Raw genomic sequence first — 63,241 nt, forward strand, 5'->3', positions numbered from 1 at the left:
CCCCAAACAGTCGTCTGGAGCGAGACAAAGGAAAGAGCTTTTAGCGCCTTAAAGAGCGCCCTAACAAGCCAGCCTGTGCTACGATCGCCAGACTACACAAAAGGGTTCGTTGTTCAGTGCGATGCTAGTGAGCGAGGCATGGGCGTTGTACTGTGCCAAAGGGACAATGGAGAAGTGGAACACCCCGTCCTGTATGCTAGTCGTAAGCTGACCTGTCGTGAGCAGGCGTACAGCGCCACCGAGAAAGAGTGTGCGTGTCTCGTGTGGGCCGTTCAGAAATTGTCATGCTACCTAGCCGGCTCGAGGTTTATCATTGAGACGGATCACTGCCCTCTCCAATGGCTGCAGAACATCTCTCCCAAAAATGGCCGCCTCCTGCGCTGGAGCCTCGCTTTGCAACAATATTCCTTTGAGGTGCGTTACAAAAAGGGGAGTCTCAACGGTAACGCCGATGGCTTAAGTCGAAGCCCCTAACGTAGGAATCCGCCTCAAAGTTGTTTGTTACTGATGTTTTCTTCCTGAGGCAGGATTTTTAACAAATTGCTTTTGTTTAGTGTTTCAAAGTGATTATGTGCTTTCTAGTGCAATTTTCCAATTTGTGGACGCGTTCTGAGTGCTGCTTGACTACTGTAAGGAACTAGGCAGTAGTATAAAAGGGGAAAGAGCCTGGCAGAGCTTAGTGAGGGTTGTCTCGTGCTTGCTGACTGAGCGGTTGCGTTTCGGCGTAGTTCTAACGCTTGCTGGGAACGAGCACAAAAATGGCAACTCTCCCGAAGTGACTTTGCAGTGTCCTATGTGATCCTGAACCCGAGAACGAGGCCTTCTCTGTGCGCTGCGCTCAAGCAACGTCGAGGGACGACCGGTTTCGATTACGAGCATCATCGAGCGACATCCCTCTGGACAGCGGATGCAGTCCCCTGACCATCGGGATCTCCTTCTCCCGGCGGGGCGGTCTGTTATGTCTCGCCTACGACGCGCGGTATAGCCGGCGCGGATGCAACGGACGCCGCGGCTTTGTTCAAAGCGGCGGTCATTTGGACCCGTTCATCGCGGCCGCAACGCCTCCCGCCAAGCGCGTCCAGGCATGTTTCAGTGCCACGTGTCGTCGTGCGTGCGTGTGTGTGTGTGTGCATGCTGGTGCCCACGCTTGTCAAAGCGCGGCAGCCGGGGAGAGGAGCTCCCCAACTGGGAGGCGAGGAGGTCTGACCGGCGCCGGCCTGGCGGACGCGCCCGTCACGTCTGGACATGTTGAAGCGACGCCGTATCGGGCGCCTCTTCCCAAGCCGTTCCCTCTTGCCCTCGACTCCGAGGGTATAAAAAAAAGACAGCTGCGCCGGACGCAAGAGAGAGACTTCGATTTGCTTCCTTCGAGTAACGTGGTCGCCGTGACCGGCCGCTCTTTTGCGATGCCAGAATAAACAAGTTGTTCTGTTGCCAGTCGACTCTTCCTTTGCGGGACCTTCGGATGTTTCCAGCTTTGCCCCAGGCCGCCAGGCCAACGCTACCCTTGGGGCTTGCAACCCAAATGCAACAGCAGGAAGAACCGTACTTGATCGTTTAGGACTAGGAATACAGTTGCCACCCCAAGATACCAAAACACAGATACCTAAACGCATCGCTAAGGTAATAAGAGTTAAGCCACTAGCTAAGAATATGCATCCTGCTCACCACGAGGGGAGAAGGGCTAGGGCAAAAGCTCTATACAACACATACAACCAAGATGAACATGCAGTATATGTAGATGCCGCAGAATATCCCCAGAAACAAGCGTTCGCACTAACGGCGGAGGATACGCAAGGTAGACTGATAGTCTCCGGCACTACCATAACGAAATCCTCGGAAACGGCAGAGGAGGCGACAATCGCCCTTGCTATCATTAACACAGAAGCTACTACCATACTAAGCGACTCTAAATTTGCCATACGCAATTATGCGAGGGGCAGAATTTCTCAGGCAGCAATGAGCATATTGGGTCTAACCAAAGACTTAGACAGAATTATTGAATTGATATGGGTCCCGGCTCACTCGGGGAACCCTGGTAACGAAGCGGCACACATAACAGCTCGAGGATTCGTCAGCCGAGCAGGGGACGCTGTCGTTGCTGGGAGTTTTTCGAAGGACGGCCTATCATCTTTTCACGATATTACTAATCATTTTAAACTTGAAAGGAGGATATTCCCTCCTCCAGACAAAGCCTTTAATAAAGAGCAGGAGACCACTTGGAGGCGACTCCAGACGCGATCCTTCATGACGCCTTACCTGTTGTCAAAATTCTACCCCGGTGAATACGACCCTGCATGTACATTATGTGGTGATTTAGCCACTTATGATCACCTATTGTGGAATTGTAAAGAAGAGCCGCCCCCGAAATCTCTAATACAGGTTCCTACTCTCGAGAAGTGGGAGGCCGTGTTGGTCAGCTCAGACTTGGGAGTTCAAACCCGGGTCATTGAATGGGCTACCCAGGTTGCTTTCAGCCGTGGACTGATAGCCACCTAGCACGGATCGTCTGCATTCTGCCTTTTCTGACGAATTAAATGTTTTCCAATCCAATCCAATTTACTACCCAGGTCGCTGTCAGCCGTACGTGGACTGATAGCCACCTAGCACGGATCGTCTGCATTCTGCCTTTTCTGACGAATTAAATGTTTTCCAATCCAATTTGCTGTGTCCGTCGGAACTGGTTGATGCGAGTGCAGAAAGCATTTTAGAAGTCATATTTTGCCGCGAGAAGAAAGAGTCGGTCTTGGTAATCTCGACGGTGGCACTGAATCCTTCGGGGCTGTCTCGTTTTCTGAAAATTACAGGTTTAAGATATCTGCTTGAGTTATGCGGAATTCTCTAGTCTTTGAATGTTCAGAAAAGCTGGGCATGAGGAGCCATAAAAAGTGCCTTCAATTTTATTGGCGTGCAGGGCAGGCAGGTAGAGTAGCAGCTATGTCTCATTAAACAACGTGAAATATTTGCACTATCTGCGTGAATTAGTTGCAGAGTTGCCCGCATGGTATGAACCATCACAGTGTCCATCCCAGCAATAACATGTGATTTCCAATACCATCAAAGGAAGCGGCTGGCAAAGGCCTTTACCTTGCACCAGTTGAAAGTGGGATGTGTGTTATGGGAACACCTTATTTTGGCCTTCTTCTGAAATAGAGACACAAGTTAAGACATTTCGAAGGTGAAGTGGTGCGTGTTTCAGGTGCGTCCTCTTCTGGAGTGAAGTGGCTGAGGGCTAGTGCCCGCCGATGCCGGGCTGCGACCGATTCGTGATGCATCAGAGCTACGAGTACCGCCATCAGCAGTGTGGCGCCAAGCCGGTCAGTTGCTGCTGGCACATAGCGACCACCTGTAACATATACATAGAATGATTTGGAAACAGCAAGCCCATTCCAGTGGACACCCTCTTTCCTTACTTGGCTGGCTCAGCGCTTTTGGTAGCCGTGAACCCAACCCCATTCGCGAGAAAGTTAGCCGGGCCAGGAGCTTTTGTCTACAACTATGCTGGGCTTCCGGGCACGCTTGTCAGCACAAAACAACTTAATAGGGAAGTCATAGGCCCCCTTTACGGCAGTCAACGGGACAGAGCTATCTTAGCTTTGAATTTGAAGGGGGCCTATGACAACGTTAAACACAGTAAGATACTAGAGAATCTCAACACCACTGTCTGCAGAAAACGGACTTATCAGTACGTCAAGGACTTTCTCATGGACAGGAAGGCCTACATCAGGATAGACGACAGTAAATTCGGACCCATAGAGATGGGAACGCGAGGCATGCCTCAAGGGGCGGTAATGTCGCCTGTGCTCTTCAACACAGCCATGATGGGCCTCCCCGGGAGGCTCAACGCGATAGATGGCGTGAGACACGCCATCTACGCGGACGTCACTCTGTGGTCGTCGGGTGGCAGTGTTGGAGAGATAGAGGACGCCTTGCAGGAGGCAGCGTCAGCGGTACATAAGTATGCCGAAGACAGTAACTATAAGTGTGCACCCACGAAATCAGAGCTCCTTCATGTCACGGGGGATAAAAAAATCTGCAAGCAAAATTCAAATACGCATACACGGACTCAGGTCTCGGAGGTAAAAAAAAAACATCCGCATGTTAGGGCTACAAATCAAGAACAAAGGTAATAATGCCACAGCCATTATAACAAACTGAAGTCCATGCGCGAGAAAATCAGTAGGTTGATTGGCAGGGTACCTGGCAAGTACGGTGGACTCGTGGAAAAGGAGACGTTACGCCTGGTGCAGGCTTTCGTCATTAGCCGAATAACATATGCAGTGCCCTACCTCAAACTGCGGCAGAGCGGCAAGAAGAGTTTAGTCGTAATAGCCCGAGCTGCCATCAAGAAGGCGCTTGGACTCCCCTCCAAGACGTACACTGATCGCCTTCTCCACTTAGGTATGCATAACACGCTGGAGGAACTATTCAAAGCTCACCAAACAAGCCAAATATTGCGGTTAGCGACGGCCAAAGTTGGCAGACGAGTCCTCGAGGATCTGCACATAGCGCTGCCGCCAGCAACAGAAGACAGAGGGGTCATTCCTAAGGACTGGAGAGATAAACTACTAGTTAAATCAATACCAAAAAACATGCAAGCCGAACAGAATCAAAGTAAGAGAGAAGACAGAGCTAGAGCGATACAGAAGTATTACGGCAGCAAAAATGGCACGTATTATGTAGACGCGGCGGCCCCTACGCAAGAGGGCATCTGTACCGTCGCGGCCATACATGAGGGCAAGCAGGTGGAAGGACTCTCGGTTGAAACTAATAAATTTTCGTTAGCCGATGAAGTGGCGATAGCCCTGGCAGCCACTCACTCCGACGCCACGCACATAATTTCTGATTCCCAACATGGCTGTCGAAATTATATAAGGGGAAGATTAGCGCCGCTTGCCAGCAGAATTTCAGCAAACGCGCAACATAGCTCAGTGCAGAGAACAAAACAATTGGTATGGGTGCCCGTACACCACGGAATAGAAGGGAGCGAGGCTGCTCACACAGCCCCCCGAGCGTCTCTCACCCTTAGTTCCACTGAATTCCCAGAGTCTGTCGGGGCTCCTGTACTTAATCCGCTCACCACATATGCGGACATTACAGCATATCTGCGCTTCAGTAGGCAGCCGTTCCCAGAGCCCGCCAAGGGCCTGGATAGAACTGAGAAATGACACTTCAGAAGGCTGCAAACGGGGTCGTTTCTAAGCCCTGCGATTCTAAAACACATAGACCCAACTTTTTCGGGGTACTGTAAATTTCGCGAGATGTGGGCAGACGAATATCATATGGTATGGGCTTTATGGGCTTTCCAGAAAAATCCACAAATAAAGAGAGTAAATCAACCAACGAGAGAGGGCTGGGAGGCGATCTTGTTCAGCTGCTCGGATCTGGACTCCGAGAGAGCTCTGGTTCAGAGAGCGCAGGCAGCGGCTACCGCCAACGGTGTCCCGGAATGAGGACTACTACCCAGGCAAGGAAGCGGTGAAATCGTCCACTGTCCTCTAAAGCCCGCCCCAGTGCATCCAATAAAGTTTTACTACCACCACCTGCTCTGAAAACAGTAGCTGCTTTCACGCTAAAAAACAGCGCCGGCGGTAGCCGGGGATCTGGCGCACTAAAAGCTACACATAGCCAGCAATTCTGGACAGAAGCATTTTTGAGCGGGAAACAGTTTGTGAACGCAATTTTTGCATATAATAACAGATTTCACTGTAACAAAAATATATCCGCAGATCACCCGACGACAGTCATTTTTGTATTCACGTTTTTGCTATCGTCGAAAACGTTCTCCATTGGTCTTCTAGGGCAGTCTTAACTGTTCGATGCGACCTCTGTAAACACTTTGAAAGAAATATTTTGCTACACATCAGAATAATGAACCATTACATTCGATATTTCCATAACAGTTTGGCGATTTTCAAAATTTTTGCCCGAGAAAGCTAGAGTTCGGGCTACTAAAATGCTTCCAATCGTGAAAAAAATGGCGGTGTTTTAGCCCAGGTCAAGTCTGGAGTGACGCGATAAATACAGCTGGCCCAGTGTAACTTTGTTACGTGGCCAACCACGCGACGAACCACGTGATAAACCACGGCGCCGCGCAACCGGCAGCTGCTCCGCACCACGTGACCAACCACGTGACAGCGTGGCGGCGCCGCCATCGTCACGACGCCGCCACGCTGAAGGCTCGAAATGCTGCCATAATGTAGCTACAGCTACAAAAAGATCCATTGTGTGGTTGTCTGAAGGCAGCTAGCTAGAGCTGCAGAAATGAAATTAATATGTCCGTGACAGCGCTGCGCATGGCTTTCGAAACCGCAGACGTGCGAACAGATCAGCTCCGCCGGCCACTGCACGAGAGCACTATAGGCTATCACCGCAATTGATCAACATTCGCGTTTAGCTGCCACTCTCTCGCGCTGTGTATTGCATGTAGTTATCTTCATCAGCTTTCATCCGTGCGCAGTGAATCCAGAACACCGCTATCGCTTTGCGCTTCCACAAAAGTCGCCAATCACCGATATCGCCGATCTTTGCCTGAAGCCTGACCTTGAAACCCTTGCCTCGAATCCTAGCCACGTGCTGACGCGAATACGTCGCATATGGCGAAATATAGCTCAATGGGCTGTAATTTTTATTGAAATGCAGCGCCGTAAAAAACTATTCCCAACAAAGCTTTCTGTTCATACGTAATGCTGTCTCGATTATGTATATTGAACGGTCAGCATTAAGGTTATGAAACACAAACGTGTTTCAAAGCAAAACTTCTTTAATGTGACGAAATCGTAACAATGGAACTGAATAATCAAACGTCATTCATATTAATAATTTACCAGACTGCTTAGTTATTGCTAGTGTAGACCAATTCCGAGATTCTGGTTTTTCGCTCTTTGGCAATAAACGAATACTTCATTGCAATCTACATATATATGTCAGGAAATTCTGACTTAAGGTGAATGTACGGAATATTTACAAAGATTTTATACTTGAGATGGGTAAAACAGTAACGGTCCATGTACGATAGCCCTGGATGAGGTTTCCCCCACAGTGGGTGCTTTTGTCAACTGCAGGTGCAGGTGCATACATACGTACGGGTACCAGGCTTCTTCACTGGTGTCGGGATATTCCTCGGTGGAACGGCGGTTGCTTTCCTCAGCCAGTTCAGCGGCGGACGGCGTCTGCTTGAACGGGTGAGTGTTCTTCACCACGGTTGGCGAGCAGAAGCTAGTGAACTGCCTGTGCAGGGCGGCGAGACGAAAAGTAGAGGCGGTGTAACTGCCACACGGATGGCAGGCTCTTTGTTTGGTTTTATTTTGCCTCTATTGGGTTTAACGTCTCAAAGCGACTTAGGCTATGGGGGACGCCGTAGTGGAGGGCTCCGGAAATTTCGACCACCTAGGGTTCTTTAACGTGCACTGACATCGCATAGTACACGGGCCTCTAGAATTTCGCCTCCAGCGAAATTCGACCACCGCGGCAGGAATCGTACCCGCGTCTTTCGGGTCAGCAACCGAGTGCCATAACCACTGAGCCACCGCGGCGGGCGGCAGGCTCTTTGTAGTACTTATGATAGCACCAGATGCGCTGATACAAGCAACCCCTTCTGTAAGTCCTGCCACGTTGGAAAACCTTCGTTTAATGAAGGACTCGCAAACAGAGGGGGGGGGGGGGTGCTCAAACATTTACGAAGGTATTACTCGTTGTGGCTTAGCGGCTTCGGCTTTCAGATGCTGAGCCAAAAGTTGCGGTATCGAATCCATGGCGGCCGGCTTTGACAGAGGCTATATGCGAAATCTCGCGTGTGCTGTGGGACGCCGATGCACGTTAAAAAACCCCCGGGGGACGGAATTAATTCGTAGCTCTCCACTGCACTGTCTCTAATGTTTCTGTGCAGCGTTGGGCCGTAGCATACCATACCATACACCCTGGCGAGCCATGCCATACCATGAAATAAACTACCATGCCATGTCATACCATATCTTACCATACCATACCACATCATATCATATATCATACCGTGCCATACCGTACCATACCACTTTTTCTCAACTCCTATGGGAAGAGAGAAGGCTCCAGACGAACATGTAGACTGTAGAGTTAAATTTGTGTTAGAATTCAGGGCGAATACATAGGATGGGTGCTTTATATACTGCCACGTGTTGGAAGCACATAATTCTCGGTCAAACCACTGTCTTTTCACTTAAGACTTGAATGGGGCATTTGTTTTTACTTGAGGGCCCCCCAACTCAGGTTCTCTAGAGCTCAGTTCAGGAAGGCCGATATTGCTTGCACTTCCCGGGATTCTTCTCGGCGGGCTTGGTCAAGCGAGGTGGACCCACCAGAGAACAGGTTAGATTCTCTTCATTCTTACGATCACAGCCCACATATTCAGAGGCTGGTTCGCACGTAGAAAAACATCTAAGCACATGCCAAAACGATCATCTGTATCGACCAACACCGATCTGTGACGTAAGCAAGATGTGGTGGCGCTGCTGTCCCAGAATGGGACGACGGGGGTCAAACTCTGTCATTGGTCGCTCAGATATACCCGCGGGTTTCATGCGTCTGTGGAAAGGGACCCAGCCATTACGTGGTTGGCTACCGTACCTCACCATTGGCTCCCTTTAGCTCCGATAAGCAGCCAATGGGGACGTGCATCGCAGCACTCTGTCAACAGCAGCAACCGGACCCGCCCGCTGGCTGCCATTGGTTGCGATATGCAGCCAATGGTGAGGTCCTGTCGCCAGCCACGCAATGGCCGGGTCGCTTTCCACAGGTGCATGAAAGCCGAGAGTATATCTGAGTGACCAATGACAGAGAACTAAATGGACGCGAAAGGGACAATGTAAAATGGACAGCATATAGATTGCGGCCTCTACTACCTTTGCATCGACCAGAATTTACGGGACAGTCACGCCATTTTCCCAGCTCCGACATTGCTCTTGACACAGCAACCAATGAAGGAAGGACTTGGTGCGTACACTTGCCCGACGTACTGAAGCCGTTTGCAGGTTCTCGGTTGCTCCTTCACGATGTTCATGCGTGGGAGTGGTTGGAGAGAGAAGGCGCCTCGGATCAGTGAGCGCCAAGACTGAGAGACGAGCCATTCCATCACCCTCCGGCTAGACGGACCCTGTATGCCACTTCTGTTATCGCTTTTTCTTGTGTTTTTGCGCCATTAAAAGAAGCTGAGTGCGAGTATATAATTCCTGGATGGGATTTTAAGTATGGAACTGTAAATGGAGGGGATCCAATCGAAACACATGCCATGTTGACTTATATGCTTCGTGTCACCTTTTTCTGTATACTGCTTAGGAAATAATTACTGCGGGCGAGTATTTTTAAAGCACAACTTGGTGCTCATTCTTTTGCTGTATCCTGTGTCATAACCAAATATTTTTTTTATTTTCAACGCTAGTATTAAACTCAGATAACCCTCCAGTCTGTCACTGCATGTTTAGTCATTTATCCGTACCTAGTAGCAGTCACATATTACAAGCATTCTAAGCGGCCGAAATTAGTTGGTCAGGAAACAAACGCCAGCTATTGATATTCTAGTCGAAATCAAGTAGAAGAAATGGGCACGGGCAGGGCATGCGCTGCGAAGGCAATGTACATACCCCAGCTATTCTGGACAAATGCATTTTTCAACGGGAGAGTTTATGAACGCAATTTTTTCATATATTGTAACGTTTCAGTGGAACAATCAATATATCTGCTGATCTTCCATCAGTAGGCTTGCATTTTTTTTCTATTCACGTTTTTGATATCGTCAAACGCGTTCCTGATTGGTTTTCTATGGCAGTCTTAACTACTTGATGTGAGCGATGGAAACTCTCTAAAAAAAGATTTTGCTACATATCGGGAGATTTGACCATTACTTTCAAGGTTTACATAACACTAGCTCGAATATTCTAATATTCAAAATTTTTGATCAAGAATGCTGGACGCGAGTGTGGCGGACTGGATTACAAGAGAAAGCAAGCGCAGTAGGAGGGTAGCAGAAGGACAGGTGGTTTGATGAGAGTAAGACTGCGGGCGTAAGGTGGCCGCAGCTGGCACAGGTCAGGTTTAATTGAACAGATAATCCTTTCTCCTGCAGTCGGTGTGGTTGGGCTGATCAGAATTATGATGAGATTAGTGCATTCCACTCGTTGTGGACGACAGTTATTATATTCATACTGCGACTTGCACGGTTTAGTAAGCAGACCACTTAATGTACTATTAAAGGCGCTTGAAGCTCCGGCTGACTAACACCCGTGCCACTTAGGGCGAGACTCTGGTGCTTGGCAGTGCTACGTCCGAGCATATCGCATGAAGGATTTGCTTCTGGAGTGCACTAAGTCTCAACTACTGCTATTATTCGCGAGTTCACTTGATGCCACTAACTTTAAGAGCAAGCCAGCAGAAGGCCAGCGGAACTGCAAACACATGACTAGACCAATGGCCTTGCATTCCGTTGTCTGTCCTCTAGCTAAGATATTTCTACACTGTTCAAGAGCTCAGCTACAGCTTTTGCGGAGACTGTTTATATTTGCACAGCAACAATCACGATGTGCTCAGCCGGTCTAGTGTTCTACGATGCAGCGTCTGATCATGAAGCTTTTTAACAAGGCGAAGTTAACGTCGCTGACCATTTCGAAAGTGAACAAAATGGAGGTTTCCGGTTCCATGCGCAAAATTGGTTGGCGGTAAGGATGCGGCGCGAAAAAGAGACCTTTTATAACCTTCAGCGTTAATCGTAATCCAAAACTTGAATTCCTGTATGGAAAGGTTTGGAGGAATGTCGAATGCTATGTAAGCCACCTTTTTCCATGGCAGCCTTTTCGTGAACTATGGATCCTATGCATTCCGAAACATCAATTTTGCTTACTTTTTATTTGGTGAGTCAACCAAAGCTTCACCTGGCTTGAGTCACGATTTAAATCTTTATTTTGTCTGCGCAGAACCGGCACATCTGACGACAGCCATAAGCATGGTACAAGTTGCATTGGTGGTGCTGAAAGAGAAGGACAAGATTGGCGTCAAGTAAGTGTCATTGCTTCCCAGGGAAGAAGACCCAACTGTTGAACGTTTGCATCTCTGGCTGCTGCTCTCAGCACCCTTTTTGTCTGATCAAACGGCGTATTTCTTCAATTCGCACATGCAGGCACAGTGCCATGACTATTGTTGCCTTGGAGCAGACTTAACCTAGTGTTTCTTGCCTCCGAAAGAATCGCACATGATTAATGCCGTTTTTAGCATTATTTTTGTTGAATTTTATGTTCTTTTCTGACACTTCGCGTTAAGCCTGACTATCCGAGTGATCCGCCTATCGTCAAAAATAACAGCATAATTCCCTGACAAGCTTACTTGTTTTAGTAAGGCTCGCCACCCCTAACTTAGTGACGACGCTTGAAAAACGAATTTAGCTTAACAGATCTAACTGAAATCTCCTCCCTGAAATTTTTACATAGAAAACAATGTACTGTATCCGAATCTAGTGTTTAGCGGTCGTGATCTTGCGAATTTATTGAATGTGTCTAATCAGTGGCTCCAAGCATTGTGGGTATAGATATCCAACCAATGGATCCTTAACACTGAAAAATGATATGAATGATTCGCGCTAGAAATAAGGCACTTAATGTTAATGAAAAATTAATCTTTCAGCATGAACATGCTAATATAGCTCATATGCCAACTCTTGGGATATTGTTTTTGGTGGAATTTAAGCTTCTCAACTCCTTCTGAGATCTCTCAACCGCGCACAAATATTTATGAAATCCTCCGTTTTACTGGAGAGGTAGAATTTGTTTTGCCAGATTGCTTCAAACGGCAAGAGTATTGCACGACGATTTTCTACCGCTCACACTACTGCAGTCCAATATGGGGCAGCACAGGCAAGTGTAATCGAGAAAAATTATATATATTGGGAAAGAATTGTATCACATTGGCAGCGTATCGCGATATGACGAAATATTGCTATTGATCTCAAATTTCAAAAAATCATCGCTCATTACAAGTTTCTTTAGAAAGAGTCTACCTTCGTATACGGCGTGTTCAAAATTAGGCTCTACTGATTTTTTTTTCTTAAATGTGAAACGCTATACGCTAATGCTGTCTTTGCACGTTGGTAATGAGGCCAGGCGGACACAAATTTGGTGTCCCCATTAATTCAATATTTAACAAAAATTCATCAATTCACTTTTTATGGCCTGAAGTTAGCGTGCAAGTTTATATCGAGAACTTGGAGGCAGTTGCTTTCGAGAGCTATTCCATTTTGTACAATTTTAGTAACGTGGCTGTGTCCTGAGATGTGGAGGTCTAAAATTTCGTCTCAGTTCGTGTAATTACGGATGCGAGACAGTGGCTCTCAGAGTGTAGCACCTCCCTCGTGTGACGCAGCCGTTGCGTATGGCACTCCACCCTGCAAGAGTGTACGGCGAGCGGCATCGCGTCTTTCTACCGGCTGTACAAGCGACCGTTTAAAGAAACAGCTCTCCCTTATCGCCGACTCAACAGTGATTCATCGGTTTCGGTCGCCAAGAAGGAAAACGCTGGCCCCGAGCGAAGTCATCCGCGCGAATAAGAGGCGGTAATGCAAGAACTACTAACCGGAAGGTTTTATTATACCTGCCAAAGTCAAAACTGGTTTACTTCACTAGGAATTTACGAATTTGCACTTGCACACGACTGGTTGATATGCAGTTATAGTTTGTTCGTAACACTGGAAGAAAGGATCATGGTAGAGCCGCCATAACTACGTGACATGTGGTAGAGTTATTAGGCCGCAAAAAAAAAAGAAACTGAATGAATGTTTCTGAATAAAATGCATGAATAAAGGGAGTGTGTTGTATTGCATTCCGAGGCAATTTACATCGAAATGACCCTATAGAATTTGCAAGGACAGCAGTACAAATGCATATCACTGCTGTATAGGTGCAGTGGTGTACGGTGGTCTAATTCTGAGCTCTCCGATAACTGATCTATTCGGTTAACTTCGCTGGCCTCATTTAGCGCAACCGTGGACCAGCACACAAATCTGACAACAATGCAACAGCGGAGGCTAGTTGGTTTATTTCAGTCACACGTTGTATTTAAGGAACAATACATAAACAGAAGGTGAAACGACGAGAAAGACGGCGGAAGAGTGAAAACACGGTAGAATAACCAGTAGCTAGTTCGCGCATACCTGTCTTTCTCCTCGTCTTCCTTTTACCTCGTTTTATCTTGAGCTTAAGTGGTCTTGCTTAAACACAGCGTGTGCCTCTGAATCCCTAAATCTGAACTCATTTTAATTTGATTCCGATCATTGATGCTGTACTGATCATTGACGATGTATTGATGCTCGCATTGATTCAGGCCATTCAGGCCGCTAGCAGTGCGAATGCAGGAGGCTGATCTAAGAAGAAAGCCAGTGGGAAGAAAATACATGCAATAGAAGGGAACCGCACGGTGATAACGCTCAAGGTCCCCTTTTGCGTGCGTTTTGTGTGCAATATAACGCACTCTTAAAGTTATCGCTTTTGTGACGGCCCAACAGTAGCCATAAACGTTTCCTTCTGTTTCTGTGCTTTACTTTCAAATAAAAATACAAACTACCGACTATTCTTAAGGAACGTACTTGCGAGTAATGCGAAATCATTGAAATTTTATTCGAATTCCATTCTGTTTTGTTTTAATTCTATTCCAATTATATTCTCATTATTTTCTATTACTTTGTAGCTGGTGCGCTTGTAAGTACAAGTACTGACTTTTACTGCTTAACGATTTGTCTTTTCCCACCTCTGTTGAGGTCCCACCATTTCGGCCAATCTCGTGTTTTGTGTTGACGCCGATTTTTCGTGTCGATGAGCGATCCAATGTTTTCGCATTAATCACCGTCAGGATAACAGAACCCATCGACTAAGCTTTTGAATTTCACTCAGCCTTCTTGTAAAAACTGCGTCAGAGCTCTCTAATTCGAACAGGCCTAAAGTGACCATCTAGAAATCGCATCAAACTTTACGGTTTCTTTGCCGGTTTGTTGTCTTTTCTGCTACGTTAGCATGAACTGAAATCAATCACAGCAAATGAAATTTATTTTCTAGCAACCGGATGGTGGCCTGGGCTGGAAGCTTACAAGCAGCTTGACAAAGGCCCCGGAAATCAAAACATGGTATGGAAGCAGCAAACAGAAACGAAATAGCAATTCATGAACAGTACAGAAGTAGACATAAAAAAAAAAACTTATATACAACGCATACATGAGTGTAACTAAGCAGAAATAAGATAACAAAGGGTTTATGAATAATAAACGCAATAGATACTGTTCAGTAATGTGAAAACAGTTCGTAAAGACATGGATAATAACTGAGGTAATTACAGATGCAAGGATAGAGATTAAATTTGCACAAAGCAAGTTCTCGATTGGAAGCCGCATATTTTCACCTTCAGGAAGTCGCATATCTTCAAGTCTGACCTGCATACGTGGATGCTTTCATGTTGTAGAGGCGGCGTCCTTAGCCTTGGAGTTGTAATCGATGGAACCTCCTTCATAGGTAGAGTCCAGCGATGAGGCTTCCACCTGGCTCTCGTGAGAAATGCGCAGTGCGCCATGACCAAGCCCGTACCCGATGCTTTTGCGGACTCTGACTAACAACCTTTAACAACCTGATTAACAACCTTTCCACAGATACGTTATCTCTTTCTCAATGGGTGACTACAGTAGCAGGGCAACTGCTAGATATATTTGGTAGTAACTGTAGACATGCCTTCGTGGCTCCTCGAGGTTCCTGCGGCTACGCCCTGTACCATCCACACCTCCCTTCTCCTGAAACCCACACCAGCGGGCCGTATCTACACCCTCCAGACGCATTGTCCCTCGAGGTCCTCGCCATTGCGCATGCCCTCCAGTCATTTGCCCTCCTTCCCTCTCTCCAAGAGTACACAGTCTATTCAGACTCACAAGCCGCTATACACCACATACAGAAACGCACCCTGACCCCTTCTCTCCAACAGGAGGTCGAGCGAGCGGTCTCCGCACTGCAGCCTTCCATCGTTTTCCTCCGCTGGGTCCCTGGGCATTCAGGGATTGACGGCAATGAGCTGGCCCATCAGCTCGCCCGCGACACACTTTTCCGGGCACCGTTGATCCCCTGGCCCAAGCCCTCGGAGGACGGTGGGAGGCTCACCCTTCGCCGCACCATAAAAGAGGTCTACCTTGAGCTCAGCCTCGACAAACGCCTTTACCCTCCTCCTCATCCATCACTCACGGTGCCGGAGTCTCGCCTTCTTCGGCACATTCAGATGAATGCAGTTATCACCCCGTCCCGCCTCTTCCTCTATCGCTATCGATCGGACCCTTCCTGTCCCAACTGCCCCTGCATCTATGCGGACCTGGCCCATTGCCTCTTCTATTGCCCGGCTGCTCAGCAGTCGGGTTCCTTCCCCCCACCCTTTCTATCCATCACCACCTGGCTCGACTGGCTTGGCGCTGAAGGGGAAGAAGAACAGCGGCTTCTGGTCGCCCAGGCGGTCGACATGCTCGGCCTATAAATTATGGTCGAATAAAAGTCTTTACTACTACTACTACTACTACTAAACCATGGTTACATGGTTACGCGATGTCTGCATGACTGCTAAGCTTTTTACTGAGTCAAATGCTTTCTCGTAATCTGGGAGGCTATATAGCTGTCTAGTAAATTCTACAAATTTTTCTCTCACCTGACTAATTGCATAAAGATGGCATATTGTTGAGCAGTCTTCCCGAAAACCGGTGTGGTCCTTTGGATAGCTGAAGTATAACGTTCCTCTAATTCGATTAGCGATTGCCTTAGTGAGTGAAGGTAGGTATGTTTATTTACATGGGTGCTTGTAGTCCTAAACGCTTTAGTAAAAGCGTTGTAGGCAACAGACAGTAAGCTGATCGGACTCTAATTCTCCAAGCCCTTGCCATCACCTTTCTTATGGATTGCGATTACGTTAGCGTTCTTCCAAGGTTGCGGTAAGCTTTAGGTCCTGATGCATTGCATATGTAGAGTGGCAGGTTTTTCTTGCTCTATCTCCCCAGTAACCTTTAAAAGATTAGCAGGTACTTGACCTTCACCTGCGGCTTTTCCCCTTAGCATTAATTTTAAGGTTTTCTTTACTTATTACTTCGCTACCGGCTAATTCACACTTCTGCCGTCGTCATTAGTGTCCTGATCGTATCGGCTACTGTACAGATATGTGCAACATTTCTCGGCTACTTTAACTGCATTATGAACAGTACTAATGACATCTTAGTAGTGAGTGCGTGTGTCTGATTTTTGCCCATGCCTAGTTGCCTCTCGGCCGCTTTTAGGCAACCCTCGTTTTTTAAAGCTTAGACGATCGTGTCCGTGTTATTAATATCCTTATATTTTTACCCTACATTAAATGGTTAGGTTTCACTCTTCTACCAGCGCTAGCCGATGAGCGGGATTCCAGGGTATTATGCCTTAGCAGTTCTCAATAGTGACTTTCGTCCTGAGAGAGCTTCCCTGTTTCTTGTCTTCTTTTCGAGCTACCATACATCCACTATCGCATTATCTATATATAACACGAAAGCTACAGCGGAATGAACAGAAGATGGACTGCTTTTCACAGTCCCTTACAATGTGCACATCTGGACTTTCCTCGGTGCGTATGGTTCCTCACATGTTTAATGCCCCTTTGCTTAAACGCGAGGATTTGAATTCTGTAGAAATAAATGCATACATTCTGAATACGACTCGTGTCCGTTGGAGGCGATATATCCTCATGGAGGTTCTTAGACCGCTCAAACTGCTTTTAGATCGATGATAACGCTTCTTGGGCGGTGGGGTTTTCGGTGCATGTCATCGAATCCTTGATGCTTCGGTTTTGAGCTGCACTGGAATGTTACCGATAAAAGTATATTTTCTCTCCAATGCAATAATGAGAAAAAGTAATAGCAAAGGAAAGCTTTGAATTCTTTTTTCAATCTCTTCCATGAAATAGTTTTTTTTTTCACGTTTGTGATCAGGTGATGCGAAGGTACGACCACCTCGATCTCCCTCCTCCACCTTTCTTTATTCGTTATTGGCTCGGGTGGAGTACTGGGTAGACAAGTGCGCGGTGCTCGGCGCGGGAAGGGGGGGGGGGGGGGGAGGGGGGCATTGTAATTGCTTGATTCATCAGAAGGAAGGAAAGGAATAGAAAAATCGAATAGAACTGAAGTACAGTGCTTTCACTGTATCGGCCCGGGTGTGTGTGTGTGCGCGCCTTCATTAAAAGCCTCATCGGGAGGAAAATATGTCGTTTGTCATAAACTTCGCCCATTGGCTAGTGGGTAGTGAAGTCATCAGAACAAGTAGTTCCTATTGACTGGAGCAAAGTGACGTCACCTGAGTGGTTTGTTTCCGTTCGCTAGAGAGAAATGACGTAATTTCTGGTAAATGCACCAACAGCGTTTAATTCCATCGCACTGCCAACAAGTAAGGCAATTAGGTGTCCCTCTGAATTTTTTGCTTACCTGCACTGGCTGGTGTGCTATAACTTTTCTTCACTGACATGCTTAATGCTACAGAAGCGTGTTGCCGAACGCAGTGCCGCAGAAGCCCGAACAATGAACGTGTTCCTTATACAGACCGTCCAGGCTGGTTTTGGACGCAGGCGCATTAGCTCACAACAATGGCTTTCTCATTGCTTCCACAGGTTAGAGCTGGGCTGCTCTTTTACTCTTGTGAGGTTCGCACTGTTGTCACGAGATAAGAGCTTTGGCGAAAATTTTCCTATCAGGTAGATAGCACAAAAGTAATCTTACTTACGTTGCCGAGATAATTGTGCAGGTATGTTTTTCTTGCACTTCGCTTATTCAGTACGTGCAGGAGTGCATCCACCGCTCAGTCAGCTTGTGCCATACACAGAACACTGACTTATTGACGATTCCATAGAAGGATCACTTCTAATTTTTTTTTTAATTTTGAAAACGTTTAGCAAAATATTGTTTTCTTGGGAAATATGATAACCTTTCTTTCCCGAAATTAACTAAATCCAGACATCGAAGGAAAGCCAAATTATACGGTGTTGGAAAGTCAATATATGCATATTCCTTTTGGAAAATTGTGACAAGCAAAGGTGCCACGCAACGCCTAGAAAATCTAACCCAAAATCCCATATCAAATCGAAAATGAGCCAGGTACTGGTTTTGTACTGATCACAGTAAGCCAAATACACTCGTCAGAGCTTTATTTGTCATGTTTAACTTCGTACTTCTAACTGCTTCTAACATAGTTTTTTTTATTTCTTGTCCAGAGATACCTTAGGGTAGACTGTGTAGGATATGAGGAGATCGGCGGAAGATGTGAACCCAGAAGACGGCATTAACGAAGAGATCAATAGCCACGTCCGCGAGGAAGCAGGGATGCGCTTTACGACGTTTAAGTTTAAAGTGTTTATTTGGGCAAGTTGGTATTGTCTTCCTAAATTCATCATAACTAGCGAAATGACAGGCGCAGACAGGGAACGACCGGACTAGGGTTTCTCCTTTTGTATCCGCTGTGCGTCTACCATTTCTCAAGTAATCATGAAACTAGGATGCTAAAATTAAGTAGAATAAATGCTAGACCCCATCCATTCTAAGTAGTTTACTTTTCTGCTGCTGAAGAGTGAACTCAAGAAAAGAAGGTTGTCACGTCAGGTATTATGAGAGAAGCCTGCTATTCACATTTAGTTGCTTGTGTTGCTCATGTATCACAGTGCCCCTGATTGCGCACAATAAATGTTTGAATTGTTTTCCTCATAAATTATCATTATAATCATTTTTATGCATCATTTTCATAAACGGAGAAAAAATTAATGATGTAGAAAAAAAAAGTCTTCGGAACAAGACAGAGTCAAAAATAGAGTTTCACATTGAAAAGAGCCAAATTCAAAGTTGGCACGCTGATACTGACCAGGTTATTTGCATAACTTTTTAGCACATGGTGAGTATATACAGTTTCTATAACTGACATCTAAAATATATATCGCAGTCTGGATAGCGTTACGGTTCAAGCGCATAAAAAACTGTCGCCTTTTTGTTAGTTCCTGTGCAGGGCAATTTGACATTAAAGGAAAAAACTCCTCACATTAAAAATATTATGGTATAAATTTTCCACTTAAAGAACTTGTACGCTCGTCTTGTGTAGAGAAAGTGAGAGAAAGGAATTTAATGAAAGGAAAGGTCTGAGATAACGGTCCCGGCACTTATCCTTTCATGGCAGCCATGCTGCACTCTAAACAGAAAGGAGTAAGAAAGGAGTAAGCTACCCTCTAGCCCATTCCCTTTTAAAGAAGGGAGGCTGCTAGAGGACAGCTTACTTTCTTTTTACACCCATATAGGCATATTCGTATTTAGAGTGGGGAAACCCTTTATTGTAAGAACGTTCGCAGCACCTGTCACGATTTTTGAACAAAGACCGCTGCGCAGAATTAGTGTCCTTTAGTGCGTGTGGTCATTTTAATGTGAGTACCATTTAATGTGCGTTCCTTCTTGTTCGCAGCTTTGTTTTGACCGATGTCGTGTGTGATGACGGTTCGTGGGCACCTTGACACAGAGCAACACCCATTATTCATTAAGAAATTCACAATGACAAAAATTGTAATGTCCCACCAGGGGCGTTTCGTTAGCTATAACTTTATTAGCACCAACAATTTTGATTTCAGTAAAACCATACATGCTTGATAAATACCGACTTCGTCTATACGCATAAAAAAAACGATTTGAACTTGCGTGCCGATCTTTGAGAAATGAGTGACTGTTGCCAAAAATTGGCGGTGGTTTAGCTCTGGTTAAACCTGGAGTGACGCGATAGCTACAGCTGGCCGAGTGGAACTTGGTCACGTGACCAACCGCGTGATGAACCACGTGATCAGCTACGGCGCCGTGCCGCCGGCAGCTGCTCCGCACCACGTGACCAATTACGTGGCAGCGTGGCGGCGCAGCCACAGGGCGGCAGCGCAGCCACGGGAGCGCACCCGCCGCCACGCTGAAGGCTCAAAATGCTACTGTAATGTAGCTATCACTACAAAAACCAAAAATATCAGAGCTCAGCGCGATGTCTCACATTTGCACACGCACATCTTACGAGGCTTTCTGAAATGGCTAGCTGAGGTCTGGAATGACGGTAGTGTTGAGATCCTCCATGATCACAGGTGCCGCCCACTTCGCCTCTTGAAACATGCCAAATATCGGGTCTCCGAGTACGCACGTCACCACAACGGTGACAAACATGGTGATGGTCTTAACCAGGGCTCCTGGAACGACCTGCAAGGTAAACAGGTTGTCACACATGGCAGTGACGCTCTCGTTTTTTGTAAGAAACATTCAGAGCAGCTTTATGTTATGCGGTTTTTTACACGTTTCCTGCACAATCAATAGAGTTGAAATGCAGAAAAGACAGTCAAATTTCAGACAATAATTGTGCGATAACGATTCAGCTAATAGGAAAGAAAACGAAGAGATCGGTTTTGACGTGGCTGTATGTGTGCGCGTGGCTTGCGCTACAAAGATGAGCTGCAATAGAGGCCATGACGCAGGACCATAAGACCTGCCTTCTCTCAATACTCCGCCTTACAAACTCTGTTCTGTGACGTTCTGCTGTCAATGATGAAGTAGCTGGCTTGTCCTCCAATAGCGTTTTGATGCAGGATAAACGCAAAAACACCGGTGTCTGTATTTCCGCGAGCATAATTGCATAAGAAAGAATGAAAAGTTAATGAAAATCACGCAGTGAACACCTGTGACGCATGCTATTTGCAAGTACTTAATCTAATTCTAGGAAATAGGTTCTGGTTGGTTTAGTTGTTACATCTCTGAATACGAAAGCGCTAGCGAAAAAGCAAGATGAACACACAGGAAACTAAGACATGGACTTACCGCTTGGGCACTTTAAACTTAAATGCTTTTCTTGCGATCGTCAAATATACTTGGACCGGTGGGACGGGGAGGAGGTGAACGCCAAAAAGGAGTGCAGCGATGCGTTGTGTGTTAAACTTTCTACGTTGTTGGTTCATTAGTACAGAGCCATATTGTACTAAGAGTGGCTGAGAGAAAAAATGCGCTATTCGAATGCAATCTTCTTCCTGGCGCTTTAGAAGAGGCAAAACTTCTGCTTGATAACGCGATGCAAACTGTTGAAAGCGGTTCACGCTTGAACAGAAAGGCCGTCTCCGTTCATGTGTTCCCAAGTGCCCATACCATCTCCATCAAGGTCAGTCGGCCGTGCTCGTAGACCATGGCATTGGCTGGCGTGCCAACGGGCAGCAGGAAAGCGTAGTTGCTGGCGAGGGTCGTTGGGATCAGCAGCAGCAGTGGGCTTATGTTAAGGTCCTGAGCCTGAAAAACGGAAATGAAAGTTTATTGTACGAGATTTCAGCGTTTGCACTTACTAGCGGCGTGACCTCGTCTTGGTTCCCTTTGCAATATAGCGTTGTACGTAATCCTCGTATTTATAACAATTAATGAAGTCTTTCACATCAAATTTATATATAAACAACCGTCGTTGCGGTGCAGGCGTTCTCTCTGTTCTTCATTATTTTTGCGTACAGTTAAATACAATATACAACATCTCGGTGCTGCTTGGAGCACAGAATAAAAAACACAAAAAAGATCGACTAAAGTTCGTACTTCAACAGATGGCAAAGGCAATGAATGATAAGAGTATAGATGAGTTCGTTTATTTGTTTTATGTACCATATACATCCTGCGCTTCATTCACACCCCTTATATCTACTGGTGCACTGACCCGAGTAGGTCTTGCTCTGTTTTAAGTGAATCAAGCTAGCAAAGGAATACACGGCAGCCCTGCGCGGAGGTAAGTTCATTTAGCACTTGCCTGGCTGGTGACCCAATTCAGTTTCCCGCTGTTACTCTCTTGCTGATCAAGCGCTATTGGCAGGGGTGTATTTATTAGCACAACACTTGACATCTCACCAAATTAGCGAAAACAGGCAGGAGAATGACGCAGGCTGCAGAGTTGCTGACGAGCTCCGACAAGAAAGAAGAGACGATGCTGAGGCATATCATAAGCGGGATAGGAGGCAGGTGACCCAAGCTCGCGAGTTCCTGGCCTAGGAGTTGGGACAGCCCAGACACCTGCGCATTCATGGGAAAGAAAAAAAATACTTTTTGTAGCATATACGCCCCCGGAGACTACGCCAAGATAATCAGTTCTTGGATCGTTTGCCAAACACAGCCGACATGTGATTTTATCAGTGCAGAGGGTCCTGCCAGGGAGTGCGGCTCAATTTGATCATTTTACCATATTGTTTGGAATTTTAGAATGGCAAGTTTTCTCAATGGCGTGTTGAGCGCTAGATCTTCGCTAGAAATGCCCGTGTTTCGTCCCTCCCGAATGACCTAATAATTAGTCTTCCCACATTCTCGTATCGCTCTTACAACCACCATAACAATAAACAATTTGCAGCTACATTCATACGCACTGCATTCGGTACAAGTTCTACAGTACACACTCGTTATCTTGAAGTGCTATCTTGACCACACTTGAAGCATGGTCCGCAATTCTCATACCTCTCTCACAAGGTGAGTTTGAAATGGATATTGAATCGAGAGCCTTCGAGATTCTCGATCGCGATTGAGATTCTCGAAGACATTCTGCCGCTGAATAACGGCCTGAGGGGCGAGTTGGTGCATGATGACATGAACGGCGGGGCAAACAAGAACACTAACATGAAAGAGACACCACATGCGCACACTACATACTGTTTATTGCGCCAATATGCCACCTTTCCTCGCAATAAACAGTTGGTAGTGTCCGCATGTGGTGTCTTTTTCATGTTAGTGTCCTTGTTTGCGCCGCCGTTTATTCCTTTTGCCTCTGTTACACGGGAAACTCGATCGCTGCCAAAATGTTTCCTTATATCACACTAAGGTGGTATGGCGCCACCGTCGACGTCAGTAATTTGACAGGCATGCAATAAATCAGCCGACAACTTTAACCTGAAAATAATTAGAACACGAAATGTTTATTTGATACAGTAATAATATTAACCCTTGAAATTAATTTTGATGTTGTGAGCAAGCTGTAGTAGCACTCATGCTCTTTTGAGTAAGCTGTAGGGTGCTGGTTGCTTTAGTAACGCTCGGAAGAATGATATGAAGCTTGCTGCAGTGTTCTGCAGGCAGAGCTATGTCTTTCGTGCATAATAGAACGTAAATTTCGAAGTGAGATAATTCTGCGATTTCGGTGCTCTGATTTTATAATTTTTTTTTGCGCATTGCTGCGGGCCCCACGCGTCTCAGAATGCACGCTGCCGCCGCTCAACGGTTTTCCAAATTTCGATAGAGTTCCACACTGCCCCGCTCCCTCGATAGACTATTGTCTCAGTGACCACTGGAGCAGCTTATGTACCAGTATTCAGGTGTTCGATTCATACAAAGGTTACCTTGAAAAAGTTATTGTCTTCAGAGAGGTCACAATGTTCACGAAGAAGTTGGACCCGCCCCAGTAGTTACAAAAAAAAAGAAAAGAAATCAGCAGGCGACCATAGAATCTTCGCAAGCAGTCATGGTGTATATTTAATTTGTACATTATTCGTTTTGCCATTGCATGTTTCAGTTTTATTCCGCCGCAACCTTTTTTTTCACTCCTGAGTGCACTTCTGAAGAGTGGAAGTGGTTGGTGGGTGCAACATCCCGAGTCTGAAAGTGGCGGGTGGACGTTCGTAGTTGGGAGCTGCGTTTTAGAGCGAAAGCGCTACTCCTCGATCGATTGCGATGTGTATGAGACAATGACCTTCAATGCCTCACAATGTCAAACCGAACATAACAGCGTGGTTGTATGACCCAAGGTATGGTAGTATGACCACGTGACCAAATGCCTACGACTATTGGGTACCTGACCTTGACATTTGATTTGAAATAGTGGAGACCATGCTTCATGGTGCTTTCGCTCGTATAACTAGGCTCAAGCCACGTTGAACCCCAGCCATTTTTATACCCGTGAGAGTTGAGTGTCTGGATGTGGACTCACCACCAGAGGGCGGTGCGGTTGGCTAGGGATGCTGGGGAGTGGAGGATTATGACACGCACACACACGTGCGCACACACACACACATATTAGGTTTTTCATCGAAAGATGAATGTACTGCTCACGTAATAAAGGTTATCTCCCGTGTCTTGCTGCAAATGGTGGCCTAATGTAATTAGGCCGTACACCTGCATCTAAGGCGCTCGCGTTATGTGCAAAATGCGTACCAAGCAATACGAGAGTAGGCAACTTTTCACTGGTATTCGATAACGCTTAGTGCATGTAACCCGGACTGGAAATTAGATGGAGAGTGTGGCGGTAATGGACAGCTGAATGATCTATGAAAAAGAACACTTTAGATAATAAGAAGGCATGCTTCAACGAAGAGAATGATGGTCGTGAGATTCCAGGCTCACTATACCGTTGCAGAAACAACTAAGAAACAAAGCAAATGTCACTTGCGCTGGTAACATCGAGTAGCGTTATGCTCACAATACTCCTGCAGACAAAAAACAAAAACAAAGTATACTTCAAACAATCAGATGGTTTTTGTGGACACGGTCCCATAGGAGTATAGGATGGCAGAAGGAAGGACAGTTTAATCCTCCTTAAAATCCCGAAGTCAGTACGAAAGTACAGACGGCGAAAATGTAAGGACTAGCGTTTGTTCCTCCGGCTAACCGTCTAATATTACGAGACGTACTAGGTGCTATTAGGCGTCTTTCACAAAAGCAGGAGGCTAGTTGCGCCTTAATGATAAATGCAACCTTCAGCGCACCATTTCATGCTGCGTCACGCGTCCAGTAACATAGTTCCGAGAATCCTTGTGTTACAGAAGCTCGCTTCAAGGGATGTATGCTGACAACCCTTGTCGACAATTGCCGAACTGTTTTTAATAATAAAGCGTCATATGAATGCCCAGTGTACTTCTTTCTCATGCGGTGAAAAAATACTTTTAGATTATTTTGCGAGGCCGCTGTTTAGACAACGGCCATTTGATTCACCTTGAAGGCGAATCTTTTCGTGCTGAAAACATTTCTACGCTTTGAATAAGAGTATTAAAAGCGGTTATGAAGAAATGTTAAAAGCGCGTTGTGTAGAGCTCACTGGAAAAATAGTATCCTCCTCACCCTCATCCCTTCAGCTACAGCAAAACCACAGCCGATGAGCAACATGACGCTCCACTGCAGCCTGGCCTGCACTTTTTGCCAGGACAGCAAGGAAGGGCTCTTGGCGCCCTCCCAGGGCTTAGCTGGGATCATGAAGAGTAGGATCACAGGTATCATGACTGCCGTGGCATCCTTGGGCCGTCTGCGGTTGGAAAAAAGACCGTTGACGTTTGTAGCACGCACGCACACACACACACACGCCTATATATATATATATATATATATATATATATATATATATATATATATATATATATATATAAGCACACGCTATCCGAAAGAATTCGTAAAATTTGTGGGGCAGAACTGGGGAGATAAATACGTTCTCCCCCATTTAACCTCGGCTGACACACAAAGTTCAAAACCGCCCTGACTCCACCCCGTGATCGCGTATGCTACCTAGCGCACGCCAAAAACGGCGGGCCTTGCTCTGAGGGAACAAAGGTACGACACATTGGCTGACACAAACAGGCATTTATTGCTACAGAGACAATAACGCCAACTAGCAACAAGATACGCTAATGAATCAAGGTCGTCCGACTCACCAGCAAGGTTACGAGCGCATGTTCGCCCGCGCTAAGGCAAGGGATATACTCCGAGGCCGGACAGGACGAGATACGGGAGCCAGTCTTCCCGCCGCTTCCTCGCCCCGCTGGCAAAGGGAAAGAGCGGAGCTGCGAGCGACACGTCCGCTCGTGCCGACGATCCCAGCCGAACCTGCTCATGCCCTCTCCCGCGCGTGGCTGCAAGCAGTCTCTCGCGCTGCGACGCTGGCGCCCTCTCTTGCTAGTTGGTGTAACTGACAAGGGAATGTGTTTCTCCTCGAGGCGAGGCAGCTGCTGCACGGTGCCTCGCGGGAAAGCAAACACAGAGGACTGCAGGGCAGGTCCCCACAAATTGCGAGCTTTTATTATCAAACATTCCCTCCTTTATGGGATTGACCTGGTCCGAGAGATATATCGACATATCGCCAACGGATGCTTAAAGTATAAAAGTATAAAACACCAATATTTACACAAACAGTCGCGTTCTCTTTGCTTTCTTCTTTCGCTGCGCAGTGAAATTACGGAGCATCATATCCAGACAGAACGACTGAGGACCACATGGCGCAGTTGCAAAATCATGCGGACTCGAGCGGGGAAAACTGAAACCGCTGAACGAGATGATGCGCACGGACTGGCGAAACTAAAATGCTTCCACGCCTTGGAATCTGAAGGTCCTTGGTTCAAATACCCGTACCTTCGGAAGAAGTTTGATTTTTCGTTAGTGTAAACGCCACTGTCTTATAGTCTACTGCTGACGTCATGGGAGAGGTTAGTGACGTCACTGGGGGTTTTCGGACTACTGCTCCTTGTCAACGCCATCCGGTTTCCGTACCGATGAGCCATATAATGCTTTCGCATTAATTTTTTTCTGATGGAGAACTGCGCTGAAATCTGCATGCAAACTACGGGTCTCCGGCACACGATGATGAGGCTATACTTCTACACCCTCAACGCGTTATGTAAAATGAGACAAGGCTTAAAAACGCTCTTCTGAAACACCGACGATGAAATTAACAAGTTGAGTAAGGTAGACTGCTGGAACATGTGGCGCACGTCTTGCCTTTAAAGGGCCGAGCGGAAGCAAGATATGTAGATGAGTGTGTGTTGGTCTTTTGCCCCTTTTGTACTAGGCCACCATGTCTTAATTGTTTCTTCATTACGAGCCAGCTCACGCTTAATCATTGTGATTAGAAACTTACCACCATACTGTGATTGTGTTACAACTTGTCGATACGTAGGCATCCAGCCTTGCTGCAACACCACTCTTAAATAAAGACATACTAAGTTTGCCGTCCCGGTTAGCTCAGTTGATACAGAGCGACTGATCCAGTGAAGCGGTGGCCTCGGATTCGAACCCCGGACCAGCACGAATTTTTCTTTAACTGCGAAGTTTATTAGAAAGCTGTATAGCTTTCCTTTGTATCCGTATGGCTGCGTTCGGGTGGATACCAGTGAGTAATTACTTCCTTATTAAAGACTTAATGTTCTACCCGACCTGCATTAGAACCTATACGATAACCTCCGGGCTCCCGTTCTTAAACACTACGGAAGCGCTTAGCACTTCATTTTGGAATATAACTTCCACGCCGCCCCGAAACTGCCGCCAGGCATTCTCTCGCACATTGGCTCCCCACTCTGGCCTTGTTTTCACGCCTACAGGCTAGGTGTCTGTTCGGTTGATAGACCCCTGACATCTTCGGCCTGCCCCAGCACGCTGCAGAACTGAAAAGTGCTCCGGGCGCTATATCTACAGCAATTATAAGTACGTTTATGTATTTGATGACGTGTGGACACCTCAATTGCGCTTTGAAAAAATGACCAGATTGCACTTTTCTGCTTAAGAGCACAAAAAATAGCCTTTCCCTGACTTCTTTCTCCGTTTAAAAAAATTGAAAATTGGTTTTTGGGGAATGGAAATGGCGCAGTATCTGTCGCATATATCGGCAGACACCTGCACCGCGCCGTAAAAGAAGGGATAAAGGAGCGGGTAAAAGAAGAACGGAAGAAAGAGGTGCCGCAGTGGATGGCTCCGGAATAATTTCGACCACCTGGGGATCTTTAACGTGCACTGGCAACGCACAGCATACTGGCGGCGCCTTAGGGTTTCGCCTCCATCTAAACGCATCCGCCGCGGTCGGGTTCGAACCCGGGAACTCGGGATCAGTAGCCAAGCGCCCTAACCTCTGAGCCACCGCGGCGGGTGTTCTTTCTTCCTTCATTTTTCATTTTACGCGGCAGCGTATACAATTCGTACGGTCGCAAAGCCGTTGGCGCCGTAGTAGTAGTAGTCGGCACCACGCGTCGGAAATATTCCTCCCCTTACGGCGAGGTTTGGATGTCCACCGAGATATCGGAGACGGGCGTCATTTCTTTTGCTTAAGTTGGCCAACGGTCAAGGCGTCGCGCCGAACGGGCGGTTGCGTTCCGTGGACTTCCTGGCAGCGATGCAACACACATTCGAGTCCCACTCTTAAAGGAGAAGGTTAAGCGTCCTGCAATTTTTCTTTCATTTAAATTATTTCTCTTTATTTATTTTTACCTTTTCATTTGTATTTTATTTCATATACGTTGCTTAAGAACTGCTTCTTTATCAACTTTTACATTTCTGTTTTATTTACTACACAACTTATGATTGAGAGTTCGTGCGGACAACTTCCGTAAACAACTTTCCTCCACGACACTCATGAGCCACGAAAGGCTTTCGCCTTAATATGTGGCGGGGGTGACAGAGATGCGCGCTATATGCGTTGGTGTTGACAGCGTTGTAGCACAAACGCGACACTGGGTGCTCGAAACCGACCGCTGCGGCAGCGTTTCGATGGAGGGGAAACCCAAAGGAGCCCATGTGCTGTGCGATATCAGTGCGCGTTAAAGATCCCCAGATGGTCGAAATTATTCCGGAGTCCTCCACTATGGCACCTCTTTCTTCCTTTCTTCTCTCAGTCCGTCCTTTATCCCTTTCGTTACGGCGCGGTTCAGGTGTCCGCCGAGACGTGAGAAAGATACTGCGCCATTTTCTTCCCCCAAAACCAATTTAATTTAATTTAACTTCCAGCCTCATATATTAAATCAACCTGTTTGAAATTCAACTCTAGTAAAAGCTGGGAGGGAAAGCGCTAAGGCGCCCTTGTGCCTACGGCGCAGTTCAGGTGTCCAGCGATATATGAGACAGATACTGCGTCAGTTCATTTCCCCTAAAACTAATTAATAATAAAGTAAAAGCTGGGAATAGAAAGGATTATAGAATAACTTGTAAGTATCAAATTGGGAAGGTTTTTGAGCTTGTTATCAGGGGTGCGTTTTTTTTTCTCCAGAAAGCTGTTAAGCAAGGAGAAAATACAAAGGTCGGAGCTCTCGTGCTTAGCGATAGCAGTACCGGCAAGAGTGCATGTCATGAAGAATTATAAGAGCATCATACCTATATAAAATGACATATGGGCGTCTATGAAAAAAGCTGTATCCACCTATGGCCTTCGTCTATACGCACCAAAAGTGGTGCTTATTGCCATTTATTGAAAAATCTACGCCACTGGAGCTACAGCTTCGGAACCATACACATGTTTAGCTGTTTATGGAAAAGGATATCCGCCTGAAACTAGAGCTATAGAAGGAAAGGTTTATAACTATTTGGGCCAATTACCTATAGCCGGCCATAGGACATTTTTGTATGGGATGTCATTCGGCTGAAATAGTGACAGAACAGTGAAGAAAATGGTCTCGCCAAAGTTCTAATTTCATATTAGCTTCACATAATAAACTCAGTCGCAGCTATTTCCGATAGCATTAACGTATCTGAAAATGCCCGAAAAAAGGCACCTTTGTTGAACTTAAGCAGGGTGATGGAAGTGGGACTACTGCTTCAGCATCACACACAGTATTCCGCGTTCGAAATCGTGCTCACCTCTCGAGAGCAGCTAGTCGTTTTGCAGTGCATGGCGATTTATCGAGCGCATTTCCTGATTCACCCAATTAATTCAAGAGTATATGCACCACTGATAAAATATATGTGTGGGTATAATCTTCGTTTTTTCACTGTAGACCTTGCCAAAATGCGCTCTCTGAGCGAAGCCATATTGTCCGCTGTTTTGTTGCGTGCACCTAGCACCCGCAGAGTGGAAGCGGCTGCCAATCCATCTTGCAACAGCCCAGAGAGGATGTGTTGCGGCATCTCCCTCGCTCAATATAAAGGTCCATAGTAGAGCATACTTTCTGACGACACCTCAATCAGTCGCCAGCTGATCAATTAAGTATCGGTTGAAGAAGTTAATTATATATTTCTGAGTAATTAACTAAACTGCTGGCATGGTTACCCACACGGTGTCGAAGTAGGTTGCCCATCCTTTCGCGAACATAGGGTCCCGGAAGAGCCACAGGAAGACTAGAAGGGTGAATAGGAGCAGGACAGCGACTTCGTGGAACCTGCGCCAGCAATGTGGAATAGTTAGTGTCATCTCTTCGAACTTAAAATAACTTTAAAGATCGAAGAAGCATCTTACATCAAAAGTGCATCGCAACGATCGCAGAAAATGCTTTGAATCGGAAGCCCCAATACGACCCCTCTCCGAAACCCACGACACAAAAATGCATAAAGAAGTGTAGCGCAGAAAAAAAAAATTGAATCATATGAAATTTTTAGAATACCGAATCGAATATAATTCAGATAGATTCATTGAAAGAATCACATAGCGCCGATTAACATTATTTTGGTTTAGCAAACCCAGCTCCTCTACCTGATTCCGTGAGTCAATAGATCACAGCTCAGGCTTCTATCACCTGCCTGAATAAAGGAGTAGCTTTCATCTATGCGCATGGCATGACGGAGACCAGAATTTTTGTGTTTTTGCTGCTGTAGCCATGACGCCATGAGTTGCAGTGCCAGTTTTCGCTCGCACGCCGCAGGTAACGAACACTCTCCAGAAGTATCGAATTTTTCTAGAAATATCTTATTCCTATTTGGACTCAGCTATTCTGCCAAAGTCCCGGGGTACATTTCGATCCCTAAACATAATTGACACTTACTGCCGACAAAGGACGCATATTTCATCCCAAACAACAATAACTTGATGGAGTTAATAACCGAAGGAGACTTTTAAACGTGGCACCGGAGGCCTTGAGGTTGGCAATTAGAGAAGATTGAAACCTCGGTTAAAATCTTGGTAATACAGGAACGTCGCTTGTTTTGAAGAGGGAATATCTTTGCCAACCGATACTGTTCCGTATATTTGAGTGATGAAAATCCAACCCAAGCCTTGGGCAGCACACCTTTCCCATAAGGGTGTGCACTAGAGGACAGCTTACTTCTGTTCAGTACCTTACAAGGTATTCCGCGTTTACAGTGTGTAGGACGAAGGCACAAAAAAAAACGCGGTCATTTAATATCGGAATTAAAGAACACTTGAAAAGCACCGTTAAGATTAAAAGCATAACATTATGTGGAACAGAATGAAAATTCAAAATCCGAACTATACGCGAAGAATGAAAACTTAACGATTAAAAACTATCTTATGCATAGCTTTCACGTGCATCATGGGCGCCATGATGGCGCTCCTAGCATGACTTCTACAGCACACACCGTAGCAGCTAGTTAAAGGCGGATTAGAGAAAGGGGTGAACTTTCACCGTGGTCCACACGCACGGCAGTCGCTATGACGTCGATAACAAGTCATCCATAGACAAGCAAACACGCCGAATTTGCAAATTCCGAGTCATCTTTAAATAGAGCACGCTCGAGAACACTGATCATCCTGATCCCGACGACTGTCGATTAGACGTGTCGCTATCACGGCCGACAAGCTTTCTTTGTTTAACGTAACAAGTTCTCCCAATAAAAACTACGCTCTTCATTGTGTTTGCAGGTCGGCTTTCTTCAGTGCCGAGACCACTACGTGGAAAGAGACGCCTTTAGCATACCGTGTACCGTTGTACTATTGTACCGTCACCGTGACATGAGTAACGGCAGCCGGCGTGTGGACAGTCCGCACGCGCAGATCGCGTTGAGGGCACTAGATGGCGCCAAGTACCCGGCAGTTGCACGCAAGCCTCGCCTGCTGCATCGGGACCAATCAGCGCGTGCGCACTGGCGGTGGGCGGGCTCCCGGAATTCTGGTAACGGTAACACTGTACACGGTAGGCTAAAGGTGCCTAATACTGAACTGCTCCGGATGCGTACGATGTGAAGTTGGAACAAGCGCGGTTTGCAAAAAATCGGGGGCACAGAAAAACTTAGACAGAAAAAGAAAACTACAATAGGCCTATTCGAATTGATATGAGATGACACAACCATATTTTACTGTACTGTCGATCAGTACTTGACATGCTCTTGTGATTGTTAGTATAAACTTACTTAACTGGCCCAAGAGCGGTGTAATTCCGGCGAACCGCTGCCATGGCGTAGGAACTGCTTTCTTTCCCAAGGTTCGGACTGTAAAATAAGGGACACTAAATTGTGAGCAAAAGTGAAACGAATGATATGTTCTTACATATACAGCAACGTTCGAACACCGTAGCGAGAAACTAAAGAGCAAATTTGTGGGCTGGGCTCATGAGAAATCAAATAATAGCAAAAGACAAAGATTTCTTTTCTTATCTTTTGGAGAGCGATGCTGGGAAAAAAAATTGAAATACTAGAAAATTGTTAACCGTACATTTGAGCGCTGAATAACAATGCCTCTGCCCACAAGAGCGCTTGTAAAGCGTTGCGTAAGCTGCTGGAGTTACCGCTGCGTTCATAATCGTGGTAGAAATGGTTCCAATTTTTTTCTAACTGAAGTTCCAGACAGATTGAAAACTTGCTTTCTCAGCAGCGCAGAGATTTGCAAATGGTTCAAGTCGAAACCTCCTAATTAATGAACCATGTCTCCCACATAAGGCGCGTACTTAAAAAAGGTTTCGCTTAAAAAAAAAAAACCATTGAACTGCTGTAAGGTCCGCAGAGGGGCTGGGGAGGGAGGAAAGCGTACCTCTTGCATCGGAAGAAGAACGGCACCACGGCGACGAATGTCAGGCCCGTTGCGAGGAGAGCTATCGGCAGACAGAAAAAGAGCCACAGCGCGTAGTCCACGGGGGCTCTTCCTCCGTACAGCCTGGGCAAGGGAGTTACAGTCCCAGTCCAGTTTATTATACAATACTGCGAAAAAGTTCCACCATAGCATAGGCCCATAGTTACGGGCTTGCGTCGAACCGAAAATTACAAATGCGCACTCTAGGCATCAAGCGGCGTAATTAAAACAAATATATAAACTTAATTTGGACTGTGATACGATGTGATTACATCTTAACTTTCGACTGAGCACAATGAATAAGCCGTTACGGTAAAAAAAACTAAATAAAAACACGATCGAAACAATGACTCAAAAGTTATTGTTTTCTTCTGTTTGTTAATCCTTTTTGTTTGTTTCTTTTTTTCTGCAGTAGTAAAGAAACGTGCCAACTAGCTCAGCTATCTACCCTTTTAATATTTAAAAAAATTTACTGTGGAAGTATGTGTAATTGAAAACGTGCGTATAATAAATCTATATAATGAACAATTGAGGAAATAGAGGCCATAAGAGAGAGGTTGGTCAGATGGTTCTTGATAATCACATGCTCAGAGCATTTACCATCACTTCATACCGCCGCTTAATCGTTTCTTTCCTCCTACCCTTCCACCTGGACCCGTTCTTAACCACCTGAGTGACATTTTTTTCTCTTTTTTGTTTAATCTTATCTTCAGCTTTGGCTCTCCTCCTCTTTCTATCACTTCTCAGGAAGATCTGGCTTCCCATTCCTTCCCCCTCCCCTACTTTCATGCATCCTCTGTTTCTATATCCAGTATTTCATGCCGCCACACTGACTAATACAAGCCCACGCTCGGCACCCCATGATTCCTTTCTGCGGAGCTAGTCTTGTTCTTTTCGCAGACTTGCAGGTCGACCGGTTAATCAACTTTAGCAACCATCATGCCTAGACAAGATTCCCCCGCCCCATCCTAACACCAATCCCACTTCACACCCTCTTCCCCCTCACCGGGGGGATGACCCTGTTTAAACAGTGCCAGTGATGAACTCTTGTTCCAGACGAAGACAAGCCCTGTTGTCGAAACGTTGGCAAGCGGCCTGCGGTTTCTTCTTCCTTGTTCAGTTTGTGATAATGTAGGTAATGGTTAAATTCTTAGTGTTCTGCCATAGCCTGGCTTCATTTTCACACATGAAAATGCGGTCGAGAAATATATGCAAGATTAATGCAATACCTCAACTAGCAGCAATGAATGATAAATGTAATTGTAGAAAGTAATCATTATTAACTTATCAAAATAATTTATCTTATTATAACTGAGTGTAAGCGGATGACTTGCGACCAAAATGTGCAGCTAATGCGCGGTTACTGAGCCTAAAAAAATTGCTTCGAAGAGGGACACATCAAATGGGAGTCGCCTGCATTACTCAAGGAACGAAGGATAGCCCTAACAGAAAGAAACAGGAGAAGTGAGAAGGGACCAAAAAAAATAATGAAGTGCGAGACGTGCGCTTTCTTGCAACTCAAATTCTAATTATTTACGCATACGACTTTACCGAAAGCTTGCTGTCTTTGCATAGTGACTTCAGTTTCGTGCTACTTTCTTTTCTCCTTTTTTTTTTATCCCATTCCCCGCCGTGCAGAGTAGCAAACCGGTTATTCTTCAGGTTATTAACCACCCTGCCTTTCCCCTTCCTTCTCCTCCTGCACCTACGCCTATGCGCGCTTTCGGGAAGAAAACATTCCACTCACGACACTGACGAGACGACGCCCCTGTCGTGTTTCCTTTCGCTTCGCCCTTGCCTTTACAGCGCCGCATTATTGGCAGTTTAGCTCCTAACTGAACCAATAACAATATTTATTATACGCGCTGTAAGGCTCGTACTGAACCAGCCGACACATCGTCCATGCAACTATTTCAATATGCCGCATTCGCTTTCGGAGTCGAACATGAGGTGCACTCACTCCTCAATGATGAATTTGAAAACTAGGTTGGATGCACCACTGGTGATGGTCGTAATGGTTCCCGTGTTGGCGCCGTACAGGACGCTGAGGTAGAGGATTGCGCGAATGCGGTGCTCGGTTGTCTTGTCGAGGACAGGATGCACGTGGATCACTTTGGTTGGAATTGCGACGTCAGGCTCTTCTTTCTCCCTGGACAAAGAATGCGGCACAAGATCAAACGCAGTCACACGCTTGCGAGTACGGTACTTGTGAATCTTAGAGGCTGGCAAAGAAGCATGTTACTAGCCTGAGAGAAAGGTCATACTGTTGTTTGTTGTGTTGGAGTGGCACATACCCACAGTGGGGGACTGAGTGATTGGTCTTTCTCGTACTGAAGCTTCGTCTTTTCATAATCCTGGTGGCAATGGCTTCTGCAGCCGAATAAATGGCCCAGTACCACTGCCTCCTGGTTTGTCAAGAACAACCCTCTCATCTAAACATTTTTGATTTACATTCAGCAACAGCAGTAATAATCGTGATCGACAATGACACTTTTTCATTTCTTTTTATTTCTCGTTCCCTCAAAGCCCAGAGGGCATTAGAGAAAGGGCTGAGCAGTTGCACAATATTACATAAAAACAATTACAGAAAACTATTATTACAGAAAATATTATTATTACAGAAAAAAAATTGCAGAAAACAGACTATACAGTACTGCAAAAAAAATATGCAGAAGTCATTAAAGATTTCGGGGCGGAATAAAAAAAAACAAGAAAAAGCAGTATTACAAGACTCGAGCTTTTTCAAAGCGTGTCCCAACTGCATGCAGTCATTATACAAACCAATAACAACACACAAATCAAGGACAGTGTATAGATGGTATTAAGAAAAGCAAGAATAACGCTTATACGTGGAAAATTGTCATCATTGCAGCACAGGATCGAGACGTGAAAAAAAAAAAGAGTAGCTCACAATATACTCCAGAATGTTCCCGTGTGCTTGCACTGATCCGGTTTAAGGGAAGACGGAGACAGACACTACGCTTTGTCGTCCTTATGTTGAAGAAGTACTTTGGTTTGGGCTAGTTGGTGCATAGATTCTAGATGATGTCAGGACGGCGCGAAAAGAAGAAGGACAAAAGAGGCGCAAGAACACAACAGGGCAGGCGCCAACTTGCAACTGAGGTTTATTCGCCCAAACCCTTATATTTATGAAGCACCTGAGCCGTATCGCAGAATACTATCACACAAGAATAAGAGATTGTAAATAACAATCAGAATTCAGGAAGTAGGTGCTACTTTTAACAGACCGGAAGATACAATCATGCATTCAGCACTACACTCCTGATAAAAGCAAACTTTTTTTTTTGACTAGTTCCCAAGATTATCCAAGCGCAAAACCATCAGGAAAGCAATTCATCCTCACAACAAAGACGCACGCTTGGCCAAGGCAAACAGATCGCAATATCAAAATTCCTGCTTTAACACATCGTGTGGTAGTGAATGAAGGACCAACAACAAACTGGGAAAGTTGTGTGATAGGCTTCTGCGATACGGCTCGGGTGCTTGATAAAATGTAAGGGTTTGGGTCGCGAATAAACCTCAGTTGCAAGTTGGCCCCTGTCCTGCTGTGTTCTTGTGCCTCTTTCGTCTTTGTTCTTTTCGCGCCGTCCTGACATCATCTAGACGCCCTTATGTCTCCCCATTTTGTACTAACCTTGCGAATCAGCGGACTGTAATAGGGCCCACCACAAAATGACGCATAACGCTTTTTTTATAGCTGCAAAACAGGCAGTTTCAGTGCAGTGACCGTAATTATTTTCTTCGTCTACAAAGTTTAGAACTTTCTTTTATAGCAGCACATGGATGTAGATTATACAGCTCTCTTTTTAATGGCGCAAAGAAAAAAAAAACAGGGCAGGATTGGAAAAGTTTTAAATGCTCGTACTAAAACTCACAAAGATATAAATATGATCCTACAGGAAATGGGAGAAAAAGAAAAAAAGTAATTAGGTGTTATGATTTATTATCTCCGAAACAAGTATTCAAACTTACAGTACTCTTATGTTTAACCTTTCTAATGAGCAAAAAAAAAATCAGCTCCCCGCATGAAACGCTTTGGGCTACAACAGTTCAGTGCTAAGGTGGACCTCAGATCGACTTCAAAGAAACTCGATCTGCTCCACTGTTGTTGGCATGAAGTCGTTTAGAACATGCCAGGCACTAGGTACAAAGGGGGCTCAGAAAGCTATGCCTCTCTTAGGACACGGCGAAAAGGAGAGTTAGAAATGGGCACCCGTCGACAGTCTGGGCTGGTCGGAGCAGTGTGTCGGAAATTAAATAGGCCGAGTGGACGTCAGTTTTTTTCACATAAACCTGTCGCTTGCTTTTCTAAAGTTAAATTTAGATTCTGCGATGTCGCGAGAACACCGCCGTTGCTATACAGGGCCGCTGCGAGACGAGGGCAGAACCTGCTCGCTGTGATCGCTAGAGGCCCGTCTGCTGTGCGGTGTCAGTGCACGTTAAAACACCCCAGGTGCTCGAAATTATTCGGTGCCCTCCGCTACAAGGTCCTTCACAGTCTGAGCAGCCTTGGGACGTTAAACCATATAAAATACTCCCTCATGAAGATGATGGCCGCCGCGGAAGTTCATGGGTTATGGTGCTGGGCTGCTGGCCCTAATGACGCTGGTTCCATCCCGGCCGCGGCGGTCGGATTTTGATGGAGGCGAAATGCTAGCGACCCGTGTACTGTGCGTTAAAGAACCCCAGGTGGTCGAAATTATCCAGAGCCTTCCACTATGGCGCCCGTCAAAGCCTGAGTCACTTTGGGACGTTGAACTCCATGAACAGAAACAAAGCACCATACTGATGAAAAAGAAAACAAAGGAAAACGAAACCACAACTGAACCTCAGATCATTTGTAACTGACTACATTGCGTAGCTTGCCCTGGATCGCATAAAACATAATGTACGATTTCACCTCATCATTCAATTTTGAAGGATTTAATTTGGTGCTGTTAGAAAACAGTTAAAGCGGGCGTTGTGAATGTTCATGCCAAATAGTTCTGTTCAACAGTTTTACAGTCGGCTTTGCAGCCGAATGGAGCTTCTCGCCACATGAGCTGTAATTTTCTCTTTGAGAAAGTGAAAGCAGCGGTTACGTCAGGGTCTCTGGAGAGAAGTAAATAAATGTAAAAAAAGGCTCCGTTGGGAAGTAAAAAGCGGCTTCTGGGAGGAAAGAGTCGTTCACCGTCACGCCACGGCCTGCAGTCATTCAGGCAGAAACTGTGCAGAGCACGCTGGGATACTTTAACATTATGGGGGCGCTCCTACCGCTAAGCCGACACGGTCGAAAGCTAATGAGCTGTCAGCGGAGAGAAAACGTGCTGGCAAGCTGCAGTGCGGTAGCTGCGTGAAAGTGCACGCGCACATCTGCCACGAGCTGGACGACGTCATTGGCGCACAAACGTAGATTTACTACGGCACCAAGAGTCTTTTTTACTGAGGTTTACTGAGGACAACGTCGGCCTACTTTCGCTGGTAATAAAAATGTATTATTCGGCTCTTTTTGGTAAGATGATGTTTCTTCGTGGCAGAATATAGTTTCACTGTTGAGAAAAACGGATTAAAAAAATTAAAATATTTTTTTTCTGCCCCCCGATTCAAACCCGGGACGTCGAAAACGGAAAGGACTCCGCGATCACCGTTTGGAAGTGAGCGTCGGTGTTGCACAGGCTCAGGGATCGGCGCTGTATATGTATATAAAAAAATATATTGCTCTGGTGAACGGAGCAAGAGCGGCGGCAAAAGCCAATGCGCTCCTGGAATGAGGGCCCACCCAACCATTGTATGCATTGAACGTTTCTGTACCTGTCTCTATCTTGAAGTCACCACAGTTTGCTTGCTGACGGTGACAATCCCTGCATTCCCCATTTTGGCTCTTTATAGCTCATGAAAGCTCTGTTTTGAGAGAAAATTTCTCCGTGATTATTATAACGTGGTAACTTGTCGACAGGGGCCGACCTCAGTTTTTCCTGAGTGTCCCTCGAAGGGCGACCGGCGCTATAAAAAATAGGGCTTTTCTCCATGTCGCGTAAACAACGTAAAAGATACTGACATGCCCTCGGCGTACACTCTGCAGAGAGAATTAAAAGAAAAAAAGAGCAATAACAGAGTCTAGCCGAAGCGCTGTTCATTTATAAATTATTCCTATTTGGTATTTTCTGTTCTGCCTTTGTTACGGAGAAACATAAAAAAAACCCAAGTTTTACAGCATTGGACGAAGCTGCACCAACGCCTCGTATTAAAGCGCAAAGATATGACCGGTCTACCTGTAGTAAGAACGCTTCGAAAGAGGCATGCCGTAACTATATTAACGGCACAATAGGTCATAAAGCGCTGCAAATCCTCCTCCGCGCAGGCCTACCCAAAGCTCACATTAGACACACCATTTTCTGGATACCGGGACGCACCGAGATAGAAGGCAACCAAAGGGTCGATAGAGCCGCTCGCGAGTACACTAACCGAGCACTCTTGAACGAAGACCCGGAGGACTTCTTGAGGGTAATCCCGACGTACTCCGACATTCTAAATTATTACAGAGGGACGAGACTAAAGTATCCTCCTCCTCACAAAAAATTAAATCAACAGTAAGCAGTTTACTGGAGGAAGCTGAAAACCGGAACCTTCCCCAATTTACACATCCTTAGCAAAATGTTCCCGAACCAATACAGGGACATCTGCCCATGGTGCGGTGCAACACCCACCCTATACCACGTTACTTGGGAATGTGACAGAAATAAAGCATTCCCTGGCTCAGAAGATCCGAGTGCGGAGCAGTGGGAGAGTGTGCTCTCCAGCGGCAACCCAATCCTCCGAAGAGGATCTTGCAATCCTCCGAAGAGGATTGGTCATCCATGCCCAGCGAGCGGCCAAACTCAGCTGTGCCCTGGAATAGGGGCGCCGACCTCTGCAAGACGGAGGGAGACACCTGCTTGAAGGTGAAGACCTCTGTCTGACCGAAACACCTTGTTAGAGCATTAAAGTGTATCCTATACTATCCTATCCTATGAACGCTAGCGTTAGCGGAACGCCAAGTGTGTGCAGGCGACACCAGCTGGGTCCGGTCATAGAGCACGAGGTGCAAAAAAGAAAAACAACTAAAAGGCCTTGGCGCCATACATTGTCGTCAGAGGGAAAAGCCCCACTCCTCGAATGAGATCTTGCAATGCGATGTTGCGGCATCGTACCGTATTGTGCGAAGAGCCGTCTCCTGAATGAGTGCATAATTTGTGTGCTTAGAAATCTCCGTTTGAATCTTGTGCTCTTGTAAACCAGTATACCAGTATATGTCAGCGCCATTTTAGCTGACTAAATGCAGATTTCTGACAGTAAGTAAAGGTAGCGAGCAGCATCACTGGTTTTAGATGCGCAGCTGGTTGTTAATGTTTTTCTATTTTCTGATTCCAACATTACTGTAAGTCATACATTCTTAGCCACCTTCACCAACTCTTTTGGAGTTAAAACAGTTTCACCAACACTGCAGCTGCCGTTATTTTGAAGCTGCTGTAGCGTCGTCATCCAACCTATTTTACTATTCTGGAGTTAGTCGCCTCTACCTTTTTGTTCGACAAACATCTTTATAGTTTGTTTTGTGATAGAATCCGAATTGATGAGCACAAATGTGGCATTCTGTCTGTTGTATGCTTCAACTCCTACCAAAAACTTGGTAGTGGCGCTCCTCCTCTCAGCTGCTGGAATATACGCAGAAAAAGTCTTAAACAATTAATTGAATTTGAAGGCACAGTATAGTGAGCGCCGGTGGTCATTGTTTAGACATGAACGCTGGAGACAGCAGGCAAGCGCTCCTTTACTCTGCTAATGGTGTGTCTCTACATTCGAAAAAAAGGACGAAGGGAAGAATGAAAATGAAAGAAAAATGATAGACGTACTCGTCATGATGTGTGATGACCTTGATATTTCCGCTGGCAGCAGCGGCAGCAGCAGCGATCTTCGCGGCGCGTTCTCTCAACGCTAGTCAAGAAAAGTGAAGAGAAAAAAAAAGTTATACGGTGATAGCAGCATGGCTAAAGTAAAACGTGACATTTCAAGCGTTAATTTTAATGGCTTATCTCGTGTACTCGCACGCAGTCCATGACAGAATCTTACCTTAGTGACAAATGCATGCTAATGGCTACGCAGCAATCAAAGGAAGAAGAATACGCAATTTTCAGAGGTAAGACATCAGCGCCTAGTGCAAAGCGTTTGATGAAATAGTACCTAGCAGCAAACGGAAACAGCGCTTTGTGGATTAACTAGGAAAAATGCTGTGTTTTTTGGGGCAACCGCAAAATGATCTGTAGCTTAGGCTTTGGTGCTTAATATGGTAGCATGCAGCAGGTGGCTCCGATGGCGGCACAAAAAATCACTCTTCTGTACCATAAAATGCATGCAGTATGTCGTCGTCTTGTGCTAGTAAGTATGGAGCATGCAAAATAGGGTGCTTATTCTACCTGACCTCTCTAAGTACTGCTTTAGAGTAAAATGTTAAAATCTGAAAAGAAGGCTAATCTGTCGCGACTGCATTCGAGAGGTTAAGAGCTTACATCCGTATTAAGTCGCAGTCTATAGTGGGAGGGAGCGAATGAAAATGAAAAGAAGTTAACCAGAAGTTTCCCGCAGATGTTACGAGATATTACTATCGTGAACTGAACAAGTATATTAATAAGAACTATTTGGGGGCACTGACTGAGTTTTTCGTATCGTGTTTGTTTACGCTTCCGGATGTGCCGTTGAATGAACCTACCTGCAACCAGTATCGTTGGTATCCAAAACCTCCTAAACCCCCCTACCCATTTTCACCTGTGTTCGTTTATGAGAAAGTGTTTGCAGTCCTCACAGGATCCTAGTATCGATGTCATGCCCGAATACATATAATAAATTTAGAAAAGAAGCAGAGAAAGGGCCTAAATACTGACGATTTCATTCACCAGAATTTTACCTCCTATCGTCCCCAGAACAGCACCTCAGCGAGTATTGCCTCGCCTATTCGCTCCCCAGTCAGCATGGTAGCCCACGGATGTCCTGTCCATAATACTATCTTGAGCGGCGTTGGAGCAAGAGGAAGGAGCTGCAGCAAAATAAGGACAAGTCAGTTGCTTGCGCTCCGTTTATAAGCGCTACGCGCCGCATTATATAGAACCATTACACTTGGCTGAGATTTTGGGGGCGGCGATGTGTCCCTGCTAAATGTAAAAGCTCACAAAGAACAATTAAGGTCTCAGCGCCTCCTAGAGGCATAAAATTATGGTTATGCAATACAGGCGCTAGTAGTTTGTAGTAAGAACGTGATAACTGCATGAATACTGCCTTTAAAGAACTGAGTGACATTGGGGTATAGAAGAACGAATGGATGCTGATGTACCGGCAATTCCTTCGACGTCAATGTTGCCCCGGGAAAGGCTCCTGCGTCTTTCTCTCAGCAGCTCGCTCGCGAGTGAGTTGACAACGGGCATCATCATGGCGGTGATGGCCACATTGTTGATCCAGATGGACAGGAACATGGAGATGAACATTAAGCCGAACACAACCCTGCGTCATTTAAAGGGAGGAGAAAGTTATTTTTAGAGTCATTTCTTGGCCGCTTGGATATGAAGCGCAACATGTCTCTCTTTCCTGGATTTCGAGCTCTTAGTGAGGTGCCCTTAAGAACGTGCACCATCAGAGCGCCGAGCCTCCGCTGGCGACGCTTAGGAACTCATTACTTTCTGGTCTATCCCACACTGCGAGTTCTTTTGTAACGCATCGCCCAAGTTTCGGCTGCCTCTGAATGTAAGCGCGGACGTTGGGCCGATTCGTAGTTTACCGTAACACACGGGGCGCTACCAGACGGTGCAAAAGGGCTGGAAAGCAAGCCGAACCTGATGTTTTCGTCTGGACTTCTCGTCTGTTTGTGCCGACTGATCACGCACCGTGTTTGAAGATGAAAATCTTTTAATGACGATGTTGTGAAGGCAGAAGGGTGCGCTCAGTCTCGACAGTTTGCCTGTGTTCTTCGCTTATCGTTTATTCAACAGTGCGGTGCCAAGCTAGATATGCCTTACTTGCCTCAGCGAGGTTTAATAATATAAATATAATGATTTTTTCACAAGTTGGTTTGCATTCCTCGGGCCAAATCCTAGCGTAAAAGAAACGCCCATAAATAATGTACTGGACATGTAACCAAACTACGGAGCTTGTTTCACAGCTGTTTAGAGCTGCACTTAATGCTCCCCTTAGCCCGCAAAGATGTAAGCAGAACATTGCCCTCACTATTCGAAGATTTTTGGTTTTTATGAATGCCGTAAGGGCTCTCTTATACGGCTGAGAAGCCGACCCGGTTGAATGGTTACTTTTGATAAAACGGCACATAATGCAAAGATGGAAGCTGCACCCACAACCGTTCATTCTTCGCAGCAATGCTCGAAAGTGAGCGTTGCTTTGCACACCGGGAGAAAGTACAGGAATGATGGAGTAATGGGGAAAACGCAGAAAGGCAAAGAGGAGAGCCAACGTGAACGCATTGTCAAAACGCCTTGAACAAAGGCAGACAAATATCTTTTTATGTATTCGAGAAAAGCCCCAGTCCTTAATTATTTGCCCAATGGGAAGTTTTCTGCGTAAGGTTTGCAGCGGTTCACCAGTATTTTGCTTTTTTTTGCACATACCTTACCATTACAGAAATGCTGCTAAGTTCTAAGTCCACTATGCGACAATGCGCTGACAATTAAGTGATTATTTAGTACATTGCATGCGTTCGGCCAACATGTTTTGTCGGGAGACTGCGACGCAGACAAAGAACATTGATTTCATATGTTTCAAATAGGTTAAGATGTAGTTCGTGACAGTGGTACGAGTCGTATGAGCCAACTGGTGGTCCCACAGAAGTATTGAAAACTGCGGACGTCCCTAGTACTATTGTAACGGAGAAAGAGTGCGGATATCTTTTCATAGTTAGTGTAAATCCTCTCTTTTTAATTGTGGGAGTGTAAGCAAATGTGCAGCACTTTCTGAAGAAAACTATCAACAGCCTCGTCAGTTCCTTACATTCGTAATTCACTAAGGCTATACAAACAGCAAAGACAATAAGGAAAATGGCCTCACTGACATCTTGATGCTGGTTCCTAGAAGACACAACGTCTTCAGGGCAATTCTTTGGTGCAGGTGCGAGTCTTCAATGGCGATCGCCATGATGAGTGTGCCCAAAAACATAATGTTTGTGTCCTGAAATGGGAATGAGATGAATAAGAATGAGATGCGAGGTTCTAACCTTGATTCTTACCTGAAGACCAGGCAACAATCCTTGCCTGTTTTTTTATGTGAAAATGAGCTTTTGAGAGGGCTATTTGAACATGATTAGGCGCAGCCAAGTCCAGTATTTTGGGGCATCAATTTTAATTGCGAAGAAATTGTGGAGTATCGTAAAGTACGGTTATAGAAGTACAGAAGATAATGCTCCATACTTCCGACACGTAACAAAATCTTTGCTTTAAACCTTATCTATCGCTCGCATCGAGCAGTTAAGGCTGCCATAAAAAACCAATCAGGAAAGCTTTGGACAATAGCAAAGACGTTAATAGCAAGCAAATGCAAGCCTACCGAAGAGAGATCTGGGGACATATTGATTGTTTTAGTTTAATCTTGCCTCGTATGAAAAAACTGCGTTCATAAACAACTTTCCGTTGAAAAATATTCTTCTCTAGAATTTCTACGTATGGTTGTGTTAAGTAAGCATACAGCGGCTAACGCTGCAGTTACACCAGGCATATCTAGGTTTATTTACGCCACTTCCCGGTTCACTTAGGTAAGGCTCAGTATATGGAACGCCAGGAGCCACGAAAAAACTTAAATATAATTACATACAGCCGACAACTAATGACTAGACTGAACTGTAATATGAGCTCTCATGACATCGCCTCGACCATGGTTAACGTGTATTGAGTTTCCAGTCAAGTATACTAGAGTTTTAACGTAGTTGAACCGAGCATACGTGCGAAAGCATGTGCTTAGCCTAGTTGTCTCATCATTTTGATTTTCTTGGTCGTCGGCACATCTGGTGACGATATTGTACTCGCGAAGGTTAATTCTGATCGAGTTTAAGAGATGTGACCTGTTCGCACCTCAAATGAAAACTGATGAGGACGACAATGTGCATGCCCAGCGCGAGAGTGTATTGCACGGAGCGTGATCGGCTTCGGCGGTACCCTGGATTTATTTTATGCGTTGCATATTGCAATCACTCAGTTCAGCCCTTGGGCGCGGCCGGGCAGCCACCATTGACCTTTAGCGCAACCACGTGACGTGACGTCACGACAGCCGGAGGAAAAGCTGGGCCCCAACTCGCGCGGTCGCGCGCGGCCGCAACCACTACCTGACTCCCGCTCCTCCCGCTAGGGGCGCTGCGCCGGCGCGTGACGTCACGGAGGAAAAGCTGGGCCCCAACTGGCGCGGTCGCGCGCGGCCGCAGCCACCACCTGACTCCCGCTCCTCCCGCTAGGGGCGCTGCGCTATGATTGATGTCACGGCATATGTATAAAAGAGCTGCGCTCCTTCGCCGGGACAGACTTATACCCCTGTCACACGGGACTTCTTCTCGGCCTTTGCCGTAAAGTTGTCTTATTGCACTAAAGGAGGAAAACCGAAAAGGAGCAGCGGCGCTGCTACACGGCAAATCCAAAGGAGTTAGAACGCGGCCTCCGTGAATGCCAAAAGTCACCGCTGTGTGTGAAGCGGCGCTAGTAACATTATGAAATTAAAGCAGACGGTAGCACTTCAGCTAAGAGTGCTTTCGTTTATGTTGGAAAAAGTAGCTATCACTATAACAAACGAGCGTTCTGAGGGTGAGAAACGAATATTTTGAAACAAAGTTTCTTTTTTTTTTCATCGTTCTCGGTCCGACCACGGTAGGCGCACTTTTCCGTTCGGCTCCTCGTTGTGTTCGAGAAGCGTGCTTTGTTGCTTGTGTCTTTGTGCACACAAGCAAACTCAAAACACGCACACAACAAAGAGCAAACGAAGAAAAACAGCAAAGCGAGTGCGCAAGCACGTGTGTGTCGATGCGGCTGCTGAAAAGCGTTCAAGTCCTTTCTTAGCAGTGTGGATGTCTTTAGTCATAGCCTCCTCTGCGGTTAAGTGCACTGTAACGCAAAATTAACCATTGAATAAGATAAATTAGATATTTTTTTTTACGGTTTCAAAACTAAAAATTGCGCCAATTTTTTTATTCTTTCAGCTCGCTAGCTGGCGCTGCCGTCTGGGTTCCTCCTTTAGGCAACTTTAAGGCCGCTGACGGCCGCCTTTATTGCTACGGACGGTTATCGCAAAGGTCTCGACGCTTTGCCGTGTAGATGCGCGTCACGCGCCTTTGGGGCAAAGGACCTTAATTTCTAAGGCCTTACAAGTGCCCGTGTGACAGGGGTATTACAGCCAGATGACGCCCACGGGTAAAGCAGTTCGACAGAGCGCAACTGCATTAGCTTCATCGGCAACCACGTATATAGCCGCTACAGCATCGCCTCACTACTGGTACTTGCACACATAATGACCAAGAATTAAAATAGCTAAACTATGTATTACCGAGTAAATCCAAGTATAACCAAGTATTGCCGAGAAAATCGAGTGCCGCCAAGCAATACCTCGCACTCAAAAAAAAAAAGACCGCGCAATATGCAACGCATTCTTGGCTTAACCAAGCTAAGCCTGGCCATTTTTTCTTTATTGCATGGAAATAGTGCCGGAAACAAAAATCTAAGCATGCTTACGCCACAAAACACCAGGCCACCTTACCCCTGCACGAACAAAAGTCTGCGTGGCACACACATGCATCCAGATAGGAGAGGCAGCTAGGCGGCTCTTGCAGAGCAGCATATACTCCCCGCACCCAAGCACATTGTTCACGAAACAAAGATTTCGACGACTGTGGTAGTTCGGCGTGGCGGTCCATCATGTGACTTTTCCAGAGACTAATTAGTCCCAGCAACATAAAGAGAATATAAGGTGCAGCACAGCTTTTATCCGCAGGCAAGAAACTGGTACTGTAGGGTGTGATGTCAATGTCTTTTTGTTCGGTGTAATGCGTCCCAGAAGGACATAGCATCAATGCACAGAATAAAGCAATGGTCAATAGTCTCTGGTGTACTGCACAGGCGGAAATTCACTGTCCATGGCGAATCTCATCTGCTTAGCATGAAGCTAGGCCTTCGCAGGCAGCGTGAATATGTGCAGTTTGAAGAAGAATGTTAACAAAAAAAAAGCCAAGTGCTCACGTGCAGTGGCCAGCTAAGTCGGTCTGTTAGAGCTGCCGCAGGTTGGAATCCCAGTCGCAGGAATATTTATTTTTTTATTTAATGTCGAGGTGCAAGCTTCAGCAATCGCCTGGTTTTTGCAGCTTTGGTAGTGAAGTAGAGCTTTCGCTCTAATATCATTCCTGCCTGTAAGACATCAATTAAATGTCGGCACAGGCGAGGCTAGCCTCGACGGCTAACTTCCGGCCACTAACGGTTGTCCGCTTTGCGTAATACCATTTCTAGTGTATTGATTTGACTTTTATTATTGCCTTCTCTATCTCACCAGAAAGTGGTGCACATTTTTGTACGAGAAGACTTCGTAAAAGGCGCAGTCGGTACTCTGTTGTTCGGTTTTTCCATTCTTCTATTGATGATATCTTAAGCTTACGCAATCGCATACAGATTAGAATACGGATTCACATACGGAGGTCAAATGAGAAACGAAATAGCGGCCTCTTAAGTCAGCGAACTGTGTAGTCAGTTGAAAAAATGCAATGTGTCAGTGTTGCTTAACCTTGCCTCTGTGTTTCTTTCAGGCTAATCTGATTCAGCCTGACTGCAATTTTGTTTCACAGAACTTAACAAAAAAAGCATGACGAGCAGAAGGAATAACAAGGATGGTCATGTTGCCTCTTTAGTACGTTGAGTATTTCATGCGCTAATTTATATACGATATGGAAAAGGAACTAGGCTAATTTCATTCTCTGACCAACTGAAATTTTTGTAAAGTGTTTTGGGCACCGCTTGCCGCACTTGTCAATAGCTTACAACATACGTTCATGTAGAGTTGGCATGTTTTCTCCGTTGTGAGCACCCCGAGCATCGGATAGAGAACGATGGGGATGAGACATGTGGCTCCCAGAGGTATTGGTTCCACGATCCAATACAGGCCGACGATGCTGACTACGTAGGCACAACGAGATTTCTGGAAGGAAAATGACAACAGAGACAAACGTCAATAGCGCGCACGAAATAAATGCGACCTGTAATGCTCACTTCAGTTGCGTTCAGCTGTGTATTTTTAGCACACAAACAACTAAAATATTTATCATGCGCGAATATGAATAACCAGCATGAAGAAGTGAGGGGAGACTAGGGCGAAGGAAATAAATGTTTTTGGGTAAAAGGTTTTGCACCTTAACTATTACTACATTTGATTTCCTTTAATATTTGCAAAGATTAACTACCTAAATTGGTTACGAGGTCCATTCGGCTAAGTGTGCGTCGTGACACAGGAAGGAGCGTGAAGTCATAAGCGAATACAGGTTTTGCTCGTGATAGTTCTTTTAATTTTTTTTTCTTGCGAGAAGAAAATAGCAGCTTGTGATCGCAAAGCCATCGCGGTGTCCGGTGTCCTGTTATTCGTCCAGCTTTCCGTAAACGAGTTCCTGAAGTCGGTGCGCGTTTTGGGCTGTTAACTTCGAGACGTGGGAGCGGATAGTCATTTCCAAATTTCCGAATGTAAGGACACTTGTTATCAGCTCAAAGACTGGGAACATGCTCAAGTGATTTTAAGGAAAACTGAATAGAGTATCCCTCAGAATATTTAACAGCCCGGAAACTTCCTGACTTAAGCTAACGGTGAAAAGTTAGTTAATGTATCTTTGTTAACCAAGAAATCAGGTTCATTAAAATATTTCAAACGTGTCAAGATGACTGCCTACAAATCTGCCATGTTATATATTCATAGAATACGCTGCTTAAATTTTAAGTTTCGTCATGCTTAGCTGAAAAGCCCATTACATTTTTTTATTGAAACAACATCTTGGATAGGTGTGGACAAAGCATATTAGCTGTGCCAGATGGGTCCAAGCATACTGGACAAAGTTGAGAGGCATAGAACTTGAAGGAGTATAGACATTTAATTTTGGTGGCATGTTTTATTCTCTACAATGGTGCTGAAGACACTACTACGCATGAATCACCATGTGATATTCGCCTATGACAGATGAATAATTTATAATCGAATTTTTCTGTCAGCCTGTTCTGGTTTCAGTTTCAACAGTCGAACAATGGCTGTGACGTCAAAGAGTGCTTTTGTGTCACTTGAGGCATGAAAAAACGTTCATATATACGCTGCTTCATCGTTTCAATGTACTGCAGTGCTGAAACCAGCCTTCCTTAAGAGTCGGAATGACAACGAATGTGGAAACAGCGATTATATGAACGTTTTTTACATGTCTCGCGAGACCTGTAGGTATATACATGTGGGCGTCACAGTGCTCATTCGGCTGTTCAAACCGAAAGCGAAACAGCATGGAAAAGAAATGCGATTATAAATTATATCGCGGTCGTAAGAAAATACCAAGTTGTAATCAGTATATAATAATGCTGTACGCTTCATTACAAACCAGGAAACACACGCCGAAAATTTAGGTGCCTATACTCCTTTAACAAATGTAGGCATGGACACTGCACAATCACGCGTAGAAACATGACGTAGTTTACAGTGACAAGAAAAGAAACGTGGGCAATGACCACACATTCTAAACACAAGGTAAGCCTTTAAGTGTGAGATAGGACGAACAGATTTGCAGGGCTGAAAACTGATTGAGTGGTTAGAACCAAGCACGGTGTCGCTGATTCGACCTCCTTCCGAAGCAGTGGTGCATGTTTATAAGAAACGAAAGATGGTATTATTGTCTTACTCACTGGACGCTCCGGCGCTGTATAATGAGGGAAGAGATGAATGAGAGGTTTGAAGAATGAAGGGACAAAAAGTCGTTGTTGTGGAGGACTCCGGATTAATTTAGACAGCCGGGGGTTCTTCAACGAGCACTGACATCGCAGAGCATATGGGCTCTTTTCGGATTTAGACACAGATTAAACGCAAAAGCCTCCGTGTCTCGTTCGATTCCATTCGATGTCAGGGGACGTTGAAAAACCCCCGGTTGTCTAAATTAATCCAGAGTTCTCTACAACGCTTACTCTCACAGCGGTGCCCTCCATATTGGAATTTGAAGCGTGATTAATTGTAAAATATTTACTTTTTTGATTGTGATAACGACCTAATGTCTCTGTCAGAAGTTCTGTACGCTAGCTGTTATGTGAGAGTAACAGCTGGTTTAAACCTACGGGCAGCCGATTGAGCTTTCATTGGCGGTGCTACTAACTTTGACTTTATTTCAAGTTCGATTATCTATTCTGCGCATTTGAATGTTGTGGAAACCAGCCAGTTCTGCCGGTTGCCCTAGCGTGTTCTAAATTAGGAAAAAAATACAATTAACCCAGCATTAGCAACGCCTTCACGAAGATATGTGCACACAATGCGGAACGCAGTTTCTCAAGGGGGCACAATTAGGCTGTACAAAGCTGGCTACTCGCCAATGGCCTTCGCCTCGGCGCGGAAAGAACTCTGAAGAATTAAAAGCAAATATTATTCCGTCTGCTTAAGGTAGCAGAAAACCGCAATACAAGACTCGCCGTCGCTGCTTATGTGTGTCAGGGTGGCTTAGGCTCGTCAAGTACTTTCCGGCTGTATTGGTATGCCTCCTGAAGCAATGTGTGTGGTATCGTCTTTAAGAAAGGAGGAAATGACGGAAAGAAGAAAGAAAGATAATATCACACCTCGAATAACTAGGAGAAGAGAAGGTGCGGAAGTGCTCTTCGTAGCCAGCCACCATTCGGCCTCGGTTTGCGGGCGCGCGAATAAAAAGAGAAGCGAAGCCACTTCTTGCGTCATTCGGCCCCTTCGGAGTTTCTTAGAATGCGCTCTGGTGGCTGCTTACTCCATTCCACAGCCATGTAGGAAGAAGTGTGTACATCGGCCGAGCTAGCCAAACCGGCCGATGCCGGAATGTCAGACTAAAAAAAACAAACATCTCAGTACAAGCAAACAGACATTCGCCAAAATTCGGAGGCACTGAATGAACCGAAGAGTGGACGAAGAAAATTACGTGCGAAATTGTGGAGGACGCAAAGTATGTATACCAGGAAAAGTTCGTAAGAAAAAACCGTCAATTCTTTCAGCTTTATTGTGACTGTTGCTTTAGTGATTTTGTGTTATGTCCAGCATTGTTGGGCGAAGTTTAAGAATATAGCACTATTGTTAAGAAAGCCATGAAAAGCAATGATGAACTTTTTTCACCACATCAATAAAGTTAAAAGCAAAGAAATGCGATCCTGCCAAGGAAAGATTTGCAGATATATTGATTTATTATAGTGAGATCTTACAATATATGAGAAAACCGCGTTTATGAACTCTCTCCTGTTAAAAATTATTTTGTCCAGAATTGCTTGGTACGAAGTATCAGGTATTGGCTCCATTTACTGAATTTCTAATTTGTGCATTTCCAACTTCTGTTTACAGTTCTATAAAGTTTCCTAAATCACGGCATGTTATTCTTAGCTAGCACTTCGGTAAATTTTATTTACTATTATTAATTAATTGATTTATACGATACTGCAGGCTGCGAAGACCCAAGCAGTGTAGGGATAGTACACAGAAGACGAGCCCTAAAAAATGCCGAGTGCAAGATTCTATACAAACGATGGGCAAAATGCAAAGCAGGAAAATAACGCAAGCTGCGACTAATGAGCGACAATGGTTAACTATCATACACTCGTTGCTGCAGAAAGGACATTTTCGGTAGCAAACACATGATGTATTACACTGGGATTGAGACGGGATAAAATCTATAGATTGTTCCATTAGACTATAAACCTAGGAAGGAAAGAATAGTTAAGGTCCTTTGCGCAAGCAAACAGTGTAGACAATTTATGAGGACGCTAATGACTTGTGACTCTTGATGAAGAAGGTTGCAAGTGTGTTCAAAGGTTGAGACAGGACAGTCATTCGTAGAGTTTAAAGAGGAAATTTTTCTGTCTAGCTTTCTCCAGTGGCCTAAGGGCTTGATGTTACTAATCCTAATTTTTTCAGACGGCCAATCATACCAATGGTCATGATTACGTCTGAAACGAAGCGCAGATTTTTTCTATCTGTTGGCGCTTGTAATCGTCTTTCTTCGTGAAAGCATCCAAGACTTCGCAAGCGTATTGTAACCGAGATCTGATGAACGACTCACAGCTTTACTACAAAATTTTCAACTTTGTCTGCTATGATTGCTTCGACCCCGTTTGGGGTTTAGTTTTCGATTTTGCGTTTTCTTTGTTGTCCTTTACCGAAGCTCTGAGGTGGTTTCCACTGCATCGCTGCCGCCTGCGCAGCTGCGGCTTAGACGTGTATCTTGCTTGCCTCTCAGGCAGCTAGTGCGTCGGTGTATTCGCATATGAATTTTGCATCGGAATATCGATTTCTTCACAGCTCTCTCATATATTATTTTATCTAAGCGGCTTCTGCTAGCGTCACTCGGTTACATCTTGTTGGTTTTGCAGTCTTGTTTTGTTCTGCCTCTTTTTTTAACTTTTTACGGAAAATGTTTTGTGGCTTGAAACGATCCACTTCGGTGATTGTCGGTGTTTTAATTTTTGGCACCGGTTCATGACTATTCGGGCCATGTCCTATATTTATTTTTGTCCAAAACACCTATTTAATCAGCAGTTCAGCGCCAGTGCCTGTAGTACCTGTACACAGTGTTTGACAGAGGTGGGCAACCTCAACCTCACATCGTGAGGTGAGATTGAGGTGAGGTATGCGACGGCTCGAAATTTTGTGACTGAGGTCAGCAAATCAGACCACAATCTCACGCGTGAGTCTGAGTTTGAGTGAGGTCGTCATTCAGTCAGGTCGAAATTTTTAGGTCGAGACTTTCTGCAGTTGCCACGTCTTACTCCGACGAGTGCTGGCTTCCGAAGCGGAGTCGCAGCGCATCACCGCAGTGTTCATGCAATAACGCTTGGTGTTCGGTTTCCGCTGTTTGCACAACCAGATGCCACAGTTCCCTTTTAGATTCCGGTGCTGCGCCGTAATGTCCGTCCAGTCAGAGCCTACAGGAAGGCGCACCCCTCTGGTCTTCCCGGAAGGAATGTTACGTAATGTCACAGCACGCCACTCTCCGTCCCCCTTGCCCCGATGGCGTAGCACCCGGCTGCCTGCCGGTCGGCTCAACCTCCCGGGAGCGCGCAAAGCACGTAACTCACGTTGACCCGCTGTAGCTTTGTTTGATGCCACAAACAAATAAGTCGCACCGCGGATGGCCCCAAGCAAGACTGCTTCGCGTTCATGCTCGTTGCCGGCGCTGACGTCACGGCTCTTTCCTTGCAGTCGAATAAAGGGGATCCTGCTGTAATACATTAAAGGCTCACTTAACAGAAACTGAAGCAGTCGACACAGCCGAGAGAATGTGATTCAGGTGGTTCCTAACAAGGACACCTGGTGTTTTGATTAAAAAACCACGAAGCCAGAAAAACCTGTGTAACAACGTCGAAGCCTTTGATCGGTGACTTCCCCTTTCTGCTCTCACACCAATTCTGTATATTATCGTTCCGTAATGCAAGCAGATGCCAATATAATTACACTTTATTATCTTTCAGAATAACCTCTGTTTTGGTCTCCGGTTCCTTCTTCCTTCTCGGAAGTTCATCTATTGTTCCGAAACACCGTAGCACGAAGTGAACGTACCAGCATAGCGGTGTTGCAGCGGTGAAAAAATGCAAAACTACATATAATGAATGTATGGTGATGTGGTAGCTCATTTCTTTTCCGTTTTTTTAAATCCAGATGTGTGAATGGAACTGATTACATGCTCGCGCTGTGCTTCTGAGTCGCTGTTTCAAACCTTCGAGTATGACATTTAATGGGGCACAGTGTTGCTTCCTTCTCTTATTAGTGTGCGATTTTTGTTTGTATGCTTCTAATAATTCTCTTTTTTTTCTTTTCTCGTATGAGATCAGTTAGTTTCGCGGCCTGCCTTTCAGACGACCAGGCACTACACGTTATCTTTCCTTTAACTATTTTGCAGAGACCCATCGTTCACCTTAAACGGCTTCGCAGAATGCTCGCGCGATGATCGTGGGTAAAAAACGTCAAGGATTCTGGCGTACCATTGATTAGTTCAGTTTTGAAGGAAAACAAGAAATTGTCTTAAAGCAGCTTGTCTCAGACTGGTTGACGAATAGGTACCCAGAATTTTGTCGAGGCGTATGTGTACTTAGGCGGTTTTTCTTTTTCCCGAGGTTTTGGGAGGGGGGGGGTCTAGGAAAAAGATTTCGCTGTTTGCTGCGTGGAAAATTGACAGGAGAGCCATGGTGCTCCTGAGAGAGAGAGCGGTTCACGCTGCTCACTCTGGGCCATTTGTTTTGACTCGTGTGATCTTAATAGTTGGCACAGTGTTAGAAGACGTCTACTCCAGCCCTTTCTTTCAAAATGCCGCGGGTTCACCGCGTCATCGGAGAATTCCCAGGATTTTGAGACCATTACCATCCCCACTTGGAGAGAAGTGGCGGAAATGGGGGAGGGTCTTGACCTCCCAGGAAAATCAATATCGTCATATTTAATTATTAGCTGCAGGTATTCTAATTTTCCCGCACAATAATTGTCTTCAGTTGCTGGGTAATGAACAATATCTAAGCAATTTTCTGGCAACTTTTAATTTGGTAGCGGTATATCAGACTTCCCCGGGCTCATAAGGATACACGGTTAGCATCATCATCATCGCCATCATCTCGAGAGTTAAAGGCATGTGTCGTCGCGTGACCTTTGCAGTATGTCATACATGAGAACTGGCGCGTTTACTATCTGGACAATGCGAATGTCATTAATGTGGATCGGGTTGTGGGCACTCTTTGTAATTCGCCATGCGCGCATGCGTAGTAATGTGGGATCCATATGGATCTTGAAATGGGGGTAGAAGTGGGGTGAATGGGGGCCTGGTATGACGAGAAATTACATCGTTGTCATGTGAGTAGGTGTGATGTCAGATTAAAGGGTCGTCACCTGACTAGGTTTGATGGCACATTACATCGCTGTCACGTGAACTGGTATGACGTCAAACTCACATGATGTCATCAATAATTATAATAATTACTCTTAGCACTACATAAGTATATTAATTAGCATTAATTACTTAATTGACGTCACAATGTTCGTCGCGTGACTCGCCGGCTATTGACGTAGCATGGCGCCATTTCTTGCAGACACTTTTTTGAGGATGTGACGTTGAAAGTGAGCCATCTAACTCATTCGCATTATTAAAAAAAGCCGCTGGCTTCTACGCAGACACAAATACAATGTGCTTCTGTTGCTGTACTACAGTCACAGCTTGTTAAGTGTTTTCTAAGGCAAGATACAGAGGACTGAAAAGAGCATTCTGGCTATGCCGGATAGGGCTAGAAAATCGAAATATACTGATATGCGCCTGCATAATCGTCGCATTCGAAGGTACATCGACGACCAGTTTCTTTAAATTCGGTAACTATTCTCAAGCCTGAAAAAAAGTATCGTGAACACCTCCCCCCCTCCTCCCAATTTCTAGTAGATGGTGTAGAAGGGCTGTGTTTGTCAATTGCCAGTTCGTCCGCGAATAAGCGAGAGGCTTCCAATACGAAGAAGTATTAAGGAAGCAGGTTGCCAAGTATTGGCACATATAACGTACTCATCGAAGTAGCGGTGGTAACCGCGTATGGGACACCCCTGCCCGCAGGCTATATACTCTCTCAGAGTTCATCCCAGATTATAAGCTTCTCCTATATGCGTGCACATCAATAGTGTCTGTACACGTCTCATTAAATAATGCCGTCATCATTTTGGCTTTCCTGTATCAGAGGATTCTCAGAAATGTTTTTAACTGAAAAACTTCTTAATCGTTTTTGTTTTGTTTTTCATTTGTTTTTTGAGGTCGAGCAGCCGACCTCAAGCTCATAAGTTGAGGTTGAAGTGAGGTCGAGTGAGGTCAGCAGTGGTATCAGAAAAACTGAGGTGAGGGCGTCTAAGCAGACCTCAACCTCAACTGATGAGGTTGAGTGAGGTCACCAAATTCTTTTTGAGGTTGAGGAGAGGTCTAGATTTTTGAGGTGAAATGCCCACCTCTGGTGTTGGAAGCTTTTCTTTATGTTGCCTCTAAAAAAGTTTCGCCTCCATTGAGCGACAAAGAGAGCATCTTTGAAGAAGTTTTGAATCCAATAACCCTAACTAAGGTTGTGCTATTAGAGGAGCTGACTTCTTAGAGGATACGACGATCTCTTCTTCAAACACGTGTTCGTAGATTACAAAATCACCAGTGAGAATGTATTTGTGGTGCTGTACTGATTTGGTATGTAAAGTAAAACTCAGAACTTCGCCGAGCATCAGTCAGTTTGTGACCCGCTCCTTCAGTCAAGCTATATTGCTGAGCAGAAAATATTTTAACTTTTACATGCTTAGGCAGTTCACTGGGATTCACTGTATTCTTTTCTTTTTTTTGTGCTGAAAACAACAAAGGCTCCGGATGTGAATGTTTGCGTGACACTTGGATTACACCCCGCCTGTCGATTACATACTGCGTAACGTACCCAGAAATCCTGGACAGAAGAATTTTTGAGCGGGAAACTGTTGATGAGCGCAATTTTTTTCATATAATGTAAGATTTCACTGCAACGATCAATACAATCTCAGATGACCCGACAGCAGTTTTTTTTATTAGCGTTTTTGCTATCGTCAAAGGCGTTCCCCATTGGTTTTCTATGGCAGTCTTAACTGTTCAATTCGATCGATGGAAACGCTTGAAAAGATTTTCGGTACATATAAGAAAAATGGACCATTACCTTCAATATTTGTATAAGAGTGTCCCGCAATTTTCAAATTTTTAAATGTTTTGTCCGAGAATATCGGATACTTATTCACGGAACGGGTTCAAAGCTCCTGGTAGCGGCAGGGATACACAAGGAAGGAACGCAAAGCCCCACGTGAAAGACTAATTCGCCTGTAAACCAGTAGGCATTCTCTAATTCCTCTTCACCTTCAGTGGTGACTTAGTGGTTAAGCCTCTCCCCTGCTGTGCCCAAGGCCGCGGGATCGAATCCCCGATAGCGGGGGCTTTGGATAGCGGAAAGGTAAAAGAACGCCAGTGTGCTTTTTGTTTTTTACCTGACTACGATATCCAGGGATAAGGAAAGCTATTTCGTTAGCTTTCCAGCGGAAAAACATCCAGTGATTAATATTTTACTCGCGCATGCAATATTAATTACAAACTGCCGAAATGGTTGAAATGAAGCAGTGAAATAAAGCAGTGTAAAACACTATGACTTATGACGGCAACATCATGCGAATTGTGGAATCATTTTGTCTCTCGAAGATGCACAGTGCGCATCAAATAAAAATAAAAAATAAAATAGACAGTAGAACAGGCAGCCAAATTTGTCAGTAAAAAAATTTGGAACACGTGCCACTATGCTGACCGTTTTGTTAATTATTTACGCGATAGCGCTAAGGGCCCGGTTACGCAGAAAAGGCGTCGGCGTTGTGAGCAATAAATCACGGTCATGGCTCTGGCAGGTGGTGCCCAGAGAGCAACCTAGGAGGCAGGTGGGCCACCTTGGTCACGTGACCTTGCGGCGTCATCACAACCGGCCCATCGGATAGTGAGCAAACTGCCCACCGTGGCAGGTGGCAGTTAGATCAATGACTGGTCACTCGGGAAGAGCATCCTGGGTCGCACAAGGCCCACCGCTGGGAGCACCTGCCATCGCGAGGCCGTGCGCATCACTTAACCGCTACACCACTGAGCCAGGAGCGGTATGAGGACTCCCAGGGATCTATGAATTTAAAATAAAGAATGACCTTCTGCATACATGTTAATTAACCCATTACGCTATCACGTCATACCCTTAAGGCGGAGCTTAACAGTCTCCTCCGGTTTTTTTTTATGCGGTAACACTACTACGTGCATTTTCCGATTTAGGGGTACATATATATCCCTGAAACGTGCTTTGTGGCAGGCGGCCCACCAGCCTAACGGGTTTTGACTAAGCTGCGGGGTTTGTACGCTGGCAGGCCTTCACCTTGGTGAAGGCCTGCCAGCGAAGCCTGCCTGCCTTGGTGAAGGCGTTCAAGGTGAACGTTTTCAGGGTAAAGGCCTTACGGCAAAGGTCTTCAGGATGAACGTCTTCATGGTAAATGCCTTCCGGGTTAAAGGCGTTTAGTTCAATTGCCTTTAGCACGTAAGGACCTTAAGTGACTTCCGTAACTAGAGCTACTGCACGATATTCCAACTTATCCATGAAAAACCATTATATCGTTGTTTTTGCTGGGTTCGCTAGTTGGCATATTAGAGAGCGCCGAATATGCAAGCTGGAAAATGCTAAATTAATCTGAAACTAAGAAGTTAATGCGAAGATAAAGTGCATTTGGAGAAAAAGCTACGAACTGCCAATACACGCAATTGAGTCCAAACGCCTCAAACGCTTAAACCACTCGCTGTGGTTGAAACTAACCCGGAGCCTACCGCTACGGCGTCTCTCAAAGCCCAAGAGCAGGCTTGGGAAGTTAAAACCCTTATACATCATTATACCGTAACGTAACGTAACGCAACCTAAACGTATTGCTTAAGCTTGGCGCAGCTAGCGCAGCGCAACGCAACGCAACGGAACGTAACGTAAAGCAGCGTGAACGTACTGCGTCAGCTTGGCGCAGCGCAGCACAAAGCAACGTAACGTAACGCAGTAAACCAACTGCGCTTTCTTTCCACGGCAGTGCACCGTCCTAGCAGCCTGCGGAAAACTGAGGATTACTGTACATGTGATGACATGTGAATGGAGTATCATAATTGAATATATCTACAAAACAGACCCTAAAACACCACGTAAAATAGCACGGTCGCAGCTTTTTTGTTACATCAATTTCCAGCATTAACTAGAGAAGCGATCCGCCTGTAAAAACCCTCTGCAAGGGGCAGTGAGTACGAGCTGCAATGAAATCTAGTACTCAAGGAGGTATCGCCTTTTGTTATTTACGACTTCTTATAATTTAAACTTTGGTTGACACTATTGATGATGTTTTACGTTATCTCGTTAAGTGCGTTTTCTCTTCAAGTTACCAATGAAGTATATAAAAACAAATTTGTTGCGATAAACATTGTAGCTATATGCACATAACCAAAAGTAATGCATAGAATGCGATTATTTGCTGTTTATTATTTAATGTTACGTACCATATCAGCAGTAAAATTCCGCATAGAGTGTGGGTCATATCTAATCTACGTTTTTGGCCCAACGATATCTTGAGCATCTAAAGGAGGTGGCCATATTACCCTCATGCATAACCAACCATCAACACACCGCAGGTGCATCTTCGCGTAAATGTGAATTGTGAGTGAATTTTATGTCCATCCGTGCTACTGGGTATCCCATTTCTAGCAAGTGAAGCTCTCTGCTTGCTTTGTCGCCAGGCTTCTAGCTTAAACTTCTAATTAACGCAGTACGTAAGACAAACGGGCTGTAAAGACTCAGCGTACCTTTAAAGATATGCACTGATGATAAGTACATGTAATGTACAAAAGTCCGTAAGCATGCGTATATGTGTGCATTACTCTATGCATCTTCTAACAATATTATAGAATTCGTCTTCTGTCTTATTAACGTATGTTTGCTTTGAATTATCCACAGGAACATTTACGAAGTAAATGACTGTTACAAGGGCTATAAATGCCTTTAGGATTACTATAGCTGCAACTGCGGTGGCTCAGTGGTTATGGCATTCGGTTGCTGGCCCGAAGGAAGCGGGTTCGATCATGACAACAACGGTCCGATTTCGATGGAGGTTAAAATCTAGAGGCCCGTGTGCTGTGCGATATCAGTGCACGTTAAAGAACCCCAGGTGGTCGAAATTTCCGGAACCCTTCACTACGTTGTCTCTCACAGCTGAGTCGCTTTGGGACGTTAAACCCTAATAAACCATAAGCCTATTGGTATAGCTGGACCGCTTTAGGAAAGTGCTGGGATTACTCCGAAGTGCACTGCTAGTAGACTGCAGAACCGTGTTCGTGCTCGCGTGTGTCTGAGCGCATTTTGCTTCCATGTACAGTACTTGACGCCCCGTTCTGCTTACCTGAGTTTGAGCTCTAGCGTTGCATCTAGGGCGAAATCTTGACCTATACCGTATAAGTCAATACCATATTTAAAACGGATGTTCTGTAAAGACTCACCTGAACATCTTCGAAGAACAGCAGCGGCAGTAGCATCAGAGGAATCGTGACCATCAGAATTTGTCTCCAGTATCCGAGCGTTTGCAGCACTATCCTCTTTCCCGTACCCATGGCTGCACTACGAGTCTAGCGGAGAACTTCAGCGGAGACGCGCTAAGGTAGCAACGTGACTAGCTTCGTGAACCGCTTCGCAGGTAGAGAGGCGGATTCTTAATGCCAGACAGGCGGAGCGGGGCAACGTTTGAACGTTGGTGACGCCACTCCAAGACGGAAGCCTGAATGATCACCCTGAACGAATGGTGGGCAGCGCGCCAGCAGCCTCCGCTGCCTTTTCGCAGTGGTTGCCTCATGCGTTCGTTGGTTTTTTTTGAAGGTCACGTGTCTCGTGTCGCCCCGGTACGCGACGGTTGACGGCACACGTGGACGTCGTCGGTACATCAACTCAGCATATGAGAGACACGATTTAGAAAAGTGAAAAAAAGAAATGAACCCGGTGATGTTCGAATGACAATGGCGTTTAGCCAAGAGAAACCGCGTCATGAAAATACAATTGCAAAAACCTCGTATAAGAAGTTCTGTGGAAAACCGCGGGGCCTTGGAGATTAACCAAAACACGCGTCATGTACGAGCGATCCTGCCATTGCAGCCAAAATGAGTGCATATTTCCCCAATAGTACTGGAGCTTCATGAAATAGACTGCGCAAAGAAGGCGTTGTGGCCATCACTGGATCAAAGATAATATAGACGCACCCACTTATAACGGCCGCAGTTATAACGAACTCTCGCTTATTACGAACGACAGCGAGCGCTGCAATGAAAATGTGATTTAGGGCAAACATTTTGCGTCCCAGTTCAAGCGAGCAATTTGTGGCCGCACCGCTTGGTTAAAGAAAACGAGGAGGCATCGTAAACTCTGCCTTAAATTTGAAAAACGCGCTGCACGTCCCGAAAAACATATGGACAGCGCCTAATTCAATATTACGGGGCGAAAGTAATGAAGGAAAGTATAGCACTTGAAATCAATATGGCTAGCAACTTCCTCATCTACATTAAGCGTTTCTAGTTTTTGAAGATTCAGGGGTGCGCTTTCCGATGTTTTTTTTTTCTCAGCTCCCGAGTGATGGTCGCAATTACTTTGTTGACTGATTATGTATAACCAAGCGTGACGTTTATTTTGTTGCTGAAATAACGAATGTGTGCAATGGTCGTGTAATAGCTTCCGCTATTGACACAGGTGATTTGGGCAAATGTTTTAATATTCAAGTTGAAAAATAGATAAAGAAAGACCCCCTCCCCTATTCCATCCTCCTTCGTTCTGAAATGACTTGACGACCCCAAAAAAGTGCTAAAAAAGGCGGCAGTGAAATTTAGGTAACCGCAAGCCAAAGAAGCGCCGACAGGCTACAAGGTCAGCCAGTGCGTGTGCGTGTGCCGGCTGGACAAAGCTTCTCGAGTGGAACAAAAACCTTGACCGGCGCGTGAATCGCAGCGTTACAAGCGAAGCTACAGTACACGATATAGGTGGTCAAGCATGCAACGGCAGCGATCCGAGAAGTTTGAATACGGGCGTCTTGCTCACTCAGCCGTTCACGTGGCGTGTGTCACCTGCGAAATCGGCTTTACACCTTTGGCGTGGCTGCCGCGTGCAGGAAGCAAGCTCATCGCACGTTCGCTACGCTAGCTTCATCGCGGCATCTTTGCGAGAATCGTAAGCCATGAAGCCGAACTACAGCCAGTTGCCGCTAAGCTTCGGTAGGGATTAGTGAATCGCGTGCATAAGGCAGTTCGTTCCCAGCAACGGCCTCGACGAGAACCATACGACCACGCTGGACAGTACGGATAGTGCAGTGGTAAAATATGCTCTCAATCAACAGAAGCGCATAACAAAGTTTTATTAAAAAGAAAAAATGCTAAGTTTGTCGGACTTCATATTTCTGGTATTAATAAAAAAAAAACCACGTAATAAGAACTTCCGATACAACGAATGCAATCCACGCAATCGTCAGGTCTCTTATAAGTGTGCTCGACTGTGTCTTATTCTATCCACAGTCTTGTGCAAATTATTACCACCTTGTGTTGGGCATAGCGGCCCTCAGTCATATAACTCATGTCAATCTTTTACAAAATGAAGCAGCGAACACTACTACATACATAGACTACTAGGCACACATTACACCGTTAGGCGCATGCCATAGCAGGATGCAAGTTCATAATTTGTTCAAATCTAAGATCCTACTGAAGCTTATTCACAATTCCATTACACTCTGTCATAACAGAAGGCAAAATCCGTTTTGTGTGGAACAGCGCCAACTGACCAGCTCTGCGCGCGTCCATGTGTTGTTCCTAGCTCATTTTCTGGTTTTCGTTCGTTTGCGCTGTTCCACTAAAAATAAAATGCTAACAATCAACTCAATTGTCCTTCCTGCTACTAGAAGTCATACTGCTTAAACACGTGGATGTGTTGTAGAGTCGCGACTGAAAACTTCGAAAGATAGGTTGGTTTATGGGGGTTTAACGTCCCAAAGCGACTCAGGCTATGAGGGACGCCGTAGTGAAGGGCTCCGGAAATTTCGACCACCTGGGGTTTTTTAACGTGCACTGACATCGCACAGTACACGGGCCTCTAGAATTTCGCCTCCATCGAAATTGGACCACCGCGGCCGGGATCGAACCCGAGTCTTTCGGGCCAGCAGCCGAGCGCCGTAACCACTCAGCCACCGCGGCGGCCTACTTCGAAAGATATCTCGCACTCAAACGAATAATGAAAAACATCGCTGAATTTCTTTGCTTTCCACTATCTTGAATCGAACCTATGCCTTATTGAAAAATCAGAATTAATGGGTTGAAAAAAATGTCAGTTCATGAGCAACGAGAAGCGATGTTGAAATCAAAAATCCGTAATAGGTAGGGAATGCCTGCATTACTAAATATATTTTCGCAGATAAGAAGACAGAGGAACGAGTTTTTTTTTTCAAATAAACCACATTATTATTCTGCGTTTTGCTGATGCTATCGTTTTCTCTTGCTCGCTCCTGCATTTTCTTGCTCATTATAGGCTTCATAATTACCACGGATGCAACGGCGTCACTACTTGAATTTTCAATTCTAATGAGCAGGTTTCCGCGATATCCTGAATCCTAGTGTAATTTCTGGCCATCACGTAATCTTCAGAGGCCCTATTAGCAAAGCAGCTTTTAGCCGCTTGTTCCTTTATTGGTACAAGGATAAAAAGGAAAGATGAAGTTATGTATGACTACATGGCGTCCGCAGGCTACAAAGTTTG

The 63,241-nt window shown here is 45.4% G+C and overlaps 1 protein-coding gene across 2 annotated transcripts; it reads right to left on the reverse strand.

Annotated features, from left to right (window-relative positions):
• Positions 1–10,974: 10,974 nt before the first annotated feature.
• On the reverse strand, positions 10,975–60,239 carry LOC144132671 (Na(+)/dicarboxylate cotransporter 3-like). 2 transcript variants are annotated; one of them, XM_077665260.1, is made up of 14 exons: positions 59,959–60,239; positions 47,718–47,867; positions 43,765–43,880; positions 42,043–42,209; positions 40,571–40,652; positions 34,639–34,827; positions 32,640–32,762; positions 32,024–32,101; positions 29,995–30,099; positions 25,097–25,277; positions 21,911–22,072; positions 21,176–21,313; positions 20,043–20,242; positions 10,975–10,993 (listed from the first exon to the last, which is right to left on the reverse strand). In XM_077665260.1, exons 1-13 carry the CDS (start codon positions 60,067–60,069, stop codon positions 20,081–20,083), a joined length of 1,764 nt encoding a protein of 587 aa, XP_077521386.1. In that variant the 5' UTR covers positions 60,070–60,239; the 3' UTR covers positions 10,975–10,993; positions 20,043–20,080. The 2 variants fall into 2 exon arrangements, with proteins under 2 accessions (XP_077521386.1, XP_077521385.1); XM_077665259.1 differs by lacking the exon at positions 10,975–10,993 and having other exon boundaries at positions 19,579–20,242.
• Positions 60,240–63,241: the final 3,002 nt, after the last annotated feature.

Source organism: Amblyomma americanum, chromosome 5 (assembly GCF_052857255.1).
Source record: "Amblyomma americanum isolate KBUSLIRL-KWMA chromosome 5, ASM5285725v1, whole genome shotgun sequence".
Taxonomy (NCBI): Eukaryota; Metazoa; Arthropoda; class Arachnida; order Ixodida; family Ixodidae; genus Amblyomma; species Amblyomma americanum.

What these genes read in the sequence shown, in the direction of transcription:
- LOC144132671 (XM_077665260.1), bottom strand. Translation starts at nt 60,069, where the DNA reads ATGGGTACGGGAAAGAGGATAGTGCTGCAAACGCTCGGATACTGGAGA. An exon ending in CTAGGAACCAGCATCAAGAT is followed by an intron (nt 42,210 to 43,764) that starts GTCAGTGAGGCC and finishes TAAATGACGCAG; the next exon opens with GGTTGTGTTCGGCTTAATGT. An exon ending in CTGTAGCTGAAGGGATGAGG is followed by an intron (nt 22,073 to 25,096) that starts GTGAGGAGGATA and finishes ATGAATGCGCAG; the next exon opens with GTGTCTGGGCTGTCCCAACT.